Source organism: Mercenaria mercenaria, chromosome 8, assembly GCF_021730395.1.
Source record: "Mercenaria mercenaria strain notata chromosome 8, MADL_Memer_1, whole genome shotgun sequence".
NCBI lineage: Eukaryota > Metazoa > Mollusca > Bivalvia > Venerida > Veneridae > Mercenaria > Mercenaria mercenaria.
Window position 1 is genome coordinate 66186805 of NC_069368.1, and position 72089 is coordinate 66258893.

Genomic DNA, 72089 nt, shown 5'->3' on the forward strand with positions numbered 1-72089 from the left:
TTTCAAACGAACAACTCAGCATCTAATACATACAACGAAATACGTATGACTAACTTACTCATACGTACGACATTTTCAGTTCTTTGTATGACTTACTAACTCATACGTATGCCTTTGTATCTGATTGTAAGACCTAGTATATCATACATTCTACTAAGTATTTTACACTAATGACTTAGGACCTCATGCGTACGACTCATTAATTTATATAAACGAATCATAAACTCATACGTATGAATAAATATCTTATACGTAAGACCTAGTCTATCATACCTACAAATAAATATTTCATACTTACAACTCAGTATCTAATACGTATGTCTTACTACCTCATACGTTTTATTATGAATTTTAACTCATGACTTACTCAATAATAAAATGAATATGTCTTAGTACGGCATCTGTATGATCTATTACTTCATACGTTCGACTAAGTATACATATACGTGTTCGTAACACATACGTTAGTCTTAGTAACTCGTATGCACGACTCATACATTCATATCTCATACATAGGACTTAATACCTCATACGTACAATTTAGTGTTTCATACTTACGACTGACTATTTCATTTGTATGACTAAGTATCTCATGTGTATGATTTAGCATGCCACACGTACACCTAAGAGTACAACAAAGAGTTTCATACCTACTAATTAATACGTACAATTTAGTAACTTATATACATGACTTATTAACTCTTACGTATGACTTAGTATCTCATATGTTCATTAATCATTCCGAGAAGAATATACATTATTGCCCGATTATTCAAGTGATTTGCATTTAATAAACTTATATTGTTAAAGATTTGTACTGGATTTTTCAAACCGGGAAATGAAACAAATATCATTCACGAAGCAGTGTTGTTCAGCTTGAAACCAAAAATAGTTTAAATATTATATGGTCATAGTAGAGGACATTTTTTAGTCTTTGTATAGAATTAATATAACACATTTAAATACAGTGTACAAATGGAGGATTAATGCATGAGTTTGTGTTATCTGCAGAATTCGTTTGTGCCAAAGCCCGTTCGGGTTTTGAAACAGTGTCATTCCTGTCGTTTTCGCCCATTTCTATTTAGGCAAACAATGCAGATAATGATTTTCATAACGGCGTTCTCGTTCAATAGTTATATTGTTTTTAAAAACAGGTGTTTTCGTTCTATGCATGTTTTTGAGAAAAACATATTTGAGGTTTAAAAACTGTAAATAATTTCCATAAAGGGTCATGTAAAATCTGGACATTAAAATGATTTACAAATTGGATTGTTGTCTCTGTAGTCAAAATATAGAAGGATCATCATTTTAATATTAACATATGTTACAATAATTTTCCTAAATCGTAAGTTAGATTATATTTATTACTTCAGACACGAGAACTGTCAGATTGCATACTGTTGTCATACCTCTGGATCTGCAGCTTATATATGAAAACACTTAGCCAAAAAGTAATGATTGTAAAGTAAATGTCTGACTTTTAGTTTTCATGGTCTTCAAAAATAATTCTGTTTTTCAATTGTTACAAGAGAACGCAGATTTCAGGAACTGCCTGATTCATTTTGGAGTTTCAACTTTAAAGTGCGGTTTTTATAATGTTAAACAGTAAGAGTCTGGTGAATATCAAGATTCAGTTTTCAACTTTAACTATTTAAATTGATTAAAACGTTTATTTAACCATGCAGTAATACTGAGATAATTTCAACATAAGAAGGAGGAGCGACTATCAAGAAATTAAAGGTAACTAAACATGTACAGAAGGATTGGTTTATTTATAAACTAATAATAATTTACATAAATGGAACTTCCATAAGATACACTTGCTTTTTCTGTAAAAAATTACTATGTGTCATTTAATATCTGAAATTTAGGAGATAAATTTGATATTTTTAGCATTGTTCGAACCAAGGCTTCATATGTGTTATAGTGAGAATTAAAATGTATATATGTATATGTAGAATGGACCCAGAAGATGGTTTCCAAATAAGCACAGTCAAGTAAAAATTTAGAGTGTAGGCAAAGAAATACTATGTGCCATTGAATATCTGAAATTTAGGAGATACATTTCTTTACTTTCTGTCTTGTAGGAACCACGGCTTCAAATGTGATATATTATGAAGAAACCTGTATCTGTAGAAAAGGCCCAGAATATGATTTCAAAAAAGGTACAGTCAAATAAATATTGCAGTGTATAATTGGCCTGAAGTGTTTTCTCTGCTTTCGAAAGAGCGAGGACACTTTAAAAAAATCATATGTTTAACCTTTTCCATAATTCATTCAGTACTACATATACAAAAACTCTCACATTTCATCTTACCTCTCTTCATTCGGATCTGTAGCTTATGTTTAAAGGCATTTAAAAGAAGAAACGGATAGGCTATTGCAAATTTGAAATCTGACGTTGGCTTGAATGTCTAAAAAAATATAATAAAATCATTAGAGGTAAACGTATATAAAAGAAATCGCATCTTGTTATTTGGAAGTGCCGTGAAATGTACGTGAATAACATAAACGCATTATTTGAGCTATACCGTTAAATCTTAAATGAAACAGTATCTTAATACATAACATTTAAAAGAAACGTTTTCTTTCTTCATTCTTCAAACAGTGCAGCTAATGTGTTTTATTGTAAGAACAATAAGACAGAGTTTGAACTACGATTTGAAATGCGATAAGAATAGGACTATGCAAATAGATCTGTAAGTCCGGTTCAGCAGCTGTTTTTCAAATAAGGACAAGTAAAATCTTGAAATGAATTTGGTTGCTAACATGCAAGTACAAAGATCATTATTTTAAGAAAGGTACACATTGTACTTTTTTTCATTTATTAAGTTATAATTATTTATAAGGATGGACACTACAGATGTCACATCAAACCGTTTTGCTATACATATCTACATCCGTATATGCAGGTAACAACCAAAGATACACGGGTAAACTTTGTAGATACTCTCTTACTTTTGAATTATTCTCCTTTAAAAGGTGTACTTTTCATTAAACTTTATTCTATGAAATGCAGAACCTGTCTAATCCGAACATGCTCGGACCAGAAAAAAGTTCGGATTAGAGGGTTTTCAGATTAGAAAGGTTTCTATTTTAGAACGAAAAATCATGACGTGTAAATTTATCTTTTTGTGTACAAAAATAATCAAATTATAAGCAGCATGTAGATTGCTTTAGTGTAATGTAAATTTCATGTTAATTCAACTTCTCAATATCACTTGTAAACATTTTTCACCACTCCTACATTCCCAGAAAGTAGCTTAAAGGAAAATATTTTACTTGACCAGTTATTGTAATGATCCTATTTAGTTCCACTTTCAGTGTTTAAATGAACAAATTGCACAAACTGTTTTGAGGAAGGTACGGATTAACTATTAGAATTTGCTTCTTTCACACCTGTGCTCATTGCTTGGATCTGCAAAGCAAAACTCTGACATGACTTTTGATTACCAGTGTTAGGGCCTATTGATGCTGACACCTTTATAAAGAGTAATAGCTAAAATTGTAAACAGACTGAAAAATGTCCAAAATGAGCATGATTTACATGAGATACATTGACTAAGGTTCGGACTAGAAAGGTAGATTTTGATGTAATTAGATATAAAAATCGCAAAAGTTTGTTCGGTTTAGAGAGGTTTCGGATTGTCACAAATTGACATACGGGCCTTATTTTATATGTATTGTAAATGCAGGTATTGCATCATCTTTTTGTAAATTTTTGAGTTATTGAGGTAAATGTCAGATTTCACGCATGAAATACCTCTCATGTTTTTCTGTATTTCATAACTTAAATTTCCATGTAAATTTCATTAAATTCTGTTCAGTAATAAGAAAGTTGATATTTTATAAACTTCAGTAATTTATGTTTGTATCCCCAAAACCACTATAATGGGCCTCAAATTGTCAATTTAAATTCGCGCCAAAGTAGTTAGATTCCCCGGCTATATCGTGAATCCCGTGAAAATGACAATAGTCGGAGTCCACGGCTTAGCCGTGAATCCCATGAAATTTAGTATTTGGCGGGACATTACCCTTTAAATAGACTGGACTAGATATGCCTTGCGCACACCACCTTACGACTTTATAGACGAATCTATGTCTGAATTATTTTCTTGCTAGAAATTTATGCTCGATCGAGGTAAGAAATTTATTTGTTAGATTTTTGTATGATTTTTGCATTACAATTTTTATTTGATAAATTTTTGTTCGTTCTACAGAATTCTGTAACATTTACTTTTCGGCATATGATTTTGGCTAGTTTCGGTATGTCAGGATGATTTATTAAATTTTTCAGACTTTTGTAAATTATTTAGAAAGAGGAGTCTAAATGTTTCGTTTATATAACATGTAAAATTTGTACTGAAATTTGTAACATGATATTTATAAAGTACTTTGTTTCAAAAACTTATGTCAAACATTTTGTTAATTATGGAACGCCATTACTGCATTGTATTGTTATGTATAAATCTATATGGCAAGTCTAGTACTGTGTATGTAATATATTATTGTAATTTGTAATTGTGTGCCAGTCTATAGCACATCTTATTAATGTCCGTTGTAGTGTATGGCATTAGATATTATATGGATGCCAACTATGATATAACGTTTGATTTACATTGAATTTTGTTAATTTGTAGTTGTAAAAAATGGCTGCAGTTTATCATGTCCGTATCTATAATGTTTCATCATATACTTTTCCTATCATTTCATACTTTAACTTTAGTCTTTTAAGTAAGTAATCTTTGTAATATGGAAGTAATAAGTGACGTATTTTAATCATGTGACGTCTGAACTTAGTAGCACATATGTTTTGTATAAGTAGCACGTATTATTTATGGGAGCCTACGGAGGTATGGTGTACCCAAAGGAGCAGTTTTATGCCCTGACTTATTTGTTTTGCTATGGTGCTTACCATATGTTATATATTTTAGCTTCTTCCGCCAGACGATTTTCCTGGTGATGTCATAACCCGGAAGTACAATGCCCGAGGTTCACTTGTCTTCACTCGCCTGGATGTGATATTCCCAGCGCAGAGCTTTCGTCCCATGGTTGTGTCGTAAACCGCAAAGACGATGATTTTTGTTATCCTCTGAAGTCAGCTCAGGGATGCAATCACCTACCACCATAGGGAGCCAATACGGAATCAACGTATTCACGGTTTAAAGGGACTGGATTTTGAGATATGTTTTGTTTGTGCTACTTAAAGTTCACAATTACATTAAAGACCTGTGTCACGTCAGATTAGAATGGACTATAAGAACTTTTGTATCTAGAGATACTGAACTTTTTTTTTTCTTTCTTATAATCTTCTTATAATCAAGTTTTTTTTTCTTTTCATATCTATTCATTGTTAATAATCATCTTATGTAAATAAATTTGTAAATATTGTAAAGGGTGATGATTTGTTCTGATGGTTACTGTCGCCGGTACGGCCTTTCCTGTCACACGGATTACATGGGTATTTTTACAATAGAGAATTAATAAGAAAAAATGGGACCAAATAATTCGTTCAGTTCAGAAACGTTTCCGGATTAGAGGGGTTCGGATTACGGAGGTTCCACTGTAGCAGGAATTGCAATGAGGCATTTGGGGCTCTTACCTTTCAAGTGGAATATGCAGGTGAATCTGTTTTGTTAAATGAATAACATGTTTGCAAATGTCAATATTTCTTTTCCAATATTTTGTATTCCATGTTATTAAAACGTATATTACCGTGCAGACGTCCAGAATTGATTTCAATATGGAAAGGATCAATGAAGATCCAAACCAGTGAATCAATGAATATATGCATAAGGAAAGTTTGATTTAAATGCGGTACACTAATTTAAATTTGCTTAAATCATTTACAGTATCAGTTATATTACATCATTATCTTACATATAGACTAGTATTTATGATTTTGGATGTAGAATACATTGTTACCAGGGTAAATTCAAATTAGTTAAGCCGTGGTAATGTATTGTGTTTCGTGTAATTCAATGTCGTAGCTGCTACAATCTCAAGTTCGTTTATCTCTGTCCCTTTAAGTACAATTGTTATCCAGGTTTGAAATGGACTAAAAATTCTGATTTTTGACACGTTTCAGTGTATTTCGGTTTCATGATTCCGTAGAAGACCGAGTGGTTGATAATTTTACAAGTATGCGAGTTAGCGTTCTAATTTAAGCTTAAAATGTATATGTTACGGGGCTCATGTTTCCATGGTTACGCATTTCCTCTCATTTTTAAAGCAGTCTTTATGATAACAGGTTGTTTCAACGGTTTCAGTACCATTCTGTTAATGACCAACATGGAATACTAGGGTAGTATCATTAACAGAATGTCAAGCACTTTACTTTTCATGGCACCCTATTTATCTAACTGTTTAAAGTAACAATGACAACAGAGATGTTTAAATTATCTTATATCTTGTTTTCATTGTAATTACTCAGGAAAAAATGTTAAAGAAATCATCTGTCTTGTTTAATATAGCTTCAAAACATTTCATTTCTACAGTTAGTAACTTTTTGTGTCATTCGCATTTTTCATGGCACCCTATTTATCTAACTGTTTAAAGTAACAATGACAACAGAGATGTTTAAATTATCTTATATCTTGTTTTCATTGTAATTACTCAGGAAAAAATGTTTAAGAAATCATCTGTTATCCCAATACATACTAATGGGAATGAATTTAAATTTTACAAACGTATGCCATTCTTATTACTTAGAAATGTTCGTTGAAGGTTTTTGCATGATAGGTGGTATTTCTGTACCAACTAACTGGAATAGATTAAAACTTGTACATTTTGATGAGACACTTATTGGAATGGATTGAAACTTGTCTATTTTGACACTGCGAAAAAAGAGTCAATATACGGAAGTGTACGGTCCCGTATATTTCGAAAATACGGGAGTATACGGGATGTATATTACAAATATACGGAACTAATATACGATCCCGTATTCGGAACATCTAGTATACAGGAAGTCCGTATATTTGTCATGCATATACGGGATCCCATATACGCCGAATATACATAAATGTATATTTCCCGTATATATGCAATATACGAACTTTAAAAATAAGTCCCTATAAATGGTGTTTATTTAGGTCCTGCTTTAACATAAGTTTCATTTTCATGTATTCGAAGGGACTTGAGACTTTTTTCCCGTATACTTTCCGTAATTTAGAATATAGTGAACACGTATACGAGCCTGTATATTCCGAATATACGTAGTATACGGATCCTGTATTTTTATCATATACGGACTGTGATTGCATGTAATATACGAGACATATACAGACTTGTATTTTCTAATATACGGGCTTCGGATTTTTTCCGTATACGCATGATATACTAAGTTTACGGATTCCGTACTTTTATCATATACGGGGCATACACGAAACTGTACTTTTTGATATACGGGCTACGGACTAATCCCGTATATGCATGGTATACACAATATACGGATCCCGTACTTGTGTCATATACGGGGAATATACGAAACTGTATTTTTTACTATACGGGCTACAGACTAGTCCCGTATATGCATGGTATACGCAATATACGGATCCCCTACTTGTGTCATATACGGAATGTATTTGCATCTGATATACGGGGATATACGAACCTGTAACTTTTGATATACGGGCCAGGTTTTTCTCCATTTATGCAAGACTGAATTTGGTTTTCGTATTCGGGGAATTCACGGACCAGTATTTCTAAAAGGTAAATTTACCAGACTTTTCCCGTATAAGCACTATGTGTAGTATACAAATCCCGTATTTTTCATTTATGTGAATTGATTTCGTATATGGGCACACACTGAAATATGACAAAATGAATGTCAGTCATGCCTACAGCAGAATACGGTATGATAGAAAAAAGAAAGACAAAGACAGGGTATGAGAAAAAAGTCACATTGTTATTAATTGGAGACATGTCAGATTAAATTTACATTTTATTCAACTTAAATACTTTTTAAATCAGTTTTTCAAACGATTATGAATCATTTTCATTTTTTGTCCAAATGAAATAAGCAGAATTAAAATATGAGTAATCAATAACATCAAGCATTTCTTACGTTCATTTCTAATTGAAAAACTAGCAATTCGCACTACTGTCTGTACATGTTTTCGTTATTCCCATGAATGTTGATTACCGCTATAGGCGTTTCGATTTGCCGTCTGCTAAGAAGAGCAGTACACCCCTTCTAATGTCTGAAGATGTATTCAAAACGAGCGCTTTAAAAAGACGCATGTTGGTTCTGTGCTGGAACACGATATGTAAGCAGGTTACAAATGATGAACCCCATGGAAATATTCAGTTTTCTGATCTCAATAAGTACAAGCTTTTATCCTTTGTTGCGAATGTCACTGAGAACGAATGGCTCATCCGGGCTGTTTGCCTGCATCTGTTGATCAAACTAGTAAAATCTTCACAGATAAGTATATTCTCTATCGTGAAAATAAATAGTCGTCCCGTTTTCTGATGCCAGTAAACAACTCTTATGTCAACCTGGAATAAAAAAAAGTTGCACGCATTAAAAGATATAAAAATGGACTCTTGCAATTCATAGATACTGATAATTATATCTATTAAATGATGTGAAAATTATGACGAATAAAATGAAATGTGGGCAGAGATGACGACATCATTTAAGTGTCAGAACAAACCATACTCATTTCGTCGCGAAAAGAAATTAGATATCATTAAATGTGCCTATATTTAATACAAGTTACCTACAGTGTTTTATTTGCATTTTATGGTTATATTACGTTAAAATATATCTCCCTGATTATATTTAATATAAAATGCATGGTGTTCATAGTGCCGTCACAGGTTGTCCGGCCAATCCTCACCTCATTTCGATGGATTGTCTTCAAACTGACATACAGTAATAACATACAGTAATAACATAAGTTCCGGAGAAACTTTTTTCAAGAGAGATTTTACCTGTCACAAAACTTCAAAAGCACATAAAGTGCGGTAATGGGATCTAAATAACCCCTCCCCATTTTATTCCTACCAAAATGTCAGAACTACAGTCACGGTATAATTTTAACCAACGCTACTATGCTAATTAGTGTTCCTCAACTGTCCGCCATTACGCAATCCTCCGTGTTAGAACTTATTCAAAATGCATAATAAATCTTTTGTACAGTTTTGATAAAATATATCAGAGAAGCTTTTTTCAAATTTAATTTTTCAAACATCTCTTTAAACTTTGTGACTGAACAAGTTCTGAACGATATATTTGCCTCTAAACGATTTAATATTTGGTTAAACAATCTGAAGAGTTTCCAGAATTTCCAATTTCGCGGTCAATATAATATTCTTAGACAAGTAAAATATTCATCATAAACGTCGCATCTCTTTATGTTCAAATAAATGTAATGCATTCGGTTTTTAATTCAGCAATCCTGTATTAAAGTATCAAAATAGAAAACTTACTGTAAATCTTGATTTAAAATTATCCAAATCTCATAGATTAACCTAACTAAAATATAATAAATGAGCCGTGCCATGGGAAAACCGACATAGTTGGTTTGCGACCAGCATGGATCCAGACCAGCCAGCGCATCCGCGCAGTCTGGTCAGGATCTATGCTGTTCGCTTTTAAATCCTATTGGAATTGGAGAAACTGTTAGCGAACAGCATGGATCCTGACCAGATTGCGCAGATGCGCAGGCTGGTCTTGATCCATGCTGGTCGCAAAGCCACTAAGTTGATTTTCTCATGGCGCATCTCAAATAATATCAGAGTATCAATATAATTTACATTATTTCATATTAGAGTTGCCGAATATTCGATAATAATTATGTAACAGTGTATACATGTCTAATCTGTGGTAAAATGAAAGAAATAGTACTAGTTTGATTGTATGTTTGAAGATCGAATTTACAGACATACTCGATTTCATTCCTAACAAATGACCACTTACAGTTAATCAGTGTCACGCCATCCACATTATCAAGGTTATCATTTCTTTAAAGTAAAGTGATGTGATGTTATCGCTACCTGTTTTATCTTTATGAATTTTAATTATTTTCTCTTAAAGTATTTATTTTCTAGTACGCTTGTGACAGGTAATGTGTCTTTTTGTCTAGAATATTTTAGATAATTGACTTTTTTACAACGGGTGAATATGGTAACTTTTAATAAATGGACCATAAATATCACGGTGCGTTTGACAAATAAGTGGTAAGTTTGCAAATAAAATTAAGTGGAAAAGGTATGGCCAAAACCCACTACCCTGATATTGGCAGCTAAACGCTTTGCCGCTCAGCTACCTTCAAATGCTACAGTATTTTTTTTTTTTTGGATTTAACGTCGCACCGGCACAATTATAGGTTATATGGCGACTTTCCAGATTTGATGTGGAGGAAGACCCCAGGTGCCCCTCCGTGCATTATTTCATCACGAGCAGGCACCTTGGTAGAACCACCGACCTTCCGTAAGCAAGCTGGATGGTTTCCTCACATGAAGAATTCAACGCCCCGAGTGAGGCTCGAATCCACATCGATGAGGAGCAAGTGATTTGAAGTCAGCGACCTTAACCACTCGACCACGGAGGCACCCATGCTACAGTACCGGTATAACATGAACTAAGAATTATATATGTAATATTTGCAACGCTATTTATGTTTACACATTGAAAATGAATTTAAGGAAATATACGAAATATTCACATGTGCTAGGTCAATACTAAAGGACACTACATCCACGAGAAATAAAATAGTCTTGGAACAGTGAATAGTACGGTGGAATAGAGGGGACATCGGAAACATTTTATTTATCACGTGCGCACGTGTTAGCACCACATTCGCACATGTTAGATACCACGTGCGAATGTGTTGATTAACACGTGCGCACGTAATAACTATCTTAGCTAACAAGTGATAGCTATCACATTCGCAGTTGTTAGCTGACACGCGCGAACGTGAAAAATTACCAACGAAACTAACCGAGATATCAGTCTTTTTTTCAAAAACCAAGAAACACTTACTTCGTAAATTACAGCTAACTATAAATAACACTTCCTTATGAAAGACATCCATTTAGAAAAATTGCAGATCTTTCACGCTTTTTCATTGATCAGCTAACACGTGCGCACGTGTTAGTTATCACATGCACACATGGTAGTATAACGTGCGAACGTGATAGCTGTCACTTGCGCACGTGAAAGTTATCACCCGTGCACGTGTGAATTACCACATACGCACGTGGTAGCTAACACATGCGCACAGAAAAAACATAAAATATTTCCTATGTCCTCGTTATGCCACCGTACTATACATAGAACAGCATGCTATGTTATCTACATGTTGGTTTAAAGGTCCGACCTAACCGGAGTGGGTCTCCGTGGCCGAGTGGTTTAGATCGATGACTTCAAACCAGTTTCCCATCACCGATGCGGGTTCAAGACTCACGCAGAGTGTTTAATTCTCCATGTGAGGAAGACATTAAGTACGTGCTCGCTCGTGATGAAATAATGCACGTTAGGGCACCTGGGGTAATCCTCCACCAAGAAAACTGGAATGTCGCTAAAGGACCTATAAGTGTGTTAGCGCAACGTTAATCTCAACAAAAACACACAAAGCCGACCTACTCGGTTGGTAGCAGACGATACGTGTAGGTTACTTACCGAGTAGGAGGTGTTTATGAAATGAAAATACCCGCGCTCGTGCGAATCGTGACACCGAGAGCGTGTAGCGCTCGAGGTGTAACCGCACGAGCGCGGGTATTTTCATTTCATGAACACCGATCTAAGAGGTAAGTAACTGATTTACACAACGTCATTTTAGTTTGTTAGTTTTTATTTATTTATTCATTTATTTATAAGTATTTCCTCCTCCCAGTCAGAAAATAAATTATTTTGGAATTACTTTAACTTCAGCAGGTAAATTGAAATACGTAAAATGATATAAAAAAGGTTGATGAGTTCTACTAATTCGCCAGTGTAAATGCATTTTTGTTCACCAATTATTTGTTGGGAGTTTCTTTAATGCACAACTTTACACTTCGGTTGCATGTTTATAAAACATTTATCACGATAATCTTAGTTTCGGACTGTGCATTTACGGTTTCGTCGTGGTCGTTATCATCATCATCATCATCATCATCATCATCATCATCATCATCATCATCTAACAACAGTAATGAAAATGATTATCTTCTTCTACTCCTCCCTGTTAAGTACTAAGCCGTGAATGTATCTACACGATAATCGTGTAGATGAAAACATGACGATCGTGATTGAAAGGTCAAAATATACAATATTTAAAAAAGAAGTATACATTTGTAAATGCTACTTGACGAAGGTATTGTCTATTTTCTATAAGTATTGACCTGGCACTAATTAATCTTCACCAGTATTTTCGGGGGTTTCCATTATTTTACAAAATATTTGTATCCTAAAATAACCAATATAAATAGCAAATGGCACGGTGGCATAGTGGTAGCTGTCTGACTGCCACGCACGATACCATGAGTTCAAAATCACCTCAGACCATTTTTTTAAATTCAATGTAATGTTGTTATTGATGTTACTTTTACATTATCTGTGTAACATATTTCACGAAATCTGATTGTTTTCTCTTGTAGATCTAGTATTCATTTTCAGGAAACGCTGGTGAGAAATGCTTTGTCTTTCTATCTAAGATACTTTTAAATATGTTTGATTCAATATTTTCCATAACGTTTATAAATAGACCATAAGGTTTGATCAGACAAGTATGGCAATATTTCTACCGATAAAATTTTGGGTACGAGCGCAGGAGTTGAACTATAAATACAGTTAAGCAGCTAAACGTTTTGTCCACACAACTATATGCACATGTGACATTGTAAAAATTATACAGTAAAGAAATATTTATATCGCTATTTAACTTCAGACACCAAAAATTTATTTACTGAAAATATAAGGAATATTCTTGAGTGTCAGATCATTCATTACAGACAATAACATGACATTAATTAAATAAACATTACATTGTAACTCATTGTAACTTTTTCACGTGCTCAGGTATGGTATAATACTTGTGCACGAGCGCAGGTATGGTATGATACCTGTGCACGTGGGCATGTATGGTACGTAGGTATTCATTTTGGTTATTAACCTACAGAGAACAATAGAACGGTTGTGTAATGTATTAAATCGAACGAAAGGCGTTTGTTCGAATCTTTGGACGCAGACGCATTATATCGATTATTTTGAGTCTGTAAACATAATAGAATTGATTTCATAAGTAAAGTATCAATACATGTCTTATATACTTTTTCATTACAAAATATAAATGAATTAGTTCCTCTTTTTTCTATTTGTATTTGCATTGTATGCACAAGCGTTGGAAATGTGCCTAAAAGAAGTTAATTTATGCTTGCATTTGATTTTTACAATGGCGATGATCCACGGATGTATTTATCACTACAAATAAGTAGGGATGAATTTATCAATCTTTTTCTTTTCTCAATCGGCTATTTAGATTAAATATTAAAATAAATCGGGAACGCCCTAGATGAAATGATGGATTCATTCATGTTTGAGTTTATACCTGTTTTGATCCAAGAATGCTTTTTTTTCAGTTCAAGTCATATTAGTATTACACATTTCTTTCTTTCAATATTGGCATTAATTCTACATACACGTACAAGTTCGAAAACATGCAAAACGTTTGACCTTTGAAATGGCCGGAGAATATCATTTTCACTACACATATTGATTGCATCCCGTATTTTTGAAATATACAAATTATATAATCCCGTATTTCCGGCATATACGGAAAATATACGGAGTTGTATACCAAGCATATACGGACATATACGTCCCGTATTTTCGAAATATACAAATTATTTGAATCCCGTATTTCCGGCATATACGGGAAATAAACGGAGTTGTATACGAAGAATATACGGGAAATTTAATCCCTGTATTTTCGAAATATACAAACTATACATATCCCGTATATCCAGAATATACGGGAAATATACAGAGTTGCATACAAGGAATATACGGGAAATGTAAGTCCCGTACTTTCAAAATATACAAATTATTTAAATCCCGTATTTCTGGCATATACGGGAATAATACGGAGTTGTATACCAAGCATATACGGGACATATACGTCCCGTATTTTTGACATATACAAATGATCTAAATCCCGTATTTCCGGCATATACGGGAAATATACGGAGTTGTATACGAAGAATATACGGGAAATTTAATCCCTGTATTTTCGAAATATACAAACTATACATATCCCGTATATCCAGAATATACGGGAAATATACGAGGTTGTATATGAAACATATACGGGAATTATACGTCTCGTAATATACGGATTTATGTATTCCCGTACATCTGACATATACGGAAATATACGGTGTTGTATACGATCAGAATAACCCTTTTTTGAATTTCCCGTATTTCAATAATATACGGGGTATCGAATACTAAGAATTCCGTATTTCATAGTATACGGAAATCCGTTTTTTATTAGTATACGGACTTTTAAATATACAAGCCCCGTACACGCACGTATTTTAGTTTTTCCGTATTTCTTCCCGTATACGGGTAATATACGGGATCCCGTACACTCCCGTATATTAACTCTTTTTTAGCAGTGCGATGAGCTGACATACACTGCACAGGCTCATTAGGCCTGTTTTTCATTTCTACAAAATATTGCCTCCATTTGGTTTCAGTATTCATTTAGTTAACTTTGTTGACACGACTGTTTAATAGTCGAGCGTTGCTGTCCTTTGGCATATCTTGTTTTTACTGGATGTAAAAGTTTGGGCCACCTATGCTCACTAACTCCCATTGCTTATTTAAATTAATTGTCAGAACCATCTGTTTATAAAAGAGATTTATTTTTCCCTTAAACATGCCGCTTTCCCATATCCAGCATCAAAATAGTCTAGCTGACTGTTTCCTTTGAATTGTGAACTGTACTAACTTGTGTGTATCACTGCTTGATGATATGTTCACTGATAAGTCCATTTTTTCAGGTATTGTTCTTCCTTAAGCATTAATGGAATATTTTTTCTTTATTTGCAAAAAACAAATGTTGTCAAAAATATCACACCTACAGGACGAACGTCATGTCTGATATTGTCTTGACTATGACACATGCATGCAGCACTATTGATCTCGCCAGAGCTCAAGAAGCTTAAGGTGAACTATTGTAATTACAGTGTGTTCACCTATGTTGGTCAAAGTTTCAAGAATGATTGACTGTGGTCAATAAGTGCCATCTAATATTTTCAGTGTCAGCACATCCGAAAACATGTCGGAGTAACATTGAAACTGAAAACAATTTCTGATAACTATATACTGTCAGGACCTAAGGCTTTCAAATATTGGCCTGTGACTTGTAAAGACCCTTCTCATTTTAATGGCCTTGAGGTCTAGCCTATCAACTTATATATAAATGTATTTCCCCAATCAAGAATGATACGCTGTATGAAACTTTTCCAGTATAAAAGTAAGCTCATTTACACATGCATTTCACTTACTCTTTCTTCTTTATGACTGACGTTATGTTTGATATATTCTATTGAATAATTTGTAGTTATATTGTTTTAACAAACATAATATTATAGCTAAAATGTATATGGAAAACAAGTGCACACCCATACTGTAAACAAGCATTATTTATTATATGTGTTTTGGAATATGTCTTGGTCACACATCGAAAAACAAATCAATTTATAAGCGTAAAGGTCAGCCAGACTCGGATAATGGAACCTTTGGACGATATTCGAAGAAAGTTTGACAAACTCTATAATACTGGTGTGTCTTTTCTAACACTCAATCCTTTAAAGTGTATGCAGTCAACGCCCATCCCAAGAGCTAAGTAACATAAACAGGTAAAAAAAACTTTCTTTTTTGGCAAACAGGATGACATTCGGAGATAGTCATCAAGAAATATATAGGGATTTTATATTAGATAAGAAAATGCAATCGGCATTATTATCAAAATCATTACCTTAAAATAGTAGATGCTGTTTTTAACTCCGAACATTACAAAAAAGAACCCTTTTATGCGATTAAAACGTGTTGACCGTTCAAAGGTGATGCCCCACTGTGTTTCTACTTGCTAGTTTTTTTTCCTCGTGTGTTTGCTTTGAAATTGTGTGATGATCGTGTGTGGGTTGATCGTGTGAACGGCTTCGAGCTGTGAGCTGCAGTTTAGGGACACTGTGTTTAGAAATAGGTGTTCCCTGCTGGATATTTTTATGTGTATTTAAAAGTATACACTCCTTATTTCAGACTAAATCATGGGAAGTAAAATTGTAAAACTCAAGCAAATGTCCACGATGACACATGCTATGTATAAAATAAGTCGTTTTCGTACCATTTATTAGATTTATTTAAACACATTTAAGAGTTTTCCTTGAAACTTAGATAAAAATAAAAAACTTATATTATATAAATATATTTCATTTTTCGTTTACTTAATCGGTGCACAAATGTCTATATTTATATTTATTGTGTAAAAGAATCGAAACATTTCATTGCTAAATAAAATCTCTTGATACTAAACTAAACCTTTGCTGTACTGCTTTATGGGACAATAAAATTAAATTATTTACTGTAAATAGCCTGCAATTTTAATTTAACAACCAGAAGTGTACTTTTTTGTAATTTTATGCATACGAATATAAAATAGCTTTACTTTAAGTTTGTAAACAGGTTGGAAATTCATTTCTACTTGCAAGGTTATACATTAAATCCATTCAGTACTCAATATACCGATAATTACGAGGGTAGATCCAAAAGTAATGTCACTGTAGCTATAAAATCGTTTATAATGAAAGGAAATAAAATAAATGAATTCCGAAGTACCTTTATCTATTTGCAATATTGTCTAAAAATATCGATAAGATATGTTGCATAGTTTTAACGATATCGACATATACTGAAGGCATACTTGTAGCGATCGACCATCGTCATTGATGTTATTGACGTCTGAGACGACGTTTCTTACTGATTGCTATCAATATTCATTCCTTTTCAAAGTATCGTCCTTGATTGTCTATTAAGTACTCATGTCTGTTCGCACATTTACGGGAAGCAGCAACATACCATGCAGTCCTTTTAAAGAGATAAAAATAGATTTTAACAAGATTTTCAAACGATCAAAGTCCTGGAAATGGACCCCTCGGATTTTATCTTTCAGATGAGGAAAAAAACGCAAAGTCACACGGCGCCAAAATCATACGTCTTCCGGTCATCTGGCGATCTTCTAGTGACTAATCGCCGTCCCTGAAACGCTCATACCACATGTATACATAGTCACCTTTTCACTGTTTTCGATCCATATTTGTTATTTCTCATCTGCTTTGCCTCTAACGGTGATTTTCCTAATTTAAAACAAACACACAGAACAGAGCGCTGCGGGTTTTTGTCAGAAACCGATATATTTGCTCACAGCATAAACAAGAGTTAACACTGCATATATATTTTTAACGAGCGATGACGTCAATAAAATTTCAACAGCAAATGGCGGGGATACGTGATGTCACGTTGTAAAAAATTCATATGATTCAGCCCGTTATTTTGAAAAAGATCAGTCGCTACATTTGTCAGTTTTATTAATGAACAAGTAATACTTTAGCGTGCGGCGACATAGCGTCAGTGTTTTTTTTTTTTTTTTTTTTTTTCTTAATTCACGTGTACCTTAAACGAAAAAAACGCCGGGAATACTTTTTTTTGCCATATTATCAGAATTAATTTTTTGCACGTTGTGATATATTTTTATTATTATACATAGATGAACAAGCGCACCATGGACGCAGTGACATTTCCTTTGGATCAACCCTTGTATTTATTCGATTTAAAAGTGTTTGATTGTAATTACTTTTTGTACTATGAATACTGCTTTTCATCGAATATTTTGGAAATAAGGAACTTGAATTGCACTTTGCATGACGTTGAAACCCCGACACTTCACCGAAACACAAAGCAAATAAACAATGAGTTGATCATTCTAATTGCATTATTCCTCCTTTTGTCATATTTAAACATATTGATGGATTAGAAATTGACAACTTGAATACTTACTTTCAAATGCATGCTTAATGTTACTCCTGAATATCCCGTAAACGGGTAAAACCGGTCAAGTTACATTATTTTATACTACTTAATTGGATTAGAACTATTAAATATGTAAAAAGGGGCATCTTATTTCATACTTATTTCCACTATTGAATATTTGTATTCCCAATCAATAGTTATATAAATTGGGTCTTTCTACTTTCCTCACATGACCTGGATTGTTGGATATTCGTTTGTTGATGATCCAGAATCGTTTCAAGATCCCAACAAAGGGAAGTTACCGTATAACAGGTATATAACGGTATATTACGGAATGAATATAATTAAGTTCTAACATGACAGGTATATTGAGGATATGTATGTCCGTACATGTTTCAGAAAACATAAATATATATAAGACATCCACCAAATTTGAAGAAACTATTAACTAGAGCAAAATATTCTGAATTCAATATACAAAGAAACAACAGAGTTTACAAGTGCAATAGACCTAACTGTAACCTATGTAAACAAATAGAAGAATCTAATTCATTTAAGTTTAATGGGAAAATATTTTACGTGAATGAAAACATGTCCTGTGATGTGTAAAATGTAATTTATTTTATGACGTGTAATGGCTGCCATGAATATAACATAGGTCAAACCGGAGACAAATTAAGAACTAGAAGAACAATTCATTCTCAACAAATTAGAGACCCGTCGTTAAGACAAATACCTGTCAGTAGCCATATAGACTTTTGCTGTACAACAAAGCCAAAATTTACTATATTCCCATTTTATAAAATGAAAACTAACAGTGTGTCAGCTAGATTAACAAAAGAAAAATAGTTTATTGACTGTTTTAAACCGAAATTAAACATGCGGAACATTTTACATGATACGGAGTCAAATGTCATATCAGTTTGTTTCGTGTCCGCTCTGTAACTCTTGAACCCCTTAAAGGATTTCAAAGAAACTTGACACAAATGTTCACCACACTGAGACGATGTGCAGAGCGCATGTTCCGGATGACTCGCTTCAAGGTCAATGTCACACTTAAGGGTCAAAGGTCATATATGACTTTGCTTTGTGTATATTGCTCTGCATTGCAGTGCTCTTGTTTTTATTTGGCATATCTCTTTTTTGTACTTACAATATTTTTTTTGAATTACTTCCCTTTTATGTAACTATAAATAGCTTATTTTGAAACTTTTTATTATTGACCGTAGGGAAAAACCGAGACCACTTTTCTGTGGTACAACATGGATGGCACTTCCAATTTTTATGTCTATTTTTACATATCTTTGCCTGATAAGGATTTTTTTATGTAGACTTTGAATATATTATTTGGGTACTTTTGTTTTTTGAAGTTTTCCTTTTGTTGTTCCAGTCCTTTGGGCTACAACAGTCAAGTTCTTAAAATTTTGCTCCCATCCTATGATGTAAGCCTTCGGGCGTATATTGCCCCGCTTGGCGGTGCTCTTGTTAAGTCTTCAGTTGACTGTATGTTATTTCAGATGAGTTGGGCGGACGTCCATAGACTTTGTCCGGAGCATATCTTCTTCATGCACGGAGTGATTTTGATGAAACTTGGCACAATTGTTCATCATCATGAGACGGAGTGTTATGCGTAAGAACTATGTCCATAGGTCTAAGGTCAAGGTCAAACTTAGAGGCCAAAGCTCAGCTACAAGAATGACTGTCCGGAGCATTTATTCTTCATGCATGGAAGGATTTTGATGTTACTTTTGAAGAATTGTTCACCATCATGAGACAGAGTGTCATGCGCAAGAAGCAGGTACCTATTTCTAAGGTCAAGGTCACACTTAGAGGTCAAAGGATACAAGAATGAAAACTTTGGCCGGAATATTTCTTCTTCATGCATGGAGCACAGGTGGCAGTAAGAGAGAAAACACTACCGTTTCGTACGCTGTTGCTCGCTCGCGATGCTTAAACGGTTTGGAAATGGGCTTTGAAGTAACGTTTTTCTGAAAGATTATTATTTTGCCCAAAAGACGGCCAATCATTGATAAGGAAATATTGTTTTGAAAAAAATATACGAACTTGGAAGCAATGCACATGTCAAACAGTTCTTGCTTACCTTTCTCATGGCTCATTGTCACAGGTGCAAATTATTATTTTTTTTCAAAATGGCTTTTTTTCATTTTTTTCCTAAGAAACCTTATAAGTTAAGTGCATATAGCTAATATAGGTACGTTACTGCCACCTGTGGAATGAAGGGATTTTGATATAACTTGGCAGAAATGTTCACTACAATGAGACGGAGTATCATGCACAAGAACAAGGTTCCTAGGTCGAAGGTCAAGGTCACATTTAGAGGCCAAACGTCAGATACAAGAATGACTTTGTCTGGAGCACTTCTTCTTCATGCATGGAGGGATTTTTATGTAACTTGGCACAATCGACACCATCATGAGTCGGAATGTCATGTGCAGGTCCCTTCTTTAGAATTACCTCCCTTTGTTGTTACTATATATAGCTTATATTGTAACTTTTTCATTACTAGTCATAGGGAAAAATCGAGACCACTTTTCTGGAGTACAACATGCATGTTACATCCAATTTTGAGGTGTGTTTTGACATATCCCTACATGGTAAGGACTTTTGTGTGGACTTACAATATTTTTTACATTTTTATTTATTTATATTTTCTTAAGATTATCTTCCCTTACTTGTTACTATAAATAACTTATATTGTAACTTTTTTATTATTGACCGGAGGGAAAAAACAAGACCACTTTTCTGTGGTACAACATAGGTGTTACTTTCAAATTTTAGGTGAATTGAAGGTATCTCTACCTGGTAAGGAGATTTTTTTTTGTGGACTTAGAAAAACAAAGGAATTACAGTAATTGCTAAACAGCCACAAAAGTAAAATTCCGTTTGCAAATACAGGTGCTATTTGCTTATTTGCTTTTTACTGGCGTATATTGTGACATTCTGGCACTCTTGTTAATGCATGACATACTTATTTCTATACTATCACGTTTTACATGACCCCACCCATGAGAGTTCTGCCTGAAAAAAAAAACATGTGTATACAAATTTCAATAGTTAAATAGAAAAAAATCTAATGTAGTGTAACCCAAATTTTTGAAGTTTGCCCCTGGGGGTACATGTACCCTAACATTATAAATGAGTGAGCATGCTGGTTTAATGGCGTCAAACTGAGATCGAGTGGTTATCATAAATTATTATGTTGTCATGGACATTTTTTGCTGCGAATGCCTCACTGTGACAATATATTGCATATTGAGTTCACATTACTGAGACTTCCTCTTGGCTTTCTTTTCTTGCTGATATATGTGCTTTTATTGATCCAAAATTTCGCTTTTCTATGCAGGAAATACGAAGTGAAACAGGTTAAGTCGAGATTATTGCCCCACTTGACCTTAAGCACAGTCCACGAGTATATTAATACATAGTGCTGCTGTTAGTAGGAGACTTCAGTATTACAATTCTTCTTAATACTAGGTTTATGTCATTTCTATTCAGGGTGTAATGACACGAAGTAAGAGAAGGCAAAGAAGCCAAACAAACATGACAGAATTGTATGTCCAGTACTGCATGGAGAAATATATTGAAAAAGAACTTTATGGAACTTTAGTAATAGAATTTTATAAAAGACAAATTTATGTTATAGACATGATACAGTTAGACTGTAAGTTGCACCAGTAAGTAAATTGTACCATTGTTTGCCATGATGATATAAAATGTAATCCACAACAGTGGTGCAGTAGCAGAGGGCTCACCTTCGGATGTCGTAGTTTATTACATTTTGAAATTATGAATCAGTAGAGAAAAATAGAGATGATCAGTCAGCGAACGCCATGGTCATAGCACTTGTGCACCAGACAGGCTGGATGATCGTTATTTCTCCAATGAACACCCATCACGGTAGTCATTTTGGAGCAAACACGCTGAAGGTGAATGCTGTGAGAGGTGTTCAAATGCAGAGTAGGCGCTGACTGTGCTGTATCTACTCTAGATGAGGCAAAAACTTGTTACAAAGATATTGCAGTCATAACATTACCTGCAGGTTTTCAGATTGTATTTGTAGCTGTACACAGTAACCATTGTAACTGTATCAACTATACTTGTTTCTAATCTTAGGCAGATGTGTACATACAAGATGGAAAATATACAAAGGAGAAGTTTTCCTCCAATATGAAGGACAACTAGTAGAGATGGATTCACAAGGAGATGACACTTACGTTGATGAGATGGAGGTAGGACAAAAGATGAAGTCCCTGAAATCAGTACTCCTGGGAGCTAGTTGACAGGTGAGTCAGAGATGTTTTACAATTGAAAACGATCAGCGTGAGTGAAAAAAGTTCCGCTGGCTGGGTTCAAACTCTGTACTTAGACAAACTGTCATTACTAAGACAGTGCCGTTACCCTCTGGGCTACACATTTATGCAGGCTGTACATGAACAAACATTATGATAATTTAGTTAAATATAAGTTTAACATTGGAATGTGAGCAAAATATGACATCACCTTGTTTGATAGTATTTATAGACAACTCTACCACATGTCAGCATGTTTGTCTGGCTATAATAATGAGGATGTATAACGATGCACACAGACAAAGTGAGGACTAACACATGGGTCCAGTGTGAGGACTAAGCCTTAAAAGCATGGGTCCTCACATTGATATTGTGTTGAAATTATTGTTAGTAAGACCTAATTTGATTGTATGTATGGAGAATTTATTTGTAAGTCCTCAGATACCCAAATGACCTCACTTTGTTAGTGTGCATTACTGCATGTTATAGCCACTAAGGAAAGATTGGCAAGGCATATTTTTAATGTATATTCATCGATGCATCCCAGAATTATCTCCCATTGAGCTTAGTTTTTGAACAACCTTACAGTTTTTGGATTTTTTTTCAAGCTTAACAGTAGTGATCAACATGTTAAAGGGCAGTGCATTACGTAACAATTATCAAGATGACTGATTGGTGGCCATAATGATCTTAAATTTTGTAATTTCCTTGTGGAGCGAAATAGCTGACACTGGCACTACACTTATTTCTTTAAAGTAAAAGCTCTTGAATGAACATTCCAGTTTTGATTATGCTATTGTATCAATGTACAGTTTCAAGGGTATTTTGTCATCTTCAGTGACTGCCCTAGTTTTATTTTATTGTGATCAGTACAGCGATAAAAAGGACATGTTAATCTTATGTGGATTTTCCTACACTGCTTTTTCCTGGCATTTACATAAATGTATATCAGTATCGTTGACATAAACTACCGTCCATGAACAGGCTCAATCAAACCGAGCCTGCAACATTTTCGTTTTTGACGTGTTGGGCGACCTGTGAAGTTTCTACTTTTTTCTATTTTAAATACATTCAGGATATATCTATAAATAAATACCATTATGCTGTGGGTCGGGTTTTCTCACCTAGAGGATATATATATATGGTCATTCAAACAGTGTGAGATAACCTTATCTCAAACTGCCAATCCCTCACCCCAGCAACATTTGAACATCTGACAGTGATTTGCTCAAAGAAATCCAGTTTTTACATCATTTATCAATGATGTTTTATGCCAAATTATGCTTACTGTTGTAAATTTTTGAAGGTCACTTAAAAAGATTTTTTGTCAGTTCAGGAAGTGAAAAATTAAAGGCATTTTAAAGAGGTTGAAAAAATAGTAACTGCACTGTCTGTCTGTCTGTCCCAGATTTGTGTCCACTCAGTCATTTATTGATGGATTTCAAAAATAAACTTTGCACCAGTGATCAGCATGACAAAACAATATGTCATGAACAAGAACAATAAAATCTATCTATCTTACTTTTTGAATAATCTCCCTTTAATGATTGTTTTCTGCATTTCGTCTCGGCTCTGTAACTTCGTCATTCATGGATGGATTTCCTAAAACTTTGTACCAATGATAAGCATGTTTTGACGACGTGTTATTAACAAAAACTATAACTTTACCTATCTTACTTTTTGAATTGTATCCCTTTATTGAATGTTGATCTGCATTTCATGTCCGCTATGTAACTATTCCATTCACGGGTGGATAATTTTTAAAAAAAAGGTAGGGAGGTTGGTAATAATCAGCAGAAACCCTTCTGGTTTGTGGGTATGTAGGTCAAATGTCAAGATCACAGTGGCCCTGTTCTGTTCAATGAAGAAGTGCATATGTGTTTTATCAACATATCTTGTTTTTCTGAGTAGAAGTCTTTGTGTTCTAGATCAACCACTGTTGTTAACAAATACAATAAAATTATATTTCTCATTTTACTCGGATATACCAGGGTATAAATTGTTTCAGACATTTGCGTTCTTAACTCTATTCTGTAGACTTGTGTTGTTTTATAAAAGAATAAACTTAAACAAATTGTCAGCAATTGGAGTTTGTAATTTAATATTGAGATTTGAACTTTTAGTCAGCACCTGTGTTGGATCCAATTTAAGCAGTCACATTTCATGTAAACCTGATTATTTTTCAGAAACTGGTAGTTGCATTTGTTGCTTAATGTGGGGGTGAATATGTATCCACGTTCCTGTCTTCTACAACACATGGTTTCAAGCAGTGTAGTGCAAGTATATTTATTAAGACCAATTTGGTGGAAGAATCAGTTTAACATCGTAGCATTTTTGGCTTGATTATTGGAAGAAAATTCCAAGCTCATATAATCAGACTAATAAAAAAAATGAGCTCTTGATAATACATGTATTGTGTGTCTTTCCAGTGAAATTTGATAATTCCTCAAGTAAATACATTTAGTTTGAATATCAATACCTTTTTGCACAGTGATGTTGGAGCTATGTAGGAATCATGTGTCTTGTCTCGACTAGTTGAGCCCATTCCATTCTATCAAACTTTTATACTTCAATGAAGTTACATTAGTAGACTAGTCAACAGCGTTCGCTTTTCTTACCGAATCCTGGGACTTTATCGCGGTGGCCTGTTTCTCAGCACTTGTTTTATTGACAAAGCTGAAGCTTGACAGCTTTTTGCTCTTAGCAGCATACTTTTTATGACTTTATTTGTATAATATTTACTATTTATTACTCTATATATTTTCATTTCCGGGAAAAAATGGCGGCCTTGATTAAATGTGATCGCGGGTCACGTATACGGAACATAGAACAGTTCGCAAGACTTAATCGAATCGGTAATTGAACGGTTATTAGACCAAAACAGGAACAGCCCTAACTCGATTAAAAATTAGGAACAAGAATCAAAACGAAATATCGGAAACCTGAAAATTAAGATTACCGCAAAATTGTTATTTTTTTGGCAGATTTCTGAGAAATTTAAACCCCAAAATTGGGAAAATAAGCACAATTTTCCAATAGGGATGGGGCCGAAATTCGATCCCAGAATCGGCCTTAAAATATCTCTGACTCAGGTGAGCGATTTAGGGTCATCATGACCCTCTTGTTTGTATTTCTTTTGTAGTCACCACAAATTTGGTGTGTGCTTTAGTTATCTTGAATAATTAGGGTTGAAAAAAGCATTGAACTAATCAGTAAGCACATCTTGTATGACCTTGTATGAGCAAAGATGGTTGTTTCCAAAAATACTATGTCTTGAGCTATAGATTTAATCTGGATGTAAGTACATGTAAATAGTTCAGATTAAATGTGTCAGTTAGAAACGTTTGATCTTTGGTTGCAATTTGCCAAAGTCAGTTATTTTTTAACTGCGGAAAGGTTGACGAATATGTTGTCAATAATTATGCCTTTCTCTGTTAAAACCATGTTTGAAATACAAATAAATTTCAGTTATCTTGTTTAAATGCAACATATCATCAATGTTTTGTAGGTGCAGCAGAAGATACTGTTCAGTCATTAGGAGGAGTAGTCAAAAAGAACAGCTCTATCATTGTTTCTCTAGAGGAGACAGGTATATCTTTTTTAGCAGGTAATTTTCTGGTTAGATCAAAATTACTGTAATTGTAAGCTAGACTGATTTCCCAAAACAAATCTGGCTCTTGTCATAGCTAGGGTGTATTTCATCTAAAACATAGCTAAAAGTTAGGGATGGAAACAGATATTGAAATCACTTTTGAATGTTTGGTTGGTCATATTCGAATATATTCGAAAATTTGGCTTGTGTAATGGAAGCTTTAAATTATTATTAGTCACTAGCATTACATGATAAAATGGCAAGGGCTGATTATTTTCAGTCAAGATACAGGAAACAAAAAAAAAATACTTATTTACATGGATTTTTAAGACCAACTGGTTAGTGTCAAAACATTAGAAGGCTTCTCCCTAGACATCGTGTCTCTTTTCATGACAAGATCTTGCACAATACACGAAATGCGGCGAAAAGTCTACCACAATGAATGTGAAGGAGAACCTGAAATATACCTTACTACGTAGTAGGTGGTAATAAAAAGTACTAACGTTTTGATTGGCTAAATAGTCTCCTCAACAAATGGCATATTCAAATTTACTGAAATTCCGTATAGATTCTAATGATTGAATTTCCTCACGTTGATTATTGCCAACTTCCAACTATGCTTCTCTTTTCAAGGGAATTGTAAACTGTTAATCTGTAACAATTTTCATTTGATTTTCATATTTGAAAATGTGGCTGATATTTGAATATTTGATTTTGTCCCTACTAAAAACCATCTAAGATGTTTGGATGAAGCCAGGTAGGCATATTGTAAGGGACAATGGACATATATACTGAAGGGTGTAAGTCTGACTGCAATAATTTTTGTTAATATGAGATTAACAGCATTTTATGAAATTTTTATCGAGCCCGCTTGCGGTGAGCTCGATATAATCGTCACTTTCAGTAATTGTGCTTGCGTCCGTGTGTCTGTCCGATTTTGTCAGGACCATAACTTTGACATGCATGGACCAATCTTGTTTATATTTGACATGAATGTTTAACTCAATGACAAGGCGTGTCATGCACAAACCCCATGTTCCTATCTCAAAGGTCAAGGTCATGGAGGTCAAAGGTGAAATTGAAGTTTGTCTGGACCATAACTCTAACATGCATGGACTAGATTTGTTTATATTTGGCATGAATGTTTAACTCAGTGAGAAGGCTGGTCATGCGCAAACCCCCTGTTCCTATCTCAAAGGTCAAGGTAACAGTTGGAGGTCAAATATCAAATTGAAGCTTGTCCGCAGCATTTTTTTCATGCATGGTGGGATTTTGATGTAACTTGCCATGAATTTTCACCTTTATGAGACGGAGTGTCATGCGCAAGAAGCAGGTCCCTAGGTCAAAGGTCAAGGTCACACTTAGAGGCCAAAGGTCAGATACAAGAATGACATTGTCTGGGGCATGTCTTCTTCATGCATGGAGGGATTTTGATGTAACTGGGCACATATGTTCAACACCATGAGACAATCTTGGTTTTAGAATTACTTCCCTTTGTTATTACTATAAATCGCTTTTATTGTAAATTTCTTGTAAGGCGTAAAATAAAATGTTGGTTTCCGGTATTCCGACCTACCCGAAATTTTTGACACGGCCTTAAATGTTTTTATGGCCTAGGAGAATATTTTTTTCAACATTTTAACAAACTTGCAAAACTTCACTTTATGTGCTTTAAACATGTTCAGTGGTGTTAGAAATCAACTTACCAATGCTCTAAAGGCATAACCCCCTTATATGTATTCGTTTTACGTCATAATAATAATTTCCAAAAATTCTCAAAAAAAAAAAAAATAAAAAAATAAATAAAAAAAAAAATCAAAGAAAAAAAATTCAAACCTACTTACCCTTATTTTTTTGAAACAATTTATTTTTTTAGGCCTTACTGGCCGTGGAGAAGAATTGAGACAACTTTTCTGTGCTACAACATGCATGTTACATCCAATTGTTGATGTGTTTTGACCTATCTCTACCTGCTTAGGAGTTTTGTGTGGACTTATGTTATATATATATATATATATATATTTATCATTTGTCAAAAATACAGGTGCTAATCAGTGTAAATCAGTTCTGACACCGCCAAATAGTAAAATAAATGTTACGTTTTTAGACAGCTGGCGGGCTCGACATTCTGCCCATGGGCATGCAGAATGTACTTTTAGTTATGTCTTCCACCACACAGTGGTGTGAGAGACATATTGATTTACTCCAGTCTGTGTGTCTGTCGGTCACAAAGCTTGTCCGCACATTTCTCATCTGATCTTCACCAAACTTGAACAAAATGGGTTTGACCATAAGACCTCGGCCAGGTTCGATAAATAGCCAAATAGATCTAGCCATTTTGGAGTTATGGCCCTTTAATTAACAAAGATGGGCATTTTTACTCTTGTCCGCACTCTAAGTCACATATTTCTCATTCGATCTTCAACATACTTGAACAAAATATGTTTGACTATTAGACCTTGGCCAAGTTCGATAATATGCCAAATCGGTCCAGGCATTTTGGAGTTACGGCCCTTGAATTATCGAAAATTGGCCTTTTTGCTCTTTTCTGCACTTTAAGTCAAACATTTCTCATCCAATCTTCACCAAACTTGAATAAAATGTGTTTGACCATAAAACCTTGGCCAAGTTTGAAAACTTCCCAAATCGTTCCAGGCATTTTGGAGTTACGGCCCTTGAATTACCGGAACATCGGCCTTTTTACTCATGTCCGCACTCTTAAGTCGAACAATTCTCATCCAATCTTCACCAAACTTGAACAAAATGTGTTTGACCATAAGACCTCAGCCAAGTTCAATAACGAGTCAAATATGTCTAGAAATTTTGAAGTTCTGGCCCTTGAATTCTTGTGAGTAAACAGTATATAAAGACTGACTTTCTATCTAGACGATTCGGCAGTTGTGGGAGATATTCGCTATTCTCAAAAACAGCTCTAGTTTATATATTGATGTTGCTGGAAAAAGTGATGTAAGAAAATATTTCCTTTATCTTGAAGCTTCTGTTCCAGGTGGCCCAAATAATGTGGATAGACTATGGCTGTTTGATTGTCTGAGTAACTTCAATGTTCTTTACATGGGTCTGTATTTAAAGTAAGTGATATTCAGAGGTCCATTTTTGAAATGGTTATTGTAATCTTCTTTCCAAACATTCATAATGGTACTTGTAAACTATTTCTAGGAAATGTGTAATTGCAGGTATGCCCTCAAACTGTTAGTTGTATATAACTTTCCCAAACATTCTCGAATTATCACTAGGACCAATATAATTTTTGGTGGGACATACATTCCCATAGACAGTCAAGAGCAAAATGAGCCATAAGTTCTATGTGGTTTCTTGTTTAATTGAGCGTAAATATCACATATTTGAGCAATTTAATTGGTCCATTCACTCGGAGGAAAAAAATCACAACCAATTGACAGGCTGTCAACTAAAACCATTCTAAATCACAACAATGTTCTAACTATCATAAGTACTTGAAAGGTTATTTAATCTAAATTCAAGTTTTAAGACATGAACAACATTTGCACATAATTACCTCAAAGTTGGTAACATTTGCACAAGTTATGCAACTAACAGTTTGAGGACGTACCTGCAGTTACATATTTACTATAGTAATCAATTAATAACAACAACTATTACTTTGTGAGAACTTGAATCATTACTGTGCTTGCTGTTTGCAACATTTTTGTCATATTTTGAATTCCCAAAAGGGTGGAAAATATTAATTACTTTGTGCATGAATGATACCGTGAGCCATGATTGAATCGGGTGCAAGGGATGTAAGAAGTTGGCAGTTTCTTCCTGAGTATTAAAGTATAGTACTGGTTCTTCCCAGTGTTGATGTTAAGGTAAACTTCCCAACTGTAAATAACTGAAATACCTAACAACGAGCATATTAAATCCATCAATATTAGTAAATAAATCTTGATTATTATACCCCCATACATGAGTATGGGGGTATACTGGTTTCAGGTTGTCTGGCCTTCTGTCTGTAGATTGAATCTTGCACACACGCTTTTTCTAAGACCCCTGTTTAGACTTTAATGATACTTACAGAAGTGATCAGTACTAATCTGCTATGTTTTGGGTCAATGGGTCAAAGTCAAGGTCACAGGGGCCGGAAATAGTGAAATATTGTGAGCACTTTATCTCCAAAACCCCTGGTCAGAATTAATAATACTTCATAAAAGTTGCCAGTATCATGTCATAAATGTGCATGGTCGCTGTTTTGGATCAATTTGTCAAAGGTCAAGTTCACAGGGACTCGAGATATTAAGATCTTGTTTTTGCTAATCTCCAAAACCCCTGGTCAGAATTTATTGATACTTTACAGAAGTGATGTGAAGTACCAAGACCTGCTGTGCATGTTTTTGAGTCAATATATTTCATGTACTATGTCAAGGCCATTTTAATCGGGGGTATTAATCACCATCAGTAATAGCTCTAGTTAACAACTAATGTAGCCTAATATCTACGCAACACTCAACAAGAAAGTAGATCAGCTTGGAGGCCATAGATAAAGAAAAAAATCCTATGTTAATGACTTGGTCATGTTCAAAGATCATTTGTCAACTTGAGTTGGTAATGTAATTGTCCTTTAATATACTCTCCAAGTCTTACATCAAAAATGGTTCTGAATAGACAAGTGTGCTGATCACAGAGGATAGTCAAACACCTTGTCTGATGGACAGCTCTTTTTATTATCAACTATATGATTTGAATAATCAAGCGGTTTTTGTGCTTTGTGGCATACCAATGTGTTTTTTTTGTTTTTTTTTTCAAATTTCATTTGTGACAATTAAGCGTACTTGCGTTATTTGCAGTGTGAATTTCTTTGAGGACGTCAGTAAAGAAAGTGTCACCTCAGATAAGGACCTGGATAATGGTGAAGATGAAGGTTATGTTCGACACAGTGGGGATTAAGAAAGTGACAGTAGTATGAGCAGTATCATTCAGATAATGAAAGTGGAAAAGCAAATAAAGAAAACATAAAGACTGCGAAAGTTGTCGAATCACATGACAATGCTGATGAAAATCTAGATAATGACAAAGATACGGACATTTGTCATTACTTACTTTGATAAAAAGTTCCCATAATGCATCCCATCACCCAGACATGCTTATAACAAGAGATTTTGCATAATTTTTATCGTCGCCGATGAAATCGGGAGGGTTGCATTGAAATGGCATTGTCCGTCTGTCTGTCCGTCCATCTGCAGCCATTTCTCAGTAACTAGCAGGTAGAATTTCATGAAACTTAAAATAAACATGAACTAACATACTACGATAATGCCCGTCAAGTTTTGTTTTGATTGGTTAATTTCTCTTAGAGTTATTGCCCTTGATTTAATGAAAAATGTCCGTCCGCAGCCATTTCTCAAGTAACTAGCAGGTAGAATTTCATGAAACTTGAAATAAACATGAACCACCATACTGCGATGATGCCCATCAAGTTTTGTTTGGATTCAATTTCCGTTAGAATTGTTGCCTTTAAATTGTTTAAAAATCCACAGATTTGTACATAACAAACCAACAATTTCATTAAACTGCTTTCATTCTTTTCCATGAACATTTATTATAAACATTAGAAGTTGTGTACCCACACCTGGTCACCACAAATAGTTCCTTCTATTATTTTTTTTTTTCAAACCTTCCAGGAATATATATCAACATGCAAAGTTATACAATTGTACTGTTCCCCCATCTCACTCTCCATTCAGTCATGCCCACCATCCCGGCATGCATACCCCTCCTCCCCCTCCATCCAATTTTTTTTGTCATTTTTAATTTCCCATCAATATTTATAATCAACGTGAAGTTTTGTACACTCCTCCACCCCCCCCCCCCCCCCCCCCCCACCACTCTCCCCACATTAACTAATAAAAATATTTGCTTCTTAGCAACATCCTTAACTTTTTGCAGGATATATTTTTTACATATTTACAAACCCTTTCGGCCGGGGATACCAATTCATCGGATTTGCTTGTTATAGATACTGTTAGTATGAATATTCTACAATAAGTATTTATGACTTAATAGGCTACATTGAAGCAATGTGACTATAGTTTTCGAATTAAATTTCCTGTTCAGGAATTCTACATATTTGTTTTAGTTCTTATACCCCTGGTGTATAGTGATTGAACTGTACCCATGGCAGATAGCGATTGAAATATCTGTTGTTTTTTTTCAGCCCGTACATCCATCTATGTGAGGTCAAACAGTTCGCCCGAGGAAATACACTAATGTAAAGATTACTTGAACAGTTATGACATTAGAATGTTGACAGTCCAGTGTCACCCAGTCTGACCTTGACCTTCTTACAAAACCCGAACAAGGGGATATACTGGATTCAGCTTGTCTTTTTGTCTGTCTGGGTGTAGAATCAACTCCTACAGTTTTGGCAGGATTTCTTTCAAACTTTCACAGATGAACAACCTTAACATATAGATGTGCATGAAGGAAGGAATTCACGTATTGATGATTTCTGCCAGAATTATGGCCCTTTGTTTTTTCATCTATTTAATATATAGTGAAAAATTTTGTAAAGGCAACTGCTCCTTCGGCTTTGGCAGGATTTTACTTCAAACTTTCACAAATGAACAACCTGAACATGTAGATGTGTGTAGAGGAAAGAATGTACGCTGCGACAATGTCTGCAAGAATTATGGCTCTTTGTTCTTTCATCCAATATGTTGTATATAGTGAAAAATTGGTTCGTAGCATTGTCTTACGGTTCTTAACCAAAACTGTTCAAAATGTATCCCTGGGGTGAATAAGAGGCCCTGCCCTTGGGATCCCAAGTATTATATAGACTTAAATAGGCAAAAAAATCTTCCTGTCTAAAACCACATGACCTAGGCTTTTGATATTTTGGTATGATGCATTGCCTAGTAGTCATCTACCAAATTGTTCAAATTATACCCCTGGGGTTAAAAGAGGCCCCGCCCCGGGGTCATTTAGTTATGAGTTATATTGGAAAATAATTATCTGATCCTATTTCCAAGACTGTTTGATTTTAATTAACTGATGATTTAAGTTATATGATGTCACTTGACTGTGACCATGACCTGCTGACCTACTTTCTTGTTTTTTTTAACATACAGCCTATAAATTTGGATGATATACACAGTTTTGAACACCGATCGTAAAACTGAATTTCATTGACCATGAATGTGACCTGCTGACTTACTTAGTATTTGTAGCTCATATTACTCAGGTGAGCAAACCAGGATCATCATGACCCTCTTGTTTCATAGATTGGTATAAAGTGATATAGTGAAAAATTCTGTCTTGTTAGCACTGGTTTTACAGAACTACTGCACATTTTGCGTCATAGCGGCGTGAGGGGGCTATTTATCACTACTGCGACAAAGCTCTAATTAGCACTGCATTTATTCAGTTTTATGAAAGCAAGTTTAAAACGTGTTTCGGAAATAATAATTAATCGATCAAAACAGAAACTACATTTAAAGATAGCTTGGAACATCCTTGATAACCATGTGACTAATTATACCCCCACTACCATAGGTAGGGAGACGGTATATAGGAATCCCTTTGTCCCATCTGTCAGTCGTTCGGTTGCTTCGTCTGTCTGGAAATTATCTGGGCTATAACTTCCAAATGCATTAAAAGAATTTAAAATACTTTGGCACAAATGTTAACCGATATGAGATGGTGTGTCGCTTTCAAGAACTGGATAACTACCTTTAAGGTCAAGGTTGTACATTGAGGTAAAAGGTCAAAATAGAGTACTTTATTGTTTGTCTGGGCTCTATCTTTCCCATGCATTGTAAGATTTAGAAATAACTTGGCACAAATGTTAACCTATATGAGACGGTGTGTCGTGCACAATAATCAGATGGCTACCTTTTAGGTTAAGGTCATAATTTGAGATCAAAGGTCTAAATAGAGAGCTTTATATTGTTTGCTAATTTCCCCATGCACTGAAGGATTTTTAAATGACTTTGCACAAATGTTAACCTATCTGAGACGTTGTGTCGCGCACAAAAACAGGATGACTACCTTTCAGTTCAAGGTCAAACTCTGAGGTCAAAAACGAGCATTTTATTGTTTGTTTAGGTTTTAACTTCCGAATCCATTGAAGGAATTCAAACTAACTTGTCACAGTTGTTAACCTATATGAGATGGTGTGTTACACGCAAGAACTGGATGGCTACCTTTAAGGTCAAGGTCATGCCAAACAGTCAGATGTCAAAATAGACCACTTTATAGTTTCTTTGGGCTGTAACTTCTCAATGCATTCAAGGATTTCGAATTATGTCACAAATTGACATACGGGCCTTATTTTATCAGAAGTGTAAATGCAGGTATTGCATCATCTTTTTGTAAATTTTGAGTTATTGAGGTAACTGTCAGATTTTACGCATAAAATACCTCTAATGTTTTTCTGTATTTCATAACTTAAATTTCCATGTAAATTTCATTAAATTCGGTTCAGTAATAAGAAAGTTGATATTTTATAAACTTCAGTAATTTATGTTTTTATCCCAAAAACCACTATAATGGGCCTAAAATTGTCAATTTCAATCCGCGCCAATGTAGTCGGATTTCCCGGCTATATCGTGAATCCCGTGAAAATAGAAATAGCCAGAGCTCACGACTAGGCGGTGAATCCCATGAAATATAGTATTTGGCGGGACATTACCCTTTAAATAGACTGGACTAGATATGCCTTGCGCACACCACCTTCCGACATTATAGACGAATCTATGTCTGATTAATTTTTCTTGTTAGAAATTTATGCTCGATCGAGGTAAGAAATTTATTTGTTAGATTTTTGTATGATTTTTGCATTACGATTTTTATTTGGTAAATTTTTATGCATTCTACAGAATTCTGTAACATTTACTTTTCGGCATGTAATTTTAGCTAGTTTCGGTATGTCAGGATAATACATTAAATTTTTCAGACTTTTTGTTAATTATTTGGAAAGAGGAGTCTAAAATGTTTCGTTCATATAAGATGTAAAATTTGTACTGAAATTTGTAACATGATATTTATAAAGTACTCTGTTTTAAAAACTTATGTCAAACATTTCATTGTTATGGAACTCCGATACTGCATTGCACTGTAATGTATAAATCTATATGGCAAGTCTAGTACCATGTATGTAATATATTATTGTAATTTGAAATTGTGTGCCAGTCTATAGCATATACATACTATGTCCGTTTTGTTGTATGGCATTTGATGCTATATCGATACCAACTATGATATAACATTTGATTTACATTGAATTTTGTTAATTTGTAGTTGTAAATAATAGCTGCAGTTTATCATTTCCATTACTATATTTTTCATCATACACTTCTCATATCTTTTTCATACTTTGACTTTAGTCTTTTAAGTAAGTAATTTTTGTAATAATGGAAGTAATAAGTGACGTATTTTAATCACGTGACGTCTGACCTTAGTAGCACATATAATTTTTATAAGTAGCACGTATTATTTATGGGAGCCTACGGAGGTATGGTGTACCCAAAGGAGCAGTTTTATGCCCTCACTTATTTGTTTTGCTATGGTGCTTACCATATGTTATATATTTTAGCTTCTTCCGCCACACGATTTTTCCTGGTGATGTCATAACCCGGAAGTACAATGCCCGAGGTTCACTTGTCTTCACTCGCCTGGATGTGATATTCCCAGCGCAGAGCTTTCGTCCCATGGTTGTGCCGTAAACCGCAAAGACGCTGATTTTTGTTATCCTCTGAAGTCAGCTCAGGGATGCAATCACCTACAACCATAGGAAGCCAAAACGGAATCAACGTATTCACGGTTTAAAGGGACTTGATTTAGAGATACGTTTATATATGGTTTGTGCTACCTAAAGTTCGCAATTAAATTAAAGAACTGTGTCACATCACTTTAAACTGGAATTGTAAGAACTTTGTATCTGGTGATACTGAGCATTGATTTTTTTTTCTTTCTTTCTTGTAATCAGTTTTTTTTCATATCCTCTATTCATTGTTAATAATCATCTGATGTAAATAAATTTGTAATTTTTTTTCTATAAAGACTGGTACGAAAAGGGAAAAAAGCATTTGTTATTTGATTACAGAACAAAACCTTTCTATACTTTTGACGAATTAAAATTTTTATATAATATAGAAAACAATCAATTCTTGAAGTACTACAATCTTATAGCAAGCATTCCACAAACTGTTAAACAGGCGCTTAAGCAAGAGAATATATCGTATGCACGAAATGAATTACTTATAGATAAATTAAGAAAGACAAAAGAACCAAATAAACTACTTTACGACACGCAAAGAAGAAACAGACCAAAACCAATAATTAAGTCGGAAATGAAATGGTCAGCGATTATATCAGAGAACCCCTCTTGTTGGTCAAACATATGCATGCAATCACAGAAAGCAACAATAGATACAAAAATACGAAGTTTTCAATACAAACATCTGATGAGAATTCTCCCAACAAACAAATCATTATTTAAATACAAATTAACAGGATCAAATTTATGTTATTTCTGCAATATGCATGTTGAAACATTAGAACATATGTTTTGGGAGTGTAACTGTGTACAACAACTATGGAACAAACTACATATGTACCTTGACAAGAAAAATCTCAAAATACAACTTAGCTTAGAGGTAGTCAGTTTTGGTATCGCTGAAAGGAACGTAAAACGAAAAAATGTGATAAACTTTATAATATTTCTAATGAAATCTTACATTTTTCAAATCAAAAATAGAAAACAAACACTCAGTTTTGACAGTTTCATATCATATCTTAAAATCAGGATAAAACTTGAAAAAGAAATTGCACTATCAAATGACAAAATAAACCAACATAATATCAAATGGTCTGGTTTTGAGGTATGAATGTAGATGTTGTTGGCTATAATAATGATAAAAAGAGAGAAAATATCTTACATATTTTATTCTTCATCTATATAATAAAATGATACTTTCTAGAAAGTGTGCCTACAAATTGATTTTACATGATTGTAGCATAAATAATCATCACAATTTTTAGACAATTATATGAGTTTGGAGACGATCTAAACATCCAATACATCTACTCTTTTTAACTTTTTTTCTCTCTTACATTTTTTGTTCCCTAATTTTTTTCATCTAAAAATATATATATAGAGAAAGTCTTCTTTTGACATCTAATACTACAAATGTTTGTTTATTTAGATGACCATAAAATACCTGTTTTGTATCTATTGTTAAAAATATTTGTCCAAGTCATCATATTTTGTAAATGTATGAAGATTGAAATGTTAACTTATATGAGACGCTGTGTCGAGCACAAGAATTGGATGGCTACCTTTAAGTTCAAGATTTAAGTTTGAGGTCAAATGTCAAAATAGAGCACTTTATTGTTTGTCCAAACTCTAATTTCCACATGCGTTGAAGGATTTTGAAATAACTTGGCACACATATTTACTTATAAGGGACGATGTGTTACACGCAAAAACCTGATGACTACCTTTAAAGTCATGGTCATACTTTGAGGTCAAAGGTCAAAACCTGCGTGGTAGCAGCTTTCATCATCATCTCCATCTTCATCTTCGTATTTCATTGCAAAAGACGGCAAAGAAGACTTCCAGCTCATGTGGAAATAGTACTTCACACCATTTTACCTTCTGTCTCAGAGGACAATTTAGTTAATCTGTTTCATATTATGGACTATAAAAGAAAGTAATTTCGGCTATTTCATACTGTTAAAATAGACTATATTTATATTCTCGTTATATTGTGCAAAATGCTACGCTTTTATTTCTATTCTCGTTATATTTTTAAAATAGGTCCAGTGCCAAATGCAATGTGTATTTTGTCTATTCTCGTTATATTGTTAAAATAGTTCAAGTGCCGAATGCTTTGTATATATTTTTGAATTCTTGTTATGATATTGATCAAAATTCTAATTTTGTTCTTAGTAAAAAAGAAAAATAAATGTTAAAACTTCAGAGTTTCTGTCTTTCTGTTGAGTAGTAATTAGAAGTTATATATGCTGCTATCCGTAGCCACTGGATATTACCGATAGGTATTTGCTATTAGCAATTCGTATGGTGAAAATTAATAACGAGCTATATAAAGAACATCCCTTGTAGTTTAAAGGGAAAGGGAAGTGAATTGCTGTCTATGAAGTGTCGTGAATGCAATGTTGTTAAAAGCAGCATAAAGTTCGTACAATTGTTTAGAAGAATGGTGTTTCAGTTGAGCACAGCTCATTAATAAAAATAAAAACCTGAACTCAAAGCGCATATAGTAATTCATTAAGCTCTTCTTTAGCAGGTCGCGCGTGATCCCATAAATTCATTTCTGAGTAATATGAACCTCGATATGCCTTAACATTCTTATATGCAAATGAATTACTTTAAATAAACTGGATGTAAACCAGCGCCTTTACTACTGTTGAATCTTTTATTAACTCTTATGAACAGACACAATGAAAATGAGTCTGCTTTTATTTTGCTTGGCTGCATTCTATTTCCAAAGTTTTTTTTAAATCATTTATTATCACAAAAACATTCTTTAGGTGCCGTATGGCGGTCATAGAATAAATCTCCACTTACTTTTATACAGTAAGTTCCGCTTAAGCCGATGCTAGGGGGCATGAGGGTTGTTACATTTAAAATATTTTGAGTAATGTTCAGTCCGCATAATAATTAGCTGAAATTTACTTGGCGGGTAATTCGATAAGAGTTATAATAGCTTTTAAACACGGCAGTTCCTCCCAACCCAGTGTCCTTTTCAATAGATCGTATGATCTTTCATTTAATTCTCTTGATTTTTTTTGTAGGTAATTGGCCTGAACAAGATTATTTTCAACACAGCAAAAAGGTAGTAATTCTATCAATGACCAGGCCAAAAATATAGTTCTTGCGTACTTCTTTAAATATCGTATATCATCATTTGAAGCTTGTTTGATTATCTTCATAAGTAGTTTAGATTTTGGGGATTTTTGCCAAAAGTTTGACCCGTACTGATCGTTCCTCTTGACCTTTACTAATCTCTACTAACAAGGATAAAAAGGAAAAGGTTTTGACCTACTAAATCTCTTTGGTTATTACCAAATGAGGAGAACATAAGTTTTAACCAACCCCTGCTAAAGTAAAAAAAAAACATACGTTTTGAATTCAACTTAGAATAGTAAAGAAAGCAAACATAAAGAAATAGAATGTCTTTGAAACTTAACACTAATCAATAATTTGGATATGAAATAGGAAATTTCATTTCTTTGCATCTTGCTTTACATTATTAATTTTTAGTATTTTGTACTATTCATGATACATCTGTATACCAGTTTGTAATATTTTTATGAACAATGAACTGAAATAATCATTTAATACACATGTTTTGTCTAGATATTGTTTGTTGCTATACTGTACTGCTGGTATTTTATTATTTCTTTCCTAGTAAGAAACCCTGATGGGTCCAAATATATATTATAAACATAACACATACAATGATTTCCAGGTCCGAAAGGGTCACCTAAATTAATCATTCTTTATTCATTATTTAACTTTTGGCAAATTATTGCTACTGAACGTACCCCTAAAGCTTTTAGTTTTCGATTCGTTTATCGATTCGTTTATCCATTGTGAAATTAAAAAAAAAAAAGAAATGGCTTTCGTTTAAACGAAATAACTAATTCGTTTAAACGAAATAACTAATTCGTTTAAACGAAATGATTTCTGAAACTGGTATGACTGTTTACCCAACAAACCAGCAAGGGCTCCAAGAAATCCTCCGTTTTTGACCTCGACTGGCCATTTGTTTTTCGAAATTGTAGTTTCTAATCCTTCCTATTTTTAACAGACTTTTCGATTTGAATGATAATTGTTTTTGTTAAAAGTAAAGTAAAGTTAAATACAATTGTTCAAATTTCAATTTGAAATTAGTAATCGCTTAAGATAATAGGCGTTTGCTAATTGTTTATTTTTCTTTTGCTTTTGTCAAACTACTGAATTTACTTTATACTGAATATATATATATAATATTTGATCAGATCATCTGCTTGAAATGTACAGTTATGATATGTAGGCAAAAATTACAAGTTTGAGTTGCTTCCCTTCACTATTACGCATGGTATTAACACTGCAGGCACGCATGTGATCTGCTTGTACAGAATTACCCGAGAATTTTCCAATTGGAGTAGCCGCCAATTTATGAAATGCAGGTGAGGAAACTGTAAACTCCAAAGAATATTATCCTATCATTCGTTTCATCTTAAAATAAGCGGTATCCTGAAACACCTATAATTGGCACACGTGTACACAAAAATGGACGACGAAGCTATTTTTCATTGAAGCAAAATGAAAACAAAGAACACTGCATGTATATAGTCCGGTTTCACTATTTTGACGCATCATAGTTTTAGCGAAATTTATTTTGATCTAGTTTTCGTAAACAATAAAATCTTTTGACACCAATATCAGTAAAACGTAACTTCTGTGTTAGTTATAGAACTGTGGAAAATTAATGACATTCAGATACAGTTAACATACATTTTCTTTGGGAGGTTTGAAAAGCACATTTTTATTAAATCTTTCTTCATGTTTTACGGAATGACTTATTATTCCACTCTGGCAAAGAAAAGTTAGCACAGTCCACCGTTGCTTAATGTTGGATAAGGTGATAAATCATGCGTCTTACTCAATTCAATGTACTAAAAACCCCAGCAATATTTTTGACCTACATAAACAGACTAATGTTTATGCATAAAAACTTTTATTTTTGACTAGTGAATTTACTAGAAATGATAGAAACAGATTGAATTTCTATTTTGAGAGAAAAACTACTTTTCTGTGAAAGGTCTTAGGTTAAAGAGGCATTTCCTACTTCTAGCAGATTATATTATGCAACTGAATATTATGGGCTATATAGACGTAAAATAAGAAATCATTACACTTTTCAAGAACATATATTTTTGGCGAATAATCACATATTGCGTCAGTTTATATTAAATCGCTTCCACCCAAAAAGTGTCCAACAACAATTCGATACTAATAAAATGTGAATTGTACTTGCTATTTTTGAATTTTTTAGGTGAATTTTTCAGAATTGACGACGTTTTATGATTGAGATTAAATGCAGGTGCGCATAAAATCAACACGATATCAGGTAAATCGTGTGATTTTCGCAGCGAATTTGCTTGCTGCTGCGGCACCGTAAATCCATATTATTACGTTCGTTATGTACAGTGCTAGGTGATGTTTGATTTTCTTTTATTTTTCCTTTCAAAGTTTCATTTACACATGGTTTCTGAAGATATTTATGTGCTCTCTGTTGGACAGAGGAAGTATTGATGGAATTCGTAATCACACTGGCCATAGCTTTATCAGATTAAGTGGTTCCAAATTTGTTTGAGCGGTGAATTTTACGCCGATCAGATGGAGAAATATGGCCGATACTACAAATTTCCGGTATTGTAAGTATGATTTTAAGGATTTTCTATCTGTTTAATAACTAATCAAATGAAAACGATGGGTGCACCGGGAGCGCAAATGTGTCTTTGTTTTAGCACATATGTCCATTTAGCTGAGATGTGTGCCGTTTATTCAAACACTTCTGTACAGTCCGGCGGGGAAGGAGATTTTTGACAGTTTTTGACAATATCGTATCAAATACAGTGTTAATCGGGAATAAGTAACTGATAAAACACTTTTTATGTAAAGGGCTACCTCTTAAAACAGAGTATGTGTATTTTCATAGACTTATTCAGCGTTATTTCTGAAAAATCGACTGAAAACCTAATACAACGCCGTTTCGAGTGGGTCGCTATGCAACGCAATCAAGTGGATACCGTTCTGTGTCTTACTTGCGAAGTATTATCCGTCTTAAAAACCGTCATTCAAGCCTAACAATGAATAAATTTAGTGAGTTTTATAGCATTTTAATATCCCGCCATTTCTAATATATTGTACATCGAACAATATCGTTAAGTAAATAATAGTAATAGTTCGTAAAAACAAGAACCAGTTCACGGATATCTATCTTCTTCGCGAATGGTACTGAAATGCATACCAATATCAGGTTGACTCTTTAAATCAGTATAGTTAAAGTTAGTTACTTTTTAGTCCCTTAAAACCAATACATTGAGATTTCGTTACTAATTTGTTGTGCATTTAAGCTGTTCATTCAAAATAAATAAACTTTGGTCCTTGATATAAGTATTGATCAGTTGTTTGTACATATTTCATTCATATTGCTGTGGTAGCGTTCATTTATTTTCAGAGAAATAAATCACAGAGAACGTTAAAATTGGCCTGGGAAAAGACAAGATTTCATTAATTTTGTCCTCTATAAAACAGAAACGAAGTAATAAACATCTATGGTCGCCGTTCAAAAATGAAAATACAAATGAAATACAGACACCAATGAAAGAAAATAAACCGGACCAGCAATACTAATAGAGATGTACCACAGTTGTACTATTTAACCTTCTCTAACCAAAGAAGAAAAGCCAATGGGTACTAATTCGATTTGATAAGAGTTAGAAATATTGCAAAATAATGTGTCTTTTGCTTCAGAAAGTTGTCTCAGAACAGCCTTGTCGCTTGCAATGTCTTCAAAATCTGTCTCTTCCTCTGTTAATTCTTCAAACATTTCATCACATAAAACTCGTTCTTTTAATACCTTATTGTGAACAGGTTTTTTCTTGATATTTTGGAACTTGAAGTTGGAGTTAGCAGTCATTGTGTGTGTGTGTGTGTGTGTGTGTGTGCGTGCGTGCGTGCGTGCGTGCGTGCGTGCGTGCGTGCGTGCGTGCGTGCGTGCGTGTGTGTGTGTGTGAGTTTGTAAACGCTGCCAACTGGGTAATTTCGTATGAATACACACCAACGTATTGGGGATACGCCTCGAACCGGGGAATTCCCCGGTTCATTTTAACAATACCACGTTATTCCTGACCTTCAAATTAGTCATATCTCGAAATTTGAGCTGATTCTGAGCGATAGAAATTTATTCCCCGGTACGCCGGTTCTGGTCAAACACATATCTCACACACAATCAGAATTTTACAACGGTGTGTATCTTTCGCCATTTACTGCAGTTCCCCAGTTTACCTGTATACAACTCGTGGTACATACACACAAAGGTTTAAAAAAAAATCACTAATTTAACATGATGCTTTCGTCATTATAAGCTTATTACTGAAAAGATGATGTTGACTAATTCATCAATTACCAATTAAATATCTTTTTACGTTCCCAAGACAGTATTATATATTTATGTTACCGCATATCTTTTCCGGCTTATTGTGTTATGCGCTTTTATTTCTAAGTTAATGACTTGATTTGACAATACTTATGTTAAACTGAGAATATTATAGTATTATATATATATTTGAAAAAATAAATGTAGTATTACCTCCAAAGATGTTCATATATTCAGCCCATAATGCAATTACCTGCGTAAATTCAACAGTAATTAATACAGCAAAGCAAGAGAATTTAATACAGTTTCGTTATTTGTAAAAAAAGAACAACAACATTTGTACATTAACTTATTGATATTATTTACTACACATCAAAGAAATGCATATGAGGATCTGACACCAGTACGTTTAAAATACTGATTAAGAACACGTGAAAATAATGAAACCTATATCATACAGTAGCTAACACATGCAACTATCTTAACACAGGGTTTTCATGCTATTTTCGCGCTGATTTTGTTCAGAAATCGCAATGTGTTGAAATCTATGATGTAAAAATGTCCCAAAAGTAAAAATGGTACTAATACCTCTCAAAAACCTGTGTTGCATTTGAAACAGCATTTGTTATGTCATTACCTCCTACGATGTTTATACATGTATAAGCAGCTGTCAACTTGTTACGCAATTATCTACGTATGTTGAAGAGTAGTGAATACTAAAAAGCCGAAATAGTTTAATACAGTTTTATTTCATTAAGTATTTGTCAAATTTAGAGACCACATTAATCATAACATTAATACATTATCTGATTGATTTTATCTACTACACATCAAAGAAAATGACACAAGGATCTGACTCCAATACATTCTTAAAACTGTTTAAACACTTTGAAATTCTAAAGCCTAGATCATAGCTAACTCGTGCATTTACCTTAACACAGGAATTTCATACTATTTATGCGCGATGTTTGTTTAGCGATCGCCAAGTCTAGAAATTCATGACAGAAAAATGTTTCAACAAAGCATAGGCTATAAAGTGTGTTGTATTGTCCAATTTATTTGACCTGTCCAAAAATGGACCCGGCTTTCATTATATTCTGTTCGAGCCTATATAAGATTAACATGAAAGCCGGGAACATGTTTTGACAGGTCAATTAAATAGTACAATACATGTCCGAAATAATTGTACGACGGTTCAAACCAAATGATAATGCTGCGGCTGCACGGGTTTAGGATCATTTGGCAAAAAATATAGAAACCGTGAGACATCAATTAAACACATGGGAATCACAGCAAAACAATTCTCATGCAAAATAAATAAATAAAAAAATAAATAAATAAATAAATAAATAAAATAAAATTTGATGTTCACATAACGAACAGATATATCCTACAGGAATATTGTCCCCAGATTCTGCAACCTGAAGCACACTATTTTAAAACTTATATCATGAGTTTGCTATATTTTAATAAGCGTTTTATTTTTATAAACTGTCGCTTTTACCATTATAAAAGTTATTAAGTTGTTACACAAAAAACCATTGACGTGTAAAGTTTGAAAGCTCAAAGTCTCAGTGCGTTACTGACATACCAAGGGTAATTTTTACAATGCATATGCTCATTAACCAAAAGGAGTTTTTTTCTGTCACTGACATTCCTATCATCATACAATAAGTATGAGTATGACATACAATTATATATACGCATGATATTTTCTTCAACTTCCTTCAACTTCAGGTCCGTAGAAGTTCAGTTTGATCAAAACAACGTTTTAAGAAATCTTGTTTGCTGGACGGGGTGGAAACGACCTCACTCACCTGCTTATCAGTTTTGTTCATTCAGTGATATATCACACCGTGCGTTTATTGCGGTAGCATTTTATGTGGTATTTTGGGGAAATAAAGAACGAACATTTTTGATGATTGAACTGACAGTGCTGATGAAATAGAAACAATCACAGTATTCTACAGATGAGTTCCCGAGGTATTAGAAAATACAATATGTAACGCATCGTATGAATTAACAACTTATTATACATGTACTAATCGCTTGACTGAAACTTGAAAACAGAGAAATTTTATTGCGATTGAAGTATTTTATTGAATATAAAGCTTTTAAATACATAACGATATTATTCGTTGTTACATATATGGTTATTTCATACTTCACTCATGTAACTGACCGACACAAAATAAGAATTTCCCTATTCGGTGACACATTAACGCTGTATTTATTATAAATGCAAGTATATTTATCTTTAGTTTTGACAGTGCCATACGTATAATTTACTGGTATTTATAGCATTGAGGGAAACACAAATATATAATAATCATAAAAATACTTACGATATAAATATTTTGATTAAAACATTAATATCATGAATTTAAAATATTTTCCTATTTTATTGTCAAATGCATATTGATTAAATGTAGAATATTTCAACCTTCGGTTGATTTTCGGTACATTCCATTTTGTATACGGAAAGTAACCAGCAATTAAGATAGTTTATTTTAAATAGTGTATACGTATATACGCAAGACACGATAGCTCAGTGGTCATCGTCAATAGCTTGAAACCTTGAGTTTGTAAGATCATTACCGTTCAGTATCTGTGTTTGTTTTTTTTTTTTTTTTTTTGTTTTTCCACAAATTTCAACAAACACTCTGTACATGTACATTTTTATCCAGTATTTCCTTCATTTTATTTTCACAAGTATTTTCTTTTTCATTTTTATCTCTTTTATCAATTTCTCATTTATAAATATTTTATGTGTTTTTTTTTTCACAGCTATACAAATTTCATCAATATGAATTACAACTAGCTTACTTCATCATTCAGTTTCATTCGCGGTGTCGGTTGTGCTGTCAGCGAAGTCATATGAATCATATTAATAACTGAAAATGAAAAATAAAAAATGTGCTCGCTAATGGGCACGAACCAGCGATTTCCCGCATTCGAGCCAAATGCTGTAACCACTGAGCCACAGATACGATCGATGAGAATGTGTTTCACTTACAATACTAATAATGATATTTAGACACTTTACCAACATTTCTTTCTGTAAAACATACGGATAGCACCGAAGTTGGGCCGAATATTGAAATATCGAATGCACAGAGCGTGTAATGTATGCATATTTGACATGTTAAAACAATAGCACAATGCCTATGACCGATTTCATTTTAATCTTCCTTGATCAAAACGATTTTTACACGAGCATTCCGTTTCTTCATGTACTTTGTTTTGAAAGAGTGCTGATAAACTTTGTGGTGAATTCAACTGTTGCTTCAGTTTTCATTCTCCTACCTTTGTAATGTTTTACTTTTATACATTTTCGTGATCAAAACTCCAGATAATTGTGTTTGCAATTAAATCATGTTCAGTCTCTAAAGGAAAAGTCGTCACAAAATTGGGAAAAAGACTTTCCGAGTGTGGGATTCGAACACACGACCTTCACAAATTTTGAAAGATTAACTATGTAAAGTCAACGTTTACTGAAGACTGGTTTTCTAAAACAAAGATAAAAACAAAACATTTATATGGGAAAATAGTTTGGAATAGACTTGAAATGCTGTAAACTTTGTTTAAGTCTTTCTTTTTAATATTGATTGCTATTTTCCCGGGCAAGAAATAACAATTTTCATGCAAAAGTCAGGGACTGCGAGTCCTTGCGGAGTTTGAATTAAGATTCCCCGATTTTTATTTCCTGTTTCGCATATCGAACCTAAAATTTTACTTTGCATTTAAATAAGCGCAAAATTCTTTGTTCTAAGAAAATCAAGTTTTCGTTAACCTGTTATCGGAGAGAAAAGCGCAAATAAAAATAAATGCCATTCTTCCTGATTTAGAGTCATGTGTTTGCCTCAGTTCTATCTTATTCAAATTAATTACCTATTACTGTTATTTTCGTCTCGAGCCTTGTGTTGATATCCTACTATGTGAACGTCATTTTTGTAATGCCTTATCGTTTTGAAACTTATCATTATTAAATAGCAAACGGTACTATAGTTTAAATCATGATAATGTATACAATGTATATATAATAATACACAGTTTATATGTAGGAACACAACAACTGAAAAATTATTAAATATACTGAATATTTCGCCGATTGGGAGATTATCCAAATAAGTTGTTTGTGTTTTTGTTGTATGCATGATTTTGTTAATCCGAATGGTTTTTAAAGGAACCACACTTATATGTTTGACTGTTAATTCTGTCTTTTGAACGAGTAGAATTGAAGGAAAAATAAATTGTCTGCTTAGCACAGATTCAAGGGCGGATCAAGGGATTTGGGCATTTTTTTGTTTGCATGAGCTCCTATAAAGCTTTTTATTTTACGTTAATAAACTTAAGTAACCCCTCCCCAAAAAAATCCTCAGAAATCGGGCGCTTACAAATTCCATTCTGAGATACTTAAGCAAGAATAAGTCTGACGAGTCATTAAAACATGGACTTTACGTAGCATGTTATTTGGGTTGATTTTATCATAAAACCTGTCCTTTTTCAATACCAAAAAAAGCGCATCAGAACGCCAAGAATGCACCAGATGGATCTATTGTTTTCAAAATGTTCCAGTGGGGTGGGGTGGGGTGGGGAGAGGGAGATGGTGACATGCCCACGGACTCTCCTAGTTGTTCTACTACAAATATTTTGCACCCCTTACACCAAATCCTGTATCCGCCCTGAGATTTGTGAATGTCTAATTTTTTAGTTAAAACATAAAGAAGGAACTAAAACATACAAAATTACTTATTCTTGGAAACCAGACGGGGATTTCCGGTATCTTTATCGGTGTTGGAAAAGTCCATCTTACACCCAGGGGTGGTGTAAGATGACTCTCGTGCTGTAAATGACGTATAAGAACTACTTATATGTAAAAAATGTGTGTAGTAATTTATATTCTATTTAAACAACGGAATGAAAATTCAATACCTTGACAGTTCCTATTGGTTCCTGATAGTATATTTCTCGATTCAAATCACTTTACTTTATCAAAATTCATAACGTTACGCTGCAACTGGTAAAACAAAACCGGAACTAAACATTGTTGTTTGTTTTGAAACGTCATGACGTCTTTCCTGTTTACATACGTTGGTTTCCCGCGCTTTGTTTAAATACACTGCCATAAGAAATAGATCTAGTTCTAAAAAAGAAAGCTGTCAATTGATTTTATTTTCATTTTTATTATTATTTCTTGAAACTGGTATGCAAGAAAAAGATTCTACCACTGGTTATAGGTGCAGATGGAAATATCCTGCTCTCGGGTGTCTATTATGGCGGTAACTCGGCAGAGAGCCTCGTTACCGCCTAAACAATTACCCTCGAGGCCGGATATTCCTATTAGCACCTACAACCAGTGAAAGAATCTTATAATATCGAATTTCAAAAGTTGCTGTAGGCAATGGAAAGTGATTTAAGAACACAACTGATAAAACCAGATACTGTTTTGTGCTTTATTATGTCTCTGCATCATGAGTCTGGTTTGTTCTTCGATTGTTCTATGTCTTGTCATAAACAGTTATTTTAATGTTAACATTTGACATAGACAATTTTTGATTGAATGTCGAATGATTGCTACATATATCTATATATAGAATATAGAACTTTCTCTATTGTCTGACCGCCTCTGTTTTCGGGTGGTTAGAGTCGCTGACTTAAAATTACTCGTAAGTACTCACTGATTAAGGGGCATGGGTTCAATCCTTGCTACCGACCAGGTCTCTTTATGTAAGAAAGATGACAGTTTGAGTACTAGTACTTGATCTTTCTAGGAACGACTGATGGGTAAACTGCCCACCTGACATAACTGAAACAGTGTTTAAAATAGCGTAAAACCCATCAAATCAAATTAAGTCCCTCGGTTGTCTTTTCTCATATATATGATATGTAACAGGAGCTTCCGCATTCACCATTTTAATAGCTAGTTCCTCGTTTCAACTTTACACACGTACCCGGTTAGTTATACACATGTACCTCATTTAGTCTATACACTAACTCCCCGTTTTGTTGAAACACACAATTCCAAATTTCGTATATACACAAACACCCGGTTTGTTACACATTCACCTCAGTTGGTTTAAACACAAAATTCCCCGCTCTGAATGTGAAAAATATCATTGCTTAATAATTGAAGATAGCTTTAATCTAAAGCCTTGGATAATTTTAAGATCATAAGAATAAGAGTTGATAGAAATATGATAACTGTAGCTACAGTAATAAAGAAGTTCCCAGTTGGTAGGTTTATAGCTTACATCCCCGTGTGTGTGTGTGTGTTTGTCTGGTGTGTGTGTGTTGTTTTTTTTTATTTACTTTGACTGAAGACATGGAGAAAATGCTCTTAATCGTTTGCTTGATGACACGTCTCTATCAGCATTGTTGGTCCGTTTATTTTATTTCATAGGCAGGCCCGGATCCAGGGCCCGGCTGAGGGGTCCGTGCCCCCCCCCCCCCAACGCCCCCCCCCCCAGTTGGCCGAGAAGTGACTTATACTCATCAAAGATACACCTCAAAATTAAGACCCAGAAATGCATCAGAGGCCACCATTTCATACCTGTATTTCAAATTTTTACAGGGGGAAAACCCCCTGACCCCCCCCCCCCCCCCCCCCCCCCCCCCCCCCGATCAAGATGGGAATATTCTCCCCTCCAATATCTCCAAATTTAGACCTAAAATGCACCAGAGGCCGCCATTTTATGCCTATATTTAAAAAAAATCCAGGGGAGTTAACCGTATCCGCCCCTAACCCCCTTAACCCCTACCTAACATGGGCAAAGGCGCCCCCTCTAAAACAATGCGCCTCGGCGTTGATGTCTTTGTTCAAGACTGGTGCCACCCCCCCCCCCCCACCCCAGTCAAAATGTCAGGATCAGGCCCTGCATTGGTGTCTGTATATTTAATTTGTATTTTCATTTTTGAACGGCGACCATAGAGGTTTATTACGTCGTTTCTGTTTTATGGAGGACAAATAAAATCTTGTCTTTTTCCTGGCCAGTTTTAACGTTCTCTGTGATTTATCTCTCTGAAAATAAATGAACGCTACACCAACAATATGAATGAAAATATATACAAAATACTGAATAATACTTTTATCATGGATCAACATTTTTTTATTTTGTATGACCAGCTTCAATGCACAGTAAATCAGTAATGAAATCGCAATGTATTTGTTTTAAGGGACTAAAAAGTTACCAACTGTAACTATACTGATTTAAAGAGTCAACCCGATTTTGTTATGCTGTTCAGTACCATTCACTTAACTTATTCATTGTTTGGCTTGAATGACTGTTTTTGAGACGGAGAATACTTCGCAAGTAAGACACAGAACGGTATCCACTTGATCGCGTTGCATAGCGACCCACTCGAAACGGCGTTGCATTAGGTTTTCGGCCATTTTTTCAGAAGTAACCCTAAATGATTCTATGAAAATACACATACACTGTTTTAAGAGGTAGCCCTTTACATAAAAAGTGTTTTATCAGTTACTTATTCCCGATTAACACTATACTTGATGCGATATTGTCAAAAACTGTCAAAAATCTCCTACCCCAGGCGAACTGTACAGAAGTGTTTGAATAAACGGCACATATCTCACTAAACGGACACATCTGCTAAAACAAATACACATTTGCGTTCCAGGTGCACCCTATGTTTTCATTTGATTAGTTATTAAACAGGTAGAAATTCCTTTAAATCACACTTACAATACCGGAAACTTGTAGTATCAGCCATATTTCTCCATCTGATCGGCGTAAAATTCACCGCTCAAACAACGTTGGAACCACTTGATCTGATAAAGCTATGGCCAGTGTGGTAATACAAATCTCAGAACATACACTATTAAAGATTTAAATAATGAAATAATTCAGGGTTCATTTTATGAGCAAGACGTTTTACCTACTAAACAAGAGTTTTTTTTATGATAGAAGTAAAGTTATTAGACGAGACTATAAGAAAAAACAAAACAAAACAAAAACAAGCTTTAATAAAGTTGAAAGGTTATAGTCAAAAATTTAATAGCTGGATTCCATTTAGTGAACTGGAACAAATAAAACTGATCTCAAAAATATATATATATTATATAAAGGAGTGAAATTTTAATTTCTAATAAAATAGAAACAATAGACCTATTAACTGTTCACTTGGCTAAGCTTGCTGCTTACAGAAAAAAGTTATAAGTTTTTTTGTGGCACAGTAAATACGGGACTACAAATTACAGTAGATATTTTTTGGTTGTTCGGCTGTATGAGCACTTGTTCCTGTCATTCCGATATTTTTAGCAGTTGCTGACGCTGTTCCATCAGTAATTACTACATTTAAAAATAAACTAAAAGTTGGAGACAATAAAACTATTCTAAAATTACATCATCGCAAAAAAACAACAATAACTTATAACGGATTGGAAAATTAAATAAAGAAGAAGAGAAAAAAGCGATTGAAGATATTTTACAATACTGTTAGAAATGCAGAAAGAAAAGAAAACTATTCAAAGCCTCTTGAAATGCATATGAAGGAATTTAAACTTAACGGATACAGAAAAAGAGAAGAAGAGTTGTAGTAAATATATTTATTTCCTTACGTGCGTTTTTAAAGATCTTTTTTCTATAAGCATATTATATAAATGGTTAATAGAAAGGAAGATAAACTGATTATACCAAAATTATCTAGCACTTTAGGAGAAATATCAAATGAAAATAAAAATTCATAAAACACGTACTAAACAGCAGAAACGTTATTAAATCAAAACTTGATCAAATAGTTAGCGATGAAAATAAAAGAAATGTGATTGATAAATTGCAAAATGTTATAGATCCTTATCTTTTAGAAAAGGATATAGATTTATTTGAATAGGTTTGTGGTTGTTTATTACCCGAGCCTCCAGCGGTGTCTTTAGCCGAAGAGGAGAATACCGAAAGATTATGTGATTGCCCCAGACCAAATAATGGAAAAGCATATAGAAGTACTTACGCAGCATCTAAAGACCTTGATATTAATTCTTGGTTAATAAAACTGTGTTTTGAATGAACATAAAATCGAGAAAAAAGCGGAAAATCTAAAACAAATTGGAGAAAGTATCAATTTAAATATTTAAAGGTATACTAGACCCAAATTTCATATTTGAATACATGAAAAAAGAAACTACCAGTAGTTTATGTAAACTTAGAATAAATAAATTTATGTGTATTAAGACAGCTATGATTTTGGTTAAAAGAAGTACACACCGCATACATGTACAGCTGAAAACAATATAATGTGTACATCATAAAAAAATGGAAGATTTTTTAAACATCAGCTGTTACTGCATGACATTTGATTATGAATGTAGCTCTATGTAGACATTTTATTTATATATTTAGTGAAATCAAACATATTTGATAAGGATTATCAGCATTTGAAGTAAATATCTAATTTAAAAAATAAAATATTTCAATGAAAAATTAGCAGAATACATCTTTAACCTCCTCTTAATTTTTATTTTTTATCGTTTTTTCTTTCTTTTTTATTTCTTAGCGATATCTTTCTTTCTTAATATAATATATTGATGCCTGTTACCTGTTACAGAAATTGTAACGTCTTTAAATCAATATATAAAGACATTTCAAGTTAAAATTACTTATAGACAAGATCGAAAACATTAACTATATTTAACAATAGAAGACTAGTTTTAGATTCTTAAATATGAACTTGACACTTTAAAAGATATAAAAATAAATTAGTAAAAAAGATACAATATATAAATCAGCTTATTTTCATTTAAAGGCTTTAATTATCATCAATAAAAATGTAATAAAAACATTTTACGTCAAGCCTTTGATGAAATGATAAAAAGGATTGGTAATTGGATTTCAGAAGGAAGCAGCTGGAGTATAGAGTCAGTTGATGCTCATTATATAAACAGATATAAATATACACCACTGGCTGCTTTAAGTTATTTAGAATTACCAAAGCACTAAGAATATCCAACGAAAGGATTGATAAATATAAAGAATGTTGATAATTAAAGTTTTAGATGGTGTCATTTAGCTTACAAATTTCAAGCTACTAAAAACACTCAAAGATTTTCAAATTACAAAAGACGTATAAAAAAACTCGATTAGTCTGGAATAAAATTTCATGTTACAATAAATCAAGTACCTAAAATAGAAATTCAAAACGATATTTTATTTAGTATATTCAGCTATGAATATTAAAGGTATTTATTCATTGTACATATCAAAATATCAATATGAAGAACACTGTGACATGTTGTTAATTAATGAAAATAATGTAAACCATTATGTTTGGATTAAAGATTTCAATAGGTTAATGTTTAACAAAACAATACATGGCGATAAAAAAAATCTGCAAATCATGTTTACATTAATTTTTTAAATGTTTAAATTAAAACAATCGGAGAATATCATTATCTGTATTTAAAAAGTAACGTATTCCTTTTAGCTGATGTTTTTGAAAATTTTAGGAAACTGTATTTGGAATATTATAAACTTGACCCTTGTCATTACTTTAGCAGTCCTGGTTTAGCTTGGGATGTAATGTTGAATGACTGGAGTAAATCTGGACTTGATATCTGATATTGATATGCATCTTTTTATTGAAAAGGGACTTAGATGAGGAACTGGTTATATAGCTAACAATAAATATATGAAAAACTATAACCCCGAATTAGGCAGTAAAGTTATGTACCTCGACGCCAATAATCTTCACGGATGGGCAATGTGTCGACCTTTACCCTCTGGAAATTTGAAATGGGTCACTTTAAAACAGTATATAACTTAATTGCAATGGGCAAAACTAACTTTGTAATTGAGAGCGATTTGGAATATCCAAAAGAACTGCACGATCTTCACAATGATTATCCCTTAGCTCCTGAAAAGATTGGTATACCTGAGAAATTGCTCTCAGATTTCAGTAAAAATATTACAAAAGAATCTGAAATAGGAACAAGTAATGTAAAAAAATAGTAAATAGTAAAAAACTTTAATGAAAAAACAAAAATATGTTGTTCATTAGAAAAATATTGAACCATATGCACAATTAGGATTAAAAGTAACACAAATACATAAAATATTAACTTTTGATTCATCTCCTTGGTTGAAAATGTATATTGATTTTAATACTCAAAGAAGATCTAAAACAAAGAATTCTTTGAAACTCATGGACAACTCTGTATTCAATAAAACGATGGGAAATGTACGCAAAAGAATCAAATGAATTAACACATGATGAAAGTATGTAGCGAAACCTTCATTTGTTTCTAGCACAATGTTTAATAAGAATGGGTTAGGTATTCATAAAATAAAAGAAAGTTTATTATTAAACAGACCTAACTATGTTGGAATGTGCATTCTTATCAAAGTATTTAATGTATGATTTTCATTATTATTACATTAAGGAAAATTATTTAAAAATACTCAGCAAAATATTTATTCACTCACACTGATATTTAAGTTATGAAATAAATACTAAATGAAATAAATACATATAAGGATTATTATGAAGATAAAGATTTATTTGATAATAGTGATTACAGACCAGATTCAGGCTTGATAATAATAAAAAAGTGATTGGAAAACTCAAAGATGAAGCTGTCGGCATTCCCATTTTTAAATTTGTTGGATTAAGAAGTATTCGTGTATATTAGAGAATGAGGCAAATGATAAAAATAATGTAAAGGAATAAAAATGCATGTTGTTAAGAAAGCAATAGTACATGAAAATTACGAAGACACTTTATTTAATAAAAGTCAAAGTAACCACAGGATGGTCTTCTGTTGCATATGTTAAAAACAATGGAGGTTTTCTTATTGTTTGCCTTCCTATTTTATTTACTTTTACATTTATATTATCAAATTTTCCCATTATTTTAAAAATGGAAAAGAATTAATTGACTAGATAGAATCTAACATAATTTCCAGCACCCACAATATATTGACTTGTTGACGATCCTGGATAAATGTTAATCATCATTCCTTTGTGTAAATGAAGTTTAATGTTTTTCTTGAAAAGTGATTTATTTGTCCCCTCATATGTTATATTTTCCTGTCCATTTAGTTGACACAAATCATCAGGTCTGCTCCACCAATCAAAATAAATAAAATCATATCTACCATACTTATTAAAGAAAAGGTGGGCGATAATGTTGACTTCAATTATTTAATCCCCATCTTGTTGGACTAGAAATACACTCTCTTCCACACTTTTTTATTCGATATATTTACAATTTGTTTTAATAAAACATTTATAGTCTGTAATCTTATTAGCTCGTATTCAAAGTAATGCAAAAAATTGTGTTTAATAAATCTGTGTTGTAATTGTTCGTCCCCAGTATCATATCTTCTTCCAGGATGATTCTTTACAGCAAGTTTCCTGTTAATGTAGTATTCGAAAAGAAACACTTCACGTCTTACTGTTTCTAGTTCTTCTTCTATTACTTTATAATTTCTATTCAGTTTAAGAATTACTTCAGACAAATCATTAACCCGTTTTGTTGTAACTTTTTTGGTGCTTTTATTTTCATTGTATATACTGTCTATTCTTTTTTCAAAAACAACGTCTTGTTTAACATATGCATCTAGCTGATCATTAATTATGCTAATTGCTTTAACATTAGTAGTAATTTAGGCATTGAACCTAATTTAAAAAACATTTAAGAAATGTAATAAAAATGTATTTATTGTTATATATGATCTAATTGCATGATATAACAACTTTTGTTTTCAATGTTCTGTCATCAGTAATGGAATAAAGTTCAACAAATCATCAACAACAAACAGTCCTATTTGTTTAAAGAGAAGATATCTGTGTAAATAGATATTAATTACTTAAGACGGTACTAGTTATCTCCCTTATCAATTTGCATATAGATTGTCAGAATTGACCCCAACTTGACCTTTGGTCTGTTTCATGTAGTAAACAGAAAACACTGATGTTCTTAAATATTTATTCAATTCTGTCTATATGATATATAGTCATTCATACAATGTTTTATGAAAATAGTGCAAGGATGTATAATTATGAAAGTAATAAATATGTGGTATAGCACTTTGTTGACGGTACAAAAAAAGAAACATACACTGGTTTGACATGAGCTATCTGTATACACAGTTTTGTTTACACGATGGACATTTTCATGAGATAAAAAAAATAACTCAAATTCATAAAAACGTACATAGAGCAATATAAACAGAAACAGTCACCATATATATCTCACTACTTTTACAAAAGTCTGTGTGTTAAGTTCACCAAAAATAAACCAGCCAATTTCTAGGAAATGGCAATTTCATAGAAACAGTGAAAATCAAATACTGTACAAGAAGTCAAATATTGCCTTATAATACTACCTCTTAATGTTGAATAATGACAATTCAAATCCAAAATGAAAATGTTCTATTAAGGCTGCAACAGACCAGTAGCCTGAAATGTGATAAAAATCTGAAACAAAAATATACGAATATTTTGACTAGTACAGTGGTGACATCACTGTAGTGTTGCTTATTTAAAGTAATCATGCCACTTTTAAAGTTGATAGGGATCTTAAAGAAATTAACCTGCAAGATTCCGTAAAGACATATCAATAATACAGTCCAGACAAACAAATCCGGACGGACGCATGCTTACCATATGGACAACTTTGTCTTCACTTCTGCAAACTAGCACAGCAAACAGTAATGACATTATAAAATACTGAAAAAATAAACATGACAAGTAAAAAAGGGCTTACATTTCATAGTCATAGAACTTTCTGCTCACGATGTTTAATAAGGTAACAAGTTACACAAAATATTGCTATGGTAAGAATTGTGCAATAATTTTGCAAAACAGCCAAACCAGTGCATTTAATGTCAAATTATTACAGTGAACAAGTGTTAGAAGTTTAAAAACATATTTTATTAGCATACTGGAAGATGTTTTAGGTGTTTTGTGATAAAACATGTCTCCCACCAACGTATACCTTTACATATACTGGCTACTTTGTGCAGCGAAAGGGAATGTGTCGGTGATATGCAAATCTAGGCTTAGTACTTCTCACTCTTGTGAAGTTTCATCAAAATCTGTCAAGACTTTTCTATTTCCAGCTCTGGCTGCCATTTTGTGCAGCGAAACGGAACGTGACAGAAATATGCACAACACTAGGCTTGGTACTGATCACTCATATGAAATTTCGTCGAAATATGGCCAGCATTTGTCCTGTGAAAGCCGTACAGGCATTATCCGGACAGACGGCAAAGGCAAAATTAATACGTCTGTCTCTCTCCCACTGTTGGATGAGATAAAATTCTGAGCAAAAAGCTAAGTCATTAGGAGGAGTTATTGACCATAATAAGTACGATTAACAAATATTTTAGGATCGAAGAAAATCCATTGAGTAGTTGAAAAAAAATGCATTGGTATTGTATTTCAATATAAAATTTGCCATACTAAACTGATATTGCAATTACAATGACCACTCACCTCTTAAATTTATGAAGGAGAAGAAAAATTATGCCAACATAAAACTTACAACCTTAGATGCAAACCTTAGAAACGTTTTACATACAAATAATTAATCATTTTAATAATACCGAACTTCATGATCTTAACTTTGATTTGTGAACGTACAGTGATACTGTACTATAAACACTACTGGTACAATACAAGACAAAAAATGTGGAATACACTGTATAGCAGCATGTAATAGTGTAATGTGTACATATTCTCAGGGTCTATGCACGGCTGATAAGGACTAGCTGCTTTAACTCTACATGTGTGCCCTAAAATAACAGAAAATATGTGGCTAAATGGAAGGCTCCTCCATATTGAAATATACAAGTTGCAGACACTGATCTTCAACCATAGCTGAAAGGTGACACTGAAGATTTCACTGGCATGCCTGAATAAGCAAATGCATAAATAGTTACTCTGTATTCGATATGTCTTTAGCTCTTTTATAGTCAAAATATGTATAATTCTGAATATAAAGTAGAATAAAAATAAAACTTTACCGGATTATTAAAACTTCCACATATCGTATGCGTAAGATTAATTTTAAAAAGAAATTACCTATACAGTACCTTGGCAGACCTATCGTCTCAGCGTGTAATTCGCCAACTGAGAACACTTCTAAGTATATATACTTTGTACTTAAACCGCATATGATTAACTTGCCGTCATACGTGAAAGACACTACTGACTTTAATAATAAAGTGAAAAATATGAAAATTAAAAGTAAAAACACATATTTGGTAACACTAGATGTATCATCTCTATTTACTAACATTCCACATAATGACGGAATTGCCGCCTGCAAGTATTTTCTACAACAGGACAACCATAACAGCAAATTGTCGACAGAAAAAAATTCCCATTTGCTGAAACTTGTACTCGAAAATAACTACTTTAAATTTGGCGACAATTATTACCTCTAAAGGATGGGCACGGCCATGTGTAGTTCTATGGCACCAACTTATGCTTCCCTGTTCATGGGCAAGTTTGAACATGACTTCTTCCAATCCCGGGACATCAAACCAACACTGTGGTTAAGGTTTCTTGATGATGTGTTTATGATATGGGACCATTCGCTTGACGAACTGCATTCATTCATCAATGAAATAAATAGCTTCCACCCGAATGTTAAGTTTACTCACACCATATCGAATAAATCCTTTTGCTTCTTGGATGTTCAAGTATCGAAAAGCGATTCGCTTCAGATTGAAACAGATATTTATGTGAAAGAAACAAGCAACCATCAATATCTCGACTACACATCATGTCATCCGAAAATGTGCAAGGACGGAATTCCTGTCAGGCCAAACGTTATAGGAGAATTATATCGGACGACAATTCATTTAATTCATCACTTAATGAATTACGTGACTTCTTTTAAGACAGAAATTTTCCTAAATCTGTGATAGATGCAGCTTTTGAAAAAGTATCACATATGACACAAAGTGACGCACTAAATTCCTCAACCAGAGACAAGAAAAATGTACTCCCATTCACAGTGGTATATAATCCGTCGTTACCAAATATTGGCCGTTCAATTAATAAATACTGGGATCTTTTAAAGTTATCAAATAACAAAGGTGTTAATTTTGTGCATAATACGTACAAACCTACTCTAGCGTATAATCGGCTTAAGAATTTGCAAGACTTTTTGATAAGCTCAGAGTTAACGACTAACTGTACGAACATTTGCGCATCTGAAAGTTGTAAAAGAAACCGTTGTTCACATTGCGCGCGTATTAATATTGGGACATCATTTACGAGTCACGTTACAAAGGAGACATTCAATTTACATCACAACATGAACTGTCAAACTAAAAACGTGGTGTACTTAATAACATGCAAAACGTGCAACATGCAGTATGTTGGACAAACCATGCAACCTGTTTCCAAACGTATGAACAGCCACAAATTTGAAATATGTAATTTCATTGACTCTGCATTCTCTTCCAATGTTGCTATACATTTCAGTGCAAAAAATCATTGTATGAATGACTTCTCCTTTATGCCGATTGATATTGTGAAAAATAATATTGACCGTCTCTGTAAAGAAACTTTCTGGATCCCTAAACTAAAAACAAAAAGTCCAGAAGGATTAAATTCAAAACTGCTATTTACAATAGATTAATTTCATGAACATTATGCATGTGCAGTTGTGCATTCACACATATACTTTGGGTACTATTCCGTTTTTTCCTATCACCGCTTTTTTAAATAATCTTACTATAGGACATTTTTGGTATTTTCATATCCAGGATAGTACTTTGTAGATATAATTATATGTATTTGCATTTTGATATTTTGATTAACGTTTTCCCGCCATTTGACGTTACGTTATCAGTTTTACGTCACGTCCGTTGTTTATATTTGTATGTGTATTATCCTGATGAAGGCGTTAGCCGAAACGTTGATGAGATAAAAAAAAATATACATAATGCGTGTTGTTGTTGAAAAACCTATCGCATAAGATTAATTATAGTATACACCAAGAGGCCAATCGTGACCGAAAGTCACTCACTTGTCCTTTACTATTTGACCTAGAATTTATGTATGACACACTGAAAGATGAATATATTGTTATAAAGAAAACATACAACAGTTGAAGTATCCCCATTTATACAAATTTGAGTATAGACCTTTGGGTCAGGTTTAATAAAGATTCGCCAAGCAATTACAGGGGAAAAAGTCATAAAAATATATCTCCAATTATATTTCTACATGAAAGCAATACCGGAACATTCAAGATCCTTTTTATAAAAGTAAGAAGGTTATGCTTGCCCTAGATTTTTCACAATGGTATAAATCTAACTCAGTGGTTACCAATGACAAAGCTGCAGAGATAACCTGCGGTATATATTTCAGGCCAATATTCAGACTTTACAAACGATAATTTTCTAATTTATTTCTCAAATGGCTTTCCTCTATTTGTTTCTTTTGTCACAAATTTCCTTTGACCTAGTGACATGCAGTGTGCACTCTGCATTTTAACAACTGACGTTAGTTTTATGAAAATCCTTCGAAGACGTTTAGAAGATATCAAGAGGATAGGACTGATGGATAGACATGTATGACTCTAATATAGCCTGCATATATTTTGTATTTTGGGATATAATGATGGCAGGCTATGTTTTATTCTATATCTGTCAAATTTCCTTTGGAAAGAGCACACTTTATACTTGACATCTCATATTTTATGTCTTACATTCACCTTCATAAGCTTATATTGTAAACAATCTAAGAATGGAATTGTGTTTACCATTCTAATTAATTTGAGGAGAAAAATGTTAGATATATGGAAAGTTACATTCGAAAGTATGTACTTGTTTTGTACTGTATCATTTCTTAGTGTAAGGGTAAAGTTTATATCATACTTTACCATTGGTCTCATGTGAAACGAACGTTACACAACCCTCTTGAAGTGATATATATATATACCCCTCGAATCAATAACTGAATTATATTATAACACTTTGAATATTGTAAACAATTACTGAAGGTATCAATATCTGTGTTTAATTAAAATCATACACATCAACACTGGCATTCCCATCATATGAATCCACAGACATTGTTCACTGAACTAAAGAAACAACTTGCTACAGATGGATTTTATACTATTATTACTGAATAAAAGATAATTTACATTAAATTAGAACTGTAATCCATTGAAAATATCAAGTGATAGATATCAAGAAAAGATTGCATTATTAAAATATTTTAACAAAATGGTTATCGCTATAGTTTGTTTTAAAACCTTGAAACATTGTTGAGTGGCTGACAATAGTAGATCTTTTACCTCTGTATCATTAGATGGGCTAAGATTTAAGAAGTCTGAACAGATATCTCTACCCAAATCAAAAGTTCTTGAAAATGGCATCAAATTATATTGAATGTAGAGTAAGTTAGAGTAAGTTTAACAAACGGGCAAAAGAAAAACTTGGCAAAAGCCTATAATAATAAAACACCATATACTTTTAGATTGAAATAGGAACAATTGCGTGGAAACTTTCCTTTAATTTTAACAAAAACACAGATTAATCAAATTGAAAAGTCTATTAGGAATAAGAAGGGATTAGAAATTACAATTTCAAAAATTAAATGGCTAGTCAAGGTCAAAATGGAGGATTTTTTGGTGCTCTGGCTGGTTTGTTAGGTCGAACAGTACTTCCGGTAGCTGCAAAAATAGCTCCAAAATATTAGCACCATTTGGTGTCGCCGCTTTGTCTGGGTTTGCCAGTATTGGTGTCAGTAAATTACCTGGAAATGGTATGATCTCAGAGGCTAATAATAAGAGAAACATGATATCGCCATATCTTCCACCTAATCAAAGAAAACAATTAAGAGGAAATGGTGTAATAAAACTTACTCAAAAACAAAAATTAGATGGCGGGTTCTTGGGTATGTTGGCTGCAAGTCTCGGTATAATTTTGATTACATCCCTGTTAAATGAAAGATGTATACAGATTGATTCTCAACGAAGACCTTACAGACGAATTCCAATTGTAAAAAAATGCAAAATTCATAAACAAACCAATTTCTACCTTTGAAATTAAACAATGGGTAAAACAATTGAAAATCAAAAGCTTTAGGGGCGTATTCAGTAGAAATAATTTACCAAAAGCATGTTTTTACAGTACACAAGGCACTGGGTCAAAGAATGAGTGTGGAATAATTATTTAGATGATTTTATCGGATCCGGAACACATTGGGTTTGTTAGGTAAATGAAATATATTTTGACCCATTCCTCCTCCAAAGGTAATAATAAAATATATATCTGGAGTAAAGTATAAACATACAATATCAAGACAAAACAATGTATTGTGTGGTTATTATGTTTATTTTTCATAAAAATGTTACAAGATGGTATAACAATATATGATCTATCGTACAGAATACTGAAAGTTAACAATGAAAAACAAAATGAAAAAAACAATCACTTCCTATTTCATATCGAAATTATATATACGTTTAAAACATTTAAAACCAATTATCTGGTCTCAAAATGAGTGTTTACAATGTAAACATTACTAAAAGTAAACATGTACTTCGTACACGATTTAGAAATAAAGCGTTTACACTGTAAAATTTACTAAGAATAAACATAAACATAGTACAGAGAATTTAAAATCTAAAAATTAGCGTTTACATTTTAAACGTTACTAAAAATAGGATTCTGAAGAAAAAAATGAAGAGAAGTGTAGCAATAATATTGTCTAAAACGGGCCTCGAACCCATGACCCTACGCTCATGGTATAAGTTTTCACCAACGGTTCTCCCTACTGAGCTATAACGGCAGTTATATTATATTTGTGTATTGTAAGATTTATAAATGGGATAGCGGTACATTGCTGGTATACTTTGCATACTGGATACACTGCATCATAATGTAATGTTTCATTTTAGCAGTCACGGGTAGAGCAAGAGCAAAGGTCCAGGATGAAGATCTTATGCGGCAAAATACTGATGAGATGGAGAGGGCAAAATTGACAGTGTGTTTTTTAAACACATGAGTAGGTGAGAAGTCTTTGAAAATAATTAAAAAAAGACGCTCCAGCTGATTTGTTTTACTATACATGTAGATATATCCAACTAGTTCTAAAGACTGTTTGTATCTGAGAAAATGTGCATTACACATGTTTTATCACAAATGATGGCCATATGGTCTTTTTTTTTAATTGGAAGTACAGTCGTGCCGTGTCTGGCAGAGCCTTTATTAGTCAAGAGGTTTTCATAACCCCAACATTGCAAGCACACATGTCCATCTCTGCCATGGTTTGAACTCAAATCCGCCAGCTTAGACGTCCGTCGCTGTAACTACTGAGCTATGGAGGCGGACAAACAAATACAAACAAGACCGAACACTTAAGTAATCGGACCATATAGGTCATTTAGAATAATACTTATAACCATAGTCAGTGTCAAGATTTTGATGTAAAAATTTAAAGTAAAGAATAACTCTTTGATTCTATCTGAATAAAAGTAGTTTTGTAGTTTCTAAACAGGTTATGGTGTTTTTGCCAAAACTGCTATATCCAAAGGGAACTCATTGTAGAGTACAGAGGACCATTGTTGACAAGATACACTGATATCCCTGACGCTACGTATACATACTATTTCGAGCATCAGGGCAAAGGGTATTGGTAAGATAGTAAACGTGTACTGGTCTCTTTTTGCAATTAAGGGCAGAGATCAAAATTTGTGCGAGCGAGTCACCCCTTTATCACAGGATAGGAACGACGTCACAGGGTCGTCTTGTTTCCATTTTCTTCTATGACCTTCTATAGGAAGTTTGTCCAGTTTCCACTTGCTGTGTGACGTCATTCTAACCCTGTGTTTATGGCCACCAAAAATTACATTTGACTCATGAATCTGCTGAGATCATTATTTGTGTTTCAAAATTTTCAGCTTGTAAATGTTACATTCGGCTCCTGGATTTTCCTAAAGTGCGAGCCAAAGTGGCTTGTGACATCAAATTCTATTTCTAATGACTGTTTGGGATGGAATTTGAGATAAGATAACTTGGCGCTATTGTCCAGTCCTTGATTTTACGATTTCATATCAATTTTCCCATATTATTGGTTTTAGAAATATTTATACTAAATCAATGATAAACTCCATTAGCCTGAACAAATTATCACTATATTTCTTACATGCAGACTAATGCTAATTTCATTTGGCATTGAAACATCATTGAATAAGGCCTACAAAGTTCTTTGTTTCCGGTAACATGCTCAAAAATTAAGGAAAGGAAGGGTGGAACAAAAATTGCTTTTGGATATTTTTTATGAAGGGAGACTTTTCTGAATTCTTTTTTTGTGTGTCAAATGATTACTAGAAATAGTGGAGTTACGCTTTTAGCGCATCAGTAAGTTGATTTCTAACATCACTGAACATGTTTAAAGCATAAAAAAGTGCAGTTTTGCAAGTTTTTGTCAAAAAGTTGAAAAAAAAAATTCTCCAAGGCCATAAAACACTTAGGGTCGGGCCAAAAATTTAGGGTAGGTCGGGATACCGGAATAGAAAAACACATTTTTACGCCTTTCCATTTTTTTTTTTTTTTTTTTTTTTTTTTTTGGTGGGGGGGGAGGGGGGGGGGGGGGTTTAGAAACCATTGAAATTCCATTTTATTCGCATAAACGTTACAGTGCAATCATTGTGAAAACATCAAAACACCATTGAAACATCATCGAAACACCATTGAATTACCATTAAAATGGGCCGACATAAGCAAATGAGCACTCTTTCAAACAATGTGAAAGAACGGGATATGATAAGGACCAATAATGGCCCCCACTAAATATGCATGTAAAACAACACCATTCCATTGGTGCTTAACTATATTTTTCAAAATCCACCAAGACATAATGACCAGACGTCGTTAATGAACCAAAAAATAATTGATTATTACATCTATCTAAGACTTTCGCTGAAAAGATATTTGATCATTTAGAATTGGGGTATAGAAAACTATTTATTAAAATATTTTAGTTTGTATTGCTGAACCCTAAAAATTGTATGTCATCACAATACACAGTGATCCAACTTCTTGAAACGAACTTTTATTTTGAATTCTAAGACAGAATGATCGTGCAAAAACAAGGGAGATATCTCTTTCATGTAAGGCCGACAGAAAACTCTTTTAAGAAATAAGATTGTTTTTAAATGTTATACATTTACATTGGCTTATTCTCTAACTATTATGTTTGTTTCGTTTTATTTTGTATCAAGAAAATTTGTAAAACGAAAATTCAAAACTTTCATTTCATATGCGTTACCATACCAACATAGAAACAGTTTTGCATTTTTTTTTGGATTTATAGTAATTTAGCGAGTTATTTCACATACTTCATGAAATATTAACTTTTTTGAAATAAAAACAAATTGCTTCTATATCTCCTTACATATTTAGTGTTTTGTTTTTGTTTCATATACGGAATGTTTTTCTTGTTGTGTGACATTCGTATGTCGAATAAATCAGGAGGCAGGACTTTTGTCTTAAAGTTTCCATTTCTTCATATTTTCGGTGATTATTTTATTTAGATATGTTAAAAAGTATCTTCATCAAGTAAGTTGAAAAAACGACATAGATGTTCATTTCACTTGGAAAAATAATATACGAGTTGAATATTATCAAATCTTTACCTCATAATTAAAACACGTACCCGCAGAAATGTTGTACGAGTAAGATCGGTATTACAACTATGGAAGCATATCTATGTAGTTTATTCAACTTAGTTTAATCAAAAACGTTTCCTTTGACACGAAACTATAATATCGATATGAGAAGCTCGAAATATACATTAGCGTACTAGTATTTAAGATCATTACGGTAGGAGCGACATGAAAGGCACGTGCAGTTTCCCGCCAAAATGCCCTTATATATGTAACGTAAAATGCTTCCGATTTCTTGCAAAACATTTTTGGTTATAGATGAAAAAATTGTTTTTTGATTTTACTCCATTATGTTATATTCCAATTACAATGGTTGCATTTATATTATATATTGCGTTTATATTAAAATCAGTTTACAAGACAACCTGGGATATACCCAAGTAGTAACATTTGTATGCACGCATGAAGACATTTGATTTTATTGTAATGGTATTAAACACAGAATTCATTAGAGCGGTAGGTATAAATTGTTTACAAAATAACAATAGGTCATGGTTGCACAATGAGAAGCAGATGCCCCAACTTTCCTCTGGATTACCGCTTTTCCTTTCCTCAGATAGAAAGAAAGGCAGATTCGAGACGAAACGGCTGCAGCGAAAAAGAACCGGCATAATTGTTCAGTATGCACATGTTAGTCTAAGAAACAGTTATGCACGTGCCAACGTAATAGCTTATAAGTGATCTCTATAGTAAGTTTTCAATCATGCCGAGTGATATGTGCGCAGAGGTATTTTTTATACTATTACGTGCGCACGTAACGTAATTCTTATTACGTGCGGAAGTAATAGATATTACGTGAGTACGAAGTAATTAATACGTGCGCACGTTTTAGTATGACAAAAACGTCCATGTCCCCGTCTGTGATATCTTAAGTACATGTATACTCAAGATACTTCGTTTTTTTTTAAATCATTACAGTTATTCTAGAAAAGAGAGAAAGAAAACATAACACCTGCATATGTGCCTTCATTTCAAAATCGTATTCGTTAACAGTGCAGAGAGTCCAGCTAGTCCGGGTCCGCTTCGACTCCGGCAGGGCGGGGGTGGTATTGGGTTTGATCTCCGGCCCAGACATACCAAACATGTGAGAAATATTACCTGTAGCTCCCTTGCTTGGATGCTTGTCATTAAAAGCGAAACTGGTTTCTCTGCTCCTACCCGGATGATGGATTCATCAGGAATGAAATGTCGAAATTGATTTATATAAGTTGTAGAACTTGCTTCACAAGCTCAATAAGGCCACCGCAGATTTGCGGATCGCAGGATAGCGGGTGCGATCCCAGGGCGAGGTTTTTCTTCTCCGTGACGATTTCTTAAGGGGTATTGTGACTATAAACATTCGTCCTCCATCTCATAATCATGTGGGGAAGTTGACAATTAATTTGTAGAGAACAGGTTTTACTGGTACGGAATCCAGGAACTCTGGTAAAGTTAATTGTCCGTTACTGTTGAAATACGGCTTTAAAACGCAAAACAAAACAAATCACAATCAACCTACAATAAATTATAAAAAAACAGTAATAAAATGACCCGTCTTCCGTTATTTTATATATTCTTTAAACACTAATATAGCTTAGCTATTTTGTTTTTAGAATGGTTATAGAATCTATAGGGATTTTATCTTTTTATTCATAAAATAAAATATTTCACATCGGAAATGACATGTCAGCGACATTAATTGACTCAACATACATTTATTTATGAAACTTCGTACGGCGATATAACGGAGTATTTTAAAATTGATGAAACAATTTCGAGTTGTTGACTTACTATTTTTCATACGTCATAAAAAAAGAAGTATAAAAACACATGTTTATAACTTATCACAGACATACAGTAAAAGAATAATTGAATAATTATAGAAATAACGCGGTTAAATAGTTTGAAATATTTTAACTCGCGGCTAAAAATATAAAATCTAAATATGGTTTGCCATTAGCAAAGAATGGTACTTTCTGCCGTTTTCGCCAGAAAAAATGTTTTACAGGATTTGTTGGGAATCGGTCTCGCATACCACTGACACCAGGCATAAAATTTCAGCCATCGTGCATACCGATTGCGTCACAGAGAGTTATGTACAAACTACGTCATATTTTTTATATAAAAGAACTATCTACATGTTTCTACTAGTTGCAGTGTGCATGAGTTATCTTTCTTGTCTCTATAACATTTATGTAAACAATAACAATTTTCTTTTTAAATAACTTTAATTACACTAGATTCTTCCTTTAAAAATGCCGCATCAACAAAATCAACTTGAATATAATCCCGAAATACAGTTCACGAAGATCTAAACACATAACTGATCATTAGAATGTCTAGATCTAGTTTCATTTTCACTTTTGTATTAAACTCGGCTCTAAATATTTACTTTTCTTATAAAAACAACGTTTAGTTATAAGTTACATGATTAGAACAAAACTCCCGCGTATCTGTTTGATGCTCGGTTGCTTAGAGATGAACACGTCATTCTGTTTCGTTCAAAGAAAAGTGAGGCTAAAAATTGCGAAAAAAGGTGGAAATTCAATATGAGCCGGAGCGGGTGTCAAGCTGATTTTTTCTGAAAATGTATATTTTAGTAACCTTTTTTTCTCAGCAAAACTTCAGCTTGACACCAGGTCCGGCTCACAATAAAAATCGAGCATATAATGTGTAAATCGCGTGGTAAAACGGTAAAAGTCACGGACCTCGACTATTTTAAAGGTCTGAGTCGTACAAATAACTTTGTTTTGATGTTTTTTAAAGTCATAATTTTAACGATTAGGATCTTCTTTTTTGTTTAAGACAGTTACAATTTCAATAATGGAGTTTTCATATTCTTATTATTTAGGGGGCCAATCAATGAATAAAAAGGTACTTAAATGATATCTGATGAAATTCAATGGTAAATCAATGAATATAATTGGTACTTTTATGATATCTAATGAAATTAAATGGTGAATAATGCACTGCATGGACAGCATTTTTCCCACTGCAACTGGCGGGCAATTAGGTGACACTGGACAGATGACTGTTCTGACAGGTGGCCTATTCATGCAACTTTTAATAAAGACCCTGTCTTTCAGTGGATATTCATTTATCAAGTGACTTATATATTTGCGTTAGGTAAATAAATACATGATATATCTTGCAATGTTGCTTTTAATTGTATATTGGTGTCATGTGTAAAATAGGATAGTTTACATCATGATAAAGACTCTAGGTGAGTCACAAGATGAAAATTTGCATTTTGTCATTATTTAAGGGGCCATAACACTGGGAATAGATGGTTGAGCCGCGAAAAATAGGAGTTGTCCCAGTTTATATCAGACTGCCAAAATTTTTTTTTAATCGGTCAAGCCTTTCATGAGTTGTCATCCGGTAACCATGAAAACCAACAGACCGACCGACCTCCAAGCTCACTCCTATATACCACCAAAAAGCTTCGTTTTGTGGGGGTATAAATTGAAGGTGCAAAAGTTCCTATCATGTTAAAGACTTATGCAATATTTCATCAATTTATATCAAATACTTTTTGAGCTGGGCGCGTCCCTTTTTTTCGGACACTCATACACACATACGGATGGAATTACAGATGCATGGACAAGAGTTAAATCACATACCCCACCACTCATAGTCGGGGCACAAACAAAAATAGTTTGACAAAGTAAGAAACATGGAAATCAAGAACTGATCAAAATATTTACGTTTATTAAAACAAAAGTCATGAAAACCAATGACAAAAACATATGACTGTATCTGACTAGAGTTATATGAATCAAAGAAACAGCAAAAATCTCACATTTTATCATTCATTTCATTTTTTTTGTGTATTCAACATATATAAAGGCACTTACTGCAGCTGATACCGTGCTATTCACATAAATTTGGGACAGAATTTTAAACTCCACATCAACATTTTTTCCCCAAAAACTTGTGCTTTTTTATTCACAGATCATGAAATTCAGTTACTACATTTAAAAAAGGTAAAATAATGTTGTTGTGTTTTCAATAAAAAACAATGGACCAATCCGATTGAACAAACTAAAAGTCAATACTGTAATGAAAATCAACGTTCTTTCAATGAAAAGCAATGGACCGACTAATATAAAAGAACTAAGTATATTCTGCAATGAAAAACAATGTTAATTAAATGGTAATGTATTACTTTGATCATTGATTTGATCCATTGTTTTTCCATTTTTCGAAAAAATGCTATTCTAATAGAGAAAATGTCATTGAAAACAGTCCAGATAAATGGTTTTTAAATGATTTCTCTGAAAAAAAAATGATGAGGGGTTTTAATGGAGTTTCAATGCTGTTTTAACCATTACATTTCGCCAAGAGAAAGATCAAGGTCACCCTTAATGGTCAAAGTTAAAACAAAGTCATAATGCAGATGTCTGGACTAGGTTCTGCTTTTGTGGATTTTGAAATAACTTTTCACAAATGTGACCGGCCAAGCGACTTTTATCCACAAGTCTCACTGTCTGTCAACGTCATTTGCGATAAAATGACGTCAAAATATGACTTTGTGGAAGCATTTCTACGTATTTACCATTTCATTTGTTTTTGAAATTGATAAATTTAAGTAATGATCACTAGAAATTTTTCATTATTATTCTGCACATATAGCACTTTGAGAAAATGAAAACAATCTCAAAATCGGTTTAAATCACTTATGGATAAAAATTGCGTGGCTAATCACACATGTTCAGTATGTGGAGATGGTTTGTCAAACACAATACAGTTATTATTATAGGGATCAATGCCAGAATTTTGAAATACCCGGGCCAAAAGTTTGTCATGTTGCTTTTTTTTTTTTTTTTGTATTTTCTGTGCTGAATTATTTTCTAATGCTATTTATTTCAGTTTCTCATACTGTGTTCTTCATTCTTTTATTTTGATTGATTCTTTTTTAGCATTGATGTAACAACCAATGTGTTCGTTGGACGTTTTATCAATGGCCTGTACTGGAAAACCAAATTAAACTGTAAGATTCGGAAAGTCATTGTAGATGGAGTTCTAAGACTTGGTGTTTTTGCGCTGAAGGATTTTGCCTTAGGGTCGGAACTTAGGTATGACTATCGATGTCGGTATTTGTTATTTTGGCCCTTGATTTCGGAAAGTCATTGAATTTTAAAAGAAATGCAACATAAATATATCTCTTCTCTGAAACCATGATTACAAAAATAGTTATATAAATAACATGTTAGACTAAATGACATGCCATACATTTGTTCTGACAACAAAAATGATTCATTGAACCAAAACTAAGTAAAACATAATCACTAGGCCATTTTGTGCAAAAAAAAAAAAAAAAATTGTTTAGATCATACTTGGAAACACTTTAATATTAACGTGATGTTTGTATTACGGACTTATCATTTTATGCCTACAAAGGGAGGCATGTTAAATACAAACTGTCGTCCGTCAGTCCGTCCGTTTGTCACAAATGGTCAGTAAGAGCTAAAGCATGTAAACATTATTCAGTTTGCGTACGGATCTCGGAATAAATCCTATGGATTTTCAATTTGACTTTCTTTCTTAGCATTTCATTTAAAAGGAAAGTATTTGAAATGTAAAATGTCTACACAACTCAAATGATTGTCGCTCGACTTTTCAAAGAAAAGTGGATCTGATGTCATAACCTGATTGTCTGCGTGCGTTGGTTATTTTTTTGTTTCTGTCATTTTCTCAAAGACTATCAAAGGTATTCACAAAAGGAGTTGATAGTGATATGGCCATTCATTCTGTGACCTGTATATACAGAGTTTATACCCTTGTTTTGACTTAGTACATAGAAATAATGACACATTTACTCAAAAACTATCAAAGCTTTAAACTTGAAACTCAAAGCACTTGATGCAGGTGATGACCTATTTCAATTGACACGATGCGACAACTCTCTCAGAGCTATTCCTCTTTTTTGACTAAGAATTTTTGTTTACTTAAATGTCCATTTCTCAACAGCTATCAAATATATTCACTTGAAACTCAGAAAATTCATTCCACTACTTTATTAATTTAGTACATAGAATGGAAGGTTATTTTCTCACTTACTTCAAATTGTCTAAATCATATTCATAATTAAAACTTCAACTGTAACAAAACCTAGCTCTGAGAAAAGTCGAGCTTTCGGTTTTACGAACCACTCTTGTTCTTAAACGATGTCAAGAGTGACCTTCAGGTGTTATATCTTTTCAGAAAACTATTGAAAAATCAGTATATAAAGAAACAGGTGCATAATTGCGCTGTTCATTGTTTGTTTTACAGTTTGTTTATCTGATAGGTATATTTGTCCCCTACTGGTTGAAAACCAGTTTTGGGGACAATAGGAATGCGCTTTTCCGTCCAACCGTCATTCCGTCCGTTCT

At 33.4% G+C, this 72089-nt stretch overlaps 1 protein-coding gene and 2 long non-coding RNA genes across 3 annotated transcripts; 2 read left to right on the forward strand and 1 right to left on the reverse strand.

Moving 5' to 3' along the window:
• The first annotated feature begins 18852 nt into the window (after positions 1 to 18852).
• LOC128559079 (uncharacterized) lies at positions 18853 to 24620 on the forward strand. Its single transcript, XR_008372130.1, has 3 exons — positions 18853 to 19826; positions 22163 to 22332; positions 24525 to 24620. It is a non-coding gene; the product is annotated as an uncharacterized LOC128559079 (long non-coding RNA).
• Positions 24621 to 25117: 497 nt separating this feature from the next.
• LOC123565654 (uncharacterized) lies at positions 25118 to 32353 on the forward strand. Its single transcript, XM_053549178.1, has 4 exons — positions 25118 to 25193; positions 25847 to 25927; positions 28938 to 29019; positions 30754 to 32353. Exons 1-4 carry the CDS (start codon positions 25118 to 25120, stop codon positions 30851 to 30853), a joined length of 339 nt encoding a protein of 112 aa, XP_053405153.1. The 3' UTR covers positions 30854 to 32353.
• A 23652-nt stretch (positions 32354 to 56005) lies between these two features.
• On the reverse strand, positions 56006 to 59225 carry LOC123565653 (uncharacterized). Its single transcript, XR_006689163.2, has 2 exons — positions 58478 to 59225; positions 56006 to 57948 (listed from the first exon to the last, which is right to left on the reverse strand). It is a non-coding gene; the product is annotated as an uncharacterized LOC123565653 (long non-coding RNA).
• Between the last annotated feature and the right edge of the window lie 12864 nt (positions 59226 to 72089).

What these genes read in the sequence shown, in the direction of transcription:
- LOC123565654 (XM_053549178.1), top strand. Translation starts at nt 25,118, where the DNA reads ATGGCGGCCTTGATTAAATGTGATCGCGGGTCACGTATACGGAACATA. An exon ending in CGCAAGACTTAATCGAATCG is followed by an intron (nt 25,194 to 25,846) that starts GTAATTGAACGG and finishes AATGTTTTGTAG; the next exon opens with GTGCAGCAGAAGATACTGTT. An exon ending in TACATGGGTCTGTATTTAAA is followed by an intron (nt 29,020 to 30,753) that starts GTAAGTGATATT and finishes CGTTATTTGCAG; the next exon opens with TGTGAATTTCTTTGAGGACG.